This window comes from Narcine bancroftii, chromosome 1 (genome assembly GCF_036971445.1).
Source record: "Narcine bancroftii isolate sNarBan1 chromosome 1, sNarBan1.hap1, whole genome shotgun sequence".
Classification (NCBI taxonomy): domain Eukaryota; kingdom Metazoa; phylum Chordata; class Chondrichthyes; order Torpediniformes; family Narcinidae; genus Narcine; species Narcine bancroftii.
The window spans coordinates 86,473,494-86,545,582 of record NC_091469.1 but is presented as its reverse complement, the minus strand read 5'-3'; the positions used below and the strand labels follow the sequence as shown (position 1 = coordinate 86,545,582).

At 40.8% G+C, this 72,089-nt stretch overlaps 1 long non-coding RNA gene across 1 annotated transcript; it reads left to right on the top strand.

Annotated features, from left to right (window-relative positions):
- Positions 1–58,059: 58,059 nt before the first annotated feature.
- Positions 58,060–71,148, top strand: LOC138739560 (uncharacterized). Its single transcript, XR_011342329.1, has 3 exons — positions 58,060–58,168; positions 60,621–60,763; positions 71,016–71,148. It is a non-coding gene; the product is annotated as an uncharacterized lncRNA (long non-coding RNA).
- Positions 71,149–72,089: the final 941 nt, after the last annotated feature.

Here is a 72,089-nt window from a genome sequence, read left to right as displayed (position 1 = left end):
TCTCATCACCATCGCTCTTTGCCTCAGACCTCTAGTATATTTGTTGGATCTTTCCACAATGGGACACTGAGGTATGTAGAAGTCAATTTGTGGATCAGTCATGAACTGATGAAATGGAATGCCATTTTAACTCCCTCTGTTCTCCTGCTTTAAACAACAAATTAGGTGGTGTTTTTTTTTTCTCTGTGCTTTCCATTTGCATTAGAATATTGACCAGGTGACAAATAATCAGATCTTTTTAAACCCACCTAAACACACAGGAGGTTCTTATTTAACTGCACAAAGATTGGAAAGCAATTCCACGTTCGATCTCTAATTTAAGATCTGAACATACCAAAGTTTTGGAACAGACCATGATTCACAATTTTCTGCTTTCTATCAGTCCTTAGCATTCAGAACTATCACAATGTATACATTAACCAAAGAGAAATAAACATTTATATAGCCATGTGCAATACATAGAGTATCTTAAGCTGTAATGGATTCTCAAGTTGCAGATGGCACCTTGATTAAGTCAGACACTGACTTTCTCTGTGCCTATTTGGGACATTGTTTTAGTTCCTTGAGGACGACCATTTTTTAATGAAACAAATAGAAGCACAGGATGAGAGTATTTGGCCCATTGAACTGGTCTATCATTTGTTTAATATATCTTCTTAATTCAAATATCTGGACTGCAGCTTGCTCACTACCTCAGCAGATCTAGACTGTACACTTATTATTTTCCTGAAGCAGTTATTCCTTGCCTTAATAACCCATCATTAAAAGAAATTTCTGCTGCACTGTTCAGACTTGAACTTTATTATTATATTGGGGACCCAGGTTTGAATCCAGCACTTGCAAGTAAGTGATTCCCTACCACTGTCCAAAATGTATGGATTTGGTCAGTTAATTGGGCATACTTAGGCTGCACAGGTTTCATGGGCCAGATGGACTTCTACTGTGCCACATTGTTAATTATTTTTAATTAAATTATTCTCTTTAGTTAATGGCCATAGGAAAGAGCTGATCCATACTGAAAATCCTATTAACTCTATCAACACCCTTAATAAATTGTTGTTTAATCATTTCATTGACAAGGAAGATCAGCTGAACAGCTAAAAGCCAAAGTGGAGATATTGATTTTGAGATCAAGCTGTACTCAATTTCACTTGCAATTTTCCAGCCAGTGAAATAGTCTTTCCCTGCATTAAGCAAGACTTAGATAAAGTTCACTCCACAGCTCCAGTTGGACTTTTAAAAATATTTTTGAAATTTTGTTTTGTTTTTATTTTTTATTTGAACTGATAACAATTTTTCAAATGTTTGAGAAGTGTTCAGAGTGTCTTTGACAGTTTCAGCTAAGAATGGGGAGCGAGTGAGTTAGTCCATCGAGAATTATTTTCCCATTCTGTGGGTTAGCGCTTGTGTTGGACATTTCATGCGTTGTCTTTTGAGGAGTTGCAAGCATATTGACTCATTGACCATTGACATGTCATGATGAGCTCCCCCCAGCAGTTACACTAGGTTCCCACAAGGAGACTTGTCAAGGAGACACTTGTACTTTAACTGAAGTAAGCTGTGAGCCAGCATTCCCCACTGCTGGTCACAGAATTCTTGATTTAGTTCAGTTAAAAACGGCAGCAAATATATATTGCATTTACTTGTGGGTTCCTTTATCCCATCAGGCTCTTTCCCCTCAAACTGCCACTCACATTTTCCACTCCCTGCTGGCCTGTGATTTACAAGTCCACAGCATATTTGGGTGGCACGGATACCATAGCAGTTTGCACAACGCTGTTAAAGTGGCAGCGACCGGGATTCGAATCCATTGCTGTCAGTAAGAAATTTGTACATTCTCCCCATGCCTGCGTGGCTTTCTTCTGGGTGCTGTGGTTTCTTCCCACTCTTCAAAATGTTCCATGATTGTAGGTCAATTGGATGTAATTGGGTAGCACGAGCTTGTGAGCTGAAAGGTCCTGTTATTGAATGGCATTTCTGATTTTTTTTTAATATATGATTTTTAAATTTAATATGTCTCCACTCATAAAGCTAATGGTCCATTATGTTACACAATGGAGAAGAGCCTCTACAGAATTATCTGCCTGGCCTTACTGGATATGCTTTGCCATATACTAACCCATTAGACTTAATGTTTAATGGGAGCTTAGTATCATACAGATAAGCACAATATTTCAATGCATCAAAATTCCTACTTGTTCCTACTTATACACAAGATACAGTGAAACACTAAAGTTTGCAGATGCTGTGATTGTAGTGAAATGGTGGAGGAACACAGCAGGTCTCACAGTGTCCATGGGAGGTAAAGATACTTAACCAAAGTTTCGGGCTTGAGCCTTTCTTCAAGGAATGAGTAAAAAGCAGACAGCATCCGGAATTAAAAGACTGGGGAAAAAGAAAGGAAGGGCAAGGTAGAAGTACAGACCAACAGATAGAAGGTGTCAATTGGATTGGGATAGGATGAAAGGAGAGGGGAAATGTGAAAATGGATTTGCGGGTAGGTTTGGTTCCATGAATGCAGAGCTGGGGGAAGGGGGAGGAGACAGAGGGAAAGGGGAAAAGAGAGAGAGAAAGAGACAAAGCTAGAGGAAAGGCAATACAGGGAGAGATGGGGGGGTGGGATCTAATGGATGTTGATACAGCAACTACAATGATAAAATGTTAAATTACCACCAGTGCGAGGCAGCAAAGAGATTATAATTATTAAAAGGACGGGTAAATAAATATTCACAGCTGCAAGTAGTGAAAGAAAATCAAGTGGCATTTCACTGGTCCAGGGTTGGTTTATTGCAGTGGTTCTCAACCTTATTTTTCCACTCACATACTACCACTTGAAGAAATCCCTCGGCCATTGGTGTTCAGTGATTAGTAAGGGATTGCATAAGGTGGTATGTGAGTGGGAAGGGAAGGTTGAGAATCACTGCTCTAGACCCAATTGTTACTGAAATATTTTGCTTGAGAAAAATTGTCATTGGCCCATTTTTTCAGATATGAAACCATGCACATGAGTTAATTAGGTACAATTAAAACAGTAGTTTTCATACTTTTTCTTTCTACCCACATACCACCTTAAGCAATCCCTTACTAATCACAGAGCACCTAGGCATAGGGAATACTTAAAGTGGTATGTGAGTGGAAAGAAAAAGGTTGAGAACCACTGGTTTATAGTTAGGGTAGTACAGGGAGCCTGTTAGCTTTTGTATAAAAACTTTTCTTGAACCTGAAGATGCTGGACTTCAGGCTTCTGTACGTTTTGCCTGAAAGGAGCAGCGAGATAAAGTTGTGACCATCTGCAGTTTTACTTGTTCTTTCTTTTGACTATCAGACAAGCAGTCTGAAGTACAAAGAACAGATGAGGGGTTTAAAAAAAATGGGTGGAACCGTAAACATGTTGTTACTGATACATAATCCCAGCATCACACATTTGACATATTTACTGATGAAATAGCAGGAGACCATTCGACCCATCAAGTCAATGCCTTGTGATTATGGGGAGGAAATCAAAACATCCGGAAGAAACCCAATCAGTCACGGAGATAAAATGCAAGGTCTATATGCGTGTCAAGATCAGGATGCATGGGGGTGGGGGTGGAATTGAGATAGAGTTACATCATTGCATGTTCCTTGGTTTCATGTACAAGATGAATATTCCAGTTCTCGTGTAATTTTATGAATACTTTTAGAAATGCCATCTCTTCCATTTTTCAGGAATGCAAAATGTTCAATTCCAATTTTCAGATCACAAGAAATAGAAATGTAACATTACAAGTATTCCATGAGATCATGGATGTTTTATCAATGAGACTAAGTCACATTTAATAACCTCCAGGAATCTTGGCAGAATTATAAATGTGGACCCTTTCAATAGTCTCTGGCTAAAACTGGCATGCTGTTGAGTTTGCTGCTTCTTAGAAGTTCAAAGGAGAACAAAGTGAAAGCCTGCAGGTATAACTGGAACTATTTAAAAAGATCAATTGCCACATCATGTTAAAAACCTTCAGAATTGGGAATCCATATAAAATAAAAACTTTTTCTGGAACGCAGCATCAGATTACATTCACGAAGAAGAACGCCATAATTTTAAGGCCACTAGGTTCAATTGGTCCCAGAATTTCCTGGAAAGTATTACAACTACAAAGTAAGAGGGGAACTATGCTTTATTTTTCAAAATAAATTTGCATGGAGCTGTTAAAAAGTGATTTTCACATTGGAACTCACAGATGGTATCGCCCTCACGATATATCACCAGATAAATTTGACTCAATAACATAACTTTTCCCTTTTGGAAGATGAACATTTATTGGACTTGCTCCTTATCTGAATGGGAACATATTTTTGGCCAATTTTAGGCATAGAAGACCCCACATTTGTTTTAAGGCATTTTTTTTATTTCCCTCGTTGAGCCCTATGTTTAATTTCACAGCTCTTTCTGTGGTATTTCATGGCATCAAAAACTGTTAAGAAATGAAAGACTTCAACAAATATAATTTCTTAAGAATGTTGTGTTCACAGCCAAAGTTCCAATTACTCCTCACTTCAGTGCTCACTGGCCCATATTAGTTTCTTATCCAGCACTGCCACAGCTTTCAATTTCACATCTTTGCTTCCTTCCAAAGACTCACCCTTCTTGATCTGCTTGTCTTGTTCTAGCACCTCAACCCTTTGAGAAGACTGCTTTTCAACTAAGTCTCCAGATATTTTACCCACTCTGCCTTCATTGGTTGATGCTTTGAACTTGAATCTCAACACTTCATCATTCCTCCATGACTCTTTCCTTCATTAAGGGATCACAGAAATCTTTTAGTATCAGCTTCGGATCAATTATCTTCATCTCGTCACGAGAGTTTCATGTTAAATTTTGTTTGCTCCTGTGAACCACCTTGGAGCACTTCATCATTTCAATTTAAACATTTTAAATTCAGACATGAAACACCATAACAGGCCCTTCCAGCTCATGAGTCCATGCCATCTAAATACCCAAATAACCTACAGCCTCCATACATTTTGAAGGGTGAAGGGAAACCAGAGTGCCCAGAGGGAACACATGCAGACAGGGAGAATGTACACACTTCTTAAAGACAGCACCGGATTCGAACCTGGGCCAAAGGCAGTGTCATAGTGTTGCACAATGGCATTGTGTTAAAGGCTCAAAATGTTGTGCTGCTTTATGATGGCAAACATGTGCCATTGATGGTTAATAAGTGCCATTGATGGCTTGATACCTCAAACTTTGATTTTATTAGCATATTTGATGAAACGAGGATCTTAAGCGGAGAAGTGTTTGTTCAATGCTTGTCTGGGGTCCTTGAACTTCAAAGATTTCTAATTCTTTTAGTACAGTTTTGACATTTGGAACTAAGGAATTCTGAAGTAGGTGAGAGCAGCCAAAAAAAAAAAGAACATGGGTTTTAATACACAGTTCAGCAACTCTCCAAGTTCCAGCCCACCATACTTTGATACATTTAATATTAGGGATAATCAGGGTTAAACTATTTTCTTACATCTAGGGAGATAGATAATTTTCCCTTCTGTATTTTATTTGAATAAATAGAACAATATCTGGAATGTGTCAGATGAAGGATAGGTTAAAATAGATTGAAATTTGTTTCAATAACAAACACAGGAATACAATGTACTTTCAAACCATAGCTAACAAATTGAAAATATTCTTGGCAAATTGTTTCATTTTACACCAGTACAAAAAAAAATTCACCTTGAAAAGCAGAGCATGAATCTCCTAGTTCAGATAATTTATCAACCACTTAAGCCTCATCCATCTCTTTTATCTGCAATATCCTTTCCAATGTTATAACATGAGAAACAGCAAAACTTCAAGATATTTCATCCCATTAAGCCAGATAAGCACTCACAAGTGGGAATTGACCATTATGGGAAGAGCTTTCTCATTAAAATATTTATTTCTATGTATCAGGCCCTTTTCAATTTTGTTAAACAGGAAAGACAGCAGATACTTTGATTGTCATGCAATGCACAAAATTGCTGAAGAAACTCAGCAGGCCATGCAGCATCTATAGGACATGAGCTGAGAGTTAGCAGGCAAAAGTTTAGGTGCAACACAAAGGGAAGCTACTTTACTCTGTGTGGAATGAGCTTCCAGTGGAGGTGGTGGATGAAGTTACAATATTATCTTTAAAGAAAAATTTGGATAGGTATATGGATGTAAAAGGTATGGAGGGTTATGGGCAGAATGCAGGTCGGTGGGACTAGGAGAGTATAAGCGTTTCAGCACGGATAAGGAGGGCCGTGATGGCCTGTTTCTATGCTGTAATTGTTATATGGTTACATGAAGGTCCAGGGCCCTTCATTAAGGTTGTTTTTTTTGAAATTTTTAATTAAACTTTTTATCAATGCATGTAATCATTGCCAAATATAAAATACAATAATCAAATGTTAATATCATATCCATGATACACGATGGTATAAACCCCCAACCTCCCAACCCCCCTCCCTAAACAAATCCCCAAGAAAAAGAAAAAAAAGCATGAAAGAAAATAATTAAGAGAAAAGTAAGAAAAGAAAACTGATTGCCAGAAGACACCCCTCACCACATGGCTCTCACTATGTATATCTTTTAATTCTTCCAAGGAGGTTAACGAAGTTTTCAAAGTTTAGGGAAAACATCCATAAATTAATTCCCACAACTTACAAATACGGGTGCCAACTTTTCAAAATTCATAATTTTTATTTTTCAAATTATAAGAAATCTTCTCAAGAGCAATGCAGCTATGCATTTCTGTCTTCCATTACTCCATACTTAAATGGGAATCCTTCATTAAGGATTGAGCAAAAGGTAGATAGTCGCCTGAATAAAAAGGTGGGAGGTCAAAGGTGGATGTAGGTGGGAGGGTAAAAGAGAAAAAGTCTTGAGAAGTGAGAAGAAGAGGGGGTTGCTCTCTGAATGGAAAAGGATGGGGTGTGGAACTGAAGGTAAAGGAGGCAGAGTAAATTGAAATGAAAGGCTAGCATGTGTCACAGGACCATGAAACTGAACGATTATCATAAAAGCCCATCTAATTCACAAGTGGTCTTCAAGATTGAAAATCAAACATTCCTATTTGTTGAGCCTATTTGTGACTCTTTCAACTACACTCTTGCCAGCCTTGCATTTAAGGGGCAGTTAATGGTGGGGGATAACATTAATCGAGTCAGTGAAAGCGAACTATGGGAGAGGGAATTGCAAGTTCGCTGGGTGGGCATAAAGTTGGAACATTTTCAGAGAGAGAAATAGGCAGAAGAGAAGGGAACATGCCGCACAGAGATGAAGGGAGACTGAACCTATTAAATCTATCTCAGTTTCCCGACTTGTTGAGAGAGCAATGGAATATACCTTGGGAATGGCTGAAGATAAAGAGAATTTTAGTTTTAAAGTAGAATTGAAGGAATACACTTAAAGCGGGAATTGCCTGAGTATCAAAGTTGTGATATAGATGAATGGCACAGAAGCTTCAAGTCAAGTCATTGCATTCTGAGTTTAATTGTCCAATTTACTCATCATAAGTTTACACTATTAGTATCTTGTTCAGATGTGAACAACCCTTGTAGAGTAAAATATTTCATCCATCAACTCCAAGTGTGATTGGGTTGAAGTGGTGGATAATGTGCAGGATATCAGTGACATTGCTTTTACTTACCTCAAACAAGTTAATGACTGGAAGGATAGAAATTCTACTCATCCTTTATTTTGTTAATGCTTGGGTCAGAAATAAACAGCACTCGTAAAAGGAAAACAATAATGAATGGGGCACCTTTACAAAAATCTAAAGAGTCTGCTCCATTTAGTTATTTCCACAATAGTAATTGAACCTGTGTCCCATTGTAAAGCAGCCTTCCAACACCCTCTTGAATGCTTAAGTTTTGCATCTAAGTCCTAACAAGATATGTCAGCAGGTCATTGCCCAAAAGGAATCATAATTGCCATTGTCATTGAGGATAGCAAATTAATAAGAACTACATAATTATAGACAGCTCAGACAAATAAGGAATGACTTCTTGGAATCAACAGGTTACTTACCAGAAGCCAACACAAATGCGAACAAGATTAGTATTGTCATGACGACATTGTCTTTTTGTTTTCCTGCTGATGTTTTAACACAAAGCATTTAATTACAATTTAAATAGTGCTTTTTCTTTGCATGATAGATAGCTGTTTCGAAGTGGATTCATAATATAGCTAAATGGATTATTCATTTGGCCAGTGACATTGTGACATCACAAAAGAGTTATTGGCAAAAAATGACTGACAGGAGGGTCATCCAATCAGCATGGATGGTGTAGTAAAAATCCCATTACTATCTCCATAGCAAAGATACTTGAAGGAATTAAAACAATTATCGGGAAATGGCAATATTGAACATCACCACAGAATTATTCCAGAATCATAAACATACCATATAGTTGTCTCCCTTGTCTTCCCTACTGCAAACTGTCTTGATAGTTGATGTTAGAATTCTACAGCATGGAAACAGGCCCTTCAACCCAACTTGTTCATGCCATCCAAGCTAGCCCCATGCACCTGCATTCACCCCATATCCCCCTATGCCTTTCCTATCTGTACACCTGTCTGTCTTTTGAATGTTACAATTGCCCTTGCAATTGCAACCTGTGATAGCCTGGTGCTCATACGCACTACCCTCCCATTTAAATTTCTCACTCTGTGCGGCATGTTCCCTTCTCTGCTCTCATCTTAAATTCATGTTTTAGATTCCTCTACACTGGGAAAATTACTATGACTATTACCTAATCTATATTCCTCATGATTTCATAAACCACTGCAAGATTTCCCCCGGTAATAATCTTGTGAATTATTTCTGCACCCTTTCCACCCAGTCATTTACAAAACCTCATATTCGATCTGGGCACTCTCCAACCAAATGGCACAAACATCGACTTCTCCCGTTTCCGTTATCCCCTGAGTCTCCCTTTGCCTATCCCCTTGTTTCCTTTCCTCCAGCTCCCCACCTCCTTCCATTCCCTCTCCTATCAGAAAGCTACCCTCCCTCCTTATTAGTTTTTTTCCTCTTCTATCCTCCCACCTGTATCCACCTATGACCTCCTACTTGTTAGCCTGTGCTCCTCCCCTACGCCTTCCCCCCTGCTCTCCTCTTCTCCATCCACCCCCCCTCCCCCACCATTTTATTCAGGCACCTGCCTATTTTTTGCACATACCTTGATGAAGGACTCCAGCCCAAAACGTTGGTTACTTTCTACTCTCCAATAGATGCTGCATAACAAGCTGAATTTCTCAGCAGATTTATGTTTTGGACTGTATAAATCAAAATGGATAATTGAAAAATAAATAAAAATGGAAGCCAGATTATTTCTTATATTACTGCCCAGAGCTGTTTCATCATTTCCAGTATACCAATTTTCACAAGGAATAAGATAATTGAATTAAGCAGAGATAAGGATTATGTCCTTGGCCTTTGTGCTCAATAGCACATTGAGTGGTATATTCCCATGAAACAAATAGGATTGCTCAGATAAATTGTCAGCCTCAGCCCACATGACATCTGATCTGTGATTTAGGTTGCTGCTGTATGACTCGCATACATAAGCTAAGATGATAGTTCAGAGCAGTACTGAGGGGATTTGGCACTGTCGGAGGTGATTTCTTTTGATCGACACCATTGGTAATGAGCTGTTCTCTCATCGTTCTGCTTAAGGATACCAGCACTTGGTGAAGAAGTGACGTTGCAGGTGTGGGAATATGGGAGGCTTCTGCTGTCATGAAAGCATATTCATTTTCTGGACATTTCCCCATTCCCCAAGATACCTCACTGTGCATGAATTTGCCATGATTCCTACATGACAGCATCAATTGCACTTTAAAGAATGGGATGCCCCATGTGTGAGCAAATCAAAGGTTTTATCTGTGAAAAGGTCTCATTTTTAAATGAGACCAAGGAAGCAGAAATGCATTTTGGTGGGGGAAATTGCACAAAAAGTGCAGTTAAACATGGACCATAGAAGATTACAGCACAAAACAAGCCCTTTTCGGCCCACAGTGTTGTGCTGACCTATATAAACCTACTCCACAACAATCTACCACAAATCCAAAACTCTTTAGTTTTCTTAAATCCATGTGCCTGGCTGAGAGTCCCTTTAATATCCTTATTACACCAGCCTCCATCAGCAACTCTGGTGTGTGGAACCACTGTTAATACCATTTGTACATGTATGGTTGACCCACCCCTTGCTGATTGTACCTGTGACGCCTCGCCCTTGATTCCCCTAATAAAGTTGGCAATGCCGTAACCCCCCCCAGAACAAGCTTGGATCTCGGGTCAGCAACATGAGATGTACCTTCTGTTTATGGTAATAAAAGCCTATCAGTCAGGTAACTTCCAGACTTTGGAGTTATTGATAGTGCATCACCTGGTAATGCATTCCAGGCACCTACTGTTGATTCTACATTGAAGCTGGACTATTCATCTTCCCCCTTCCCTTGAGCAACCATTTTGCTTGCCGTGTCAACATATTAATAATTCAATTTACCCTGATCTTTATTGGTGTCATTTTTCCAGCTGTTCCACAACTTTCCTTGCCTCATTGCAATCATTTGCTCTGTGTCTAAACCTTCCTACTTGCCAACCCTTGTGCTCTAACTTGCATTAATACACAATTTACTCCCTCCCACTCTGGCCTCTTGATTTATATCCAAAACAAGATTGCATTTCGCTTGACCATCATACATCAGGCCCCACATCCAAACATTTTCTGACATCATTCCCCAGTCCCCACTAAAACCAAACTCTCTTCTTACATATCCAAAAGATTCCAGTCAGGTTATAAGGCCCACCATAGCACAGAGTCAGCCTTACTAAGAGTGTACTATGACCTGCTCCTTGCCACTGTATCAGGGAGCTCCACCATTCTAATTTTCATGGACCTTAGCACAGCGTTCGATATTGTGGATCACGCTATTTTAATAGATCACCTTTGGCAAAGGGTCAGTGCCAGTGACTCAGCCCTGAATTGGTGTAAATCCTATCTTAGTGATAGGGATTTTCTCAGTCAACATGAGCAAATTTTCTTCCTCTTCTGCTACCCTTTCCTACGAGGTCCCATAAGGGTCTATTCTGGGCCCCATTCTCTTCTTATACATGCTTCCCCTTGGTCATATCATCCAAAAACACAGCATCTCCTTCCACTGCTGGGCTAACGATACTCAGCTCTATTTTCTCTTGAAGCCCAATGACCAAGCAAAGATAACGAGCCTCAAAGACTGTCTGGAGGACATAAAGTGCTGGATGGCTCAAAACTTCTTGCAGCTAAAGGAAGGCAAATCTGAGGACATCCTATTTCCCCCCCAACTCCACCAAAATTATCTCTAATACTCTTGGTAACTTATCCACCTCATTAAACCACACATCAAATCCCATGGTGTGATATTCAATTCTGTCTTCAAATTTGACAAATAAGTCAATGCAGTAGAATAAGCTAGCTTTATTGAGCTCCACACTATTGCCAAAATCAAATCATTCCTATCATTGAAAGATCTCGAGAAAGTTATCTATGCCCCCATTTTCTCCCATTTAGACAACTCTAACTCTCTGTATTTGGGAATTATACATTTGTCATTATTTCATCTGCAACTGGGGCAAAATGCTGTAGCAAGGTTTGATAGTACAGATCTATCACCAATGTACATAGTGTATATAGTTACTGTATCTAGACTGTGCTTACAGCGATTGGCTGAGAGCTAAGCCACGCCTATTGACTGGGCCTTAAAGGGTTGTGTCCCTGGCCAGGTTGGATCATTGCGGACTGGTCGGCCACCTGTGAAGAGCTCCTGTCTTTTGCTAATAAAAGCCTTGGTTTGGATCAACAAGGTTCTTTCGACGACCTCTACAATTTTATTAGCAAAAATAATTTTTTTTGAAAGGTATGGAGCGTTTAACTCGGCCAGAAAAACTTGATATCGACCCACAGTCAGCTACAGCCTTCAAAGCCTTTAGGTTTTGGCTGCTGAACTTTGAAAACTTCCTGAGATTCATTGAGGTGGAGGAGGATAACCAGCGTCTAACAGCATTGCTGTCTATGGTGTCCTTGAGAGTCTACGACAGGGGTGTCAAACTCAAGTTCACCGAGGGCCAAAATTAAAAACTTGGACTAAGTCGAGGGCCGAACTAAATATATATTGAAAATTTTCAACAACATCTGCATGTTTTCTCTCAACATATGTAATGTTAAACTTTTTCTTATTAAAATAAATGTTTAATAATAGTTTTGGTTAAACTCTTTCCATAAGAAGCATTAATAAATAAGAAATAAAATATTCAATAAATAATATTTCTCTCTAGCCTTTAAGCCAAGGATCGCACATTGCCGAGAAGCATGCCAGGGAGCGGAGGTCTGCAGGGAGCCCTCCCCAGCCCAGCCAGCAAACCCGAGCGGCATCACCCCCCCGCCCCCTCTCCCTCCTCCGACCCCGCCTCCGCCTGCCGCAACCGCCGCCAACAACCCAAGGAGTCCCCGCTGGTCTCGCCATCTCACCGGGAATACCGTGAGAGCAGTGGAACTCATCCGCGACCTCCACTCCAGCGGAAAGTCCGATGCCCAGCAGCACCCGCCCACAGATGAAGCTCAAGGAGACGTTGGAGCTAGGCGGCGGGTCCGTTGGAGCTAGGCGGCGGGTCCGTTGGAGCTAGGCGGCAGGTCCGTTGGAGCTAGGCGGCGGGTCCGTTGGAGCTAGGCGGCGGGTCCGTTGGAGCTAGGCGGCGGGTCCGTTGGAGCTAGGCGGCGGGTCCGTTGTATCGGCGCCGCTGTGAATATCTAATTAACTTTCCCGTTAACTATATTGGTGTACTGCTGTGCCTGCTGTGGAAGTGCTAAAAACTACTATGGTAGGGCTTCCTGCTGTGCATGTACTATACTTGCGCGGCGACCAGCGGGCCAACTCTAATATATATTTAATATGATCTTGCGGGCCAAATATAATTATAATTTGGCCCGCGGGCCAGAGTTTGACATGTGTGGTCTACGAGAACATCCAGGATGAGACCACTTACACCGCAGCCATAAAGGTACTGAAAGAACTGTATAATCAACAGGTGAACAGGGAAATGGACCAGGTGGTGGACCAGAACGGGCTAACAGCTACCTTCCCATATCTGGACAATATCACCATCTGCGGCCACGACACGCAGGACCACGACGCCAACCTAGACAAATTTCTTCAAACTGCCCGTCAGATGAACCTGACTTACAATTTGGACAAGTGTGTTTTCCGGACCACATGACTCGCTATTCTAGGTTGCGTGGTGGAGAACGGGATAGTCATGCCAGATTCTGACCACATGCATCCCCTAATGGACTTACCCCCCCCCCCCCCCATACCCAGAAAGCGCTCAAACGCTGCCTGGGCCTTTTCTCGTATTACGGCCAATGGGTTCCACACTACGCTGACAAGGCGCATCCTCTTATCAAGACCACCTCCTTTCCCCACTCGACCGAAGACAGAGCGGCTTTCGATCGAATCAAATCCGACATCGCTGCTGCAACGCTGCACGCGATCGATGAGTCTGTCCTGTTTCAAGTCGAGAGTGATGCATCCGACTTCGCCCTGGCAGGCACCTTGAACCAGGCCGGTCAGCCTGTAACTTTCTTCTCCAGAACCCTCCAGGGTCCAGAGTGTAGACACTCCTCGATCAAAAAGGAGGCCCAGGCCATCGTTGAAGCGGTGCGTCGTTGGAGACATTACCTCGCTGGGAGGCGCTTTACACTGTTGACTGTTCAACGCGCTGTCTCCTTCATGCTCAGCAACACCCAGCAAGGTAAGATAAAAAATGACAAAATCACCAGATGGAGAATCAAACTCTCCACCTTTAACTATGACATCCTGTACCGGCCTGGTAAGCTCAACGACCCGCCTGACGTGCTCTCCAGGGGGACATGCGCCAACATACAGATGGACAGACTACAGGAACTCCATGAGGCGCTCGGTCATCCAGGGGTCACTAGGTTTGCCCACTTTGTGAAGGCGCGCAACCTACCCTACACAGTCGAGGAGATCCGCTCCATGACCCGGGCCTGTTCAGTGTGCGCTGAATGCAAGCCCCACTTCTTCCATCCGGATAACTCCCACGTTATCAAAGCCACCCGCCCCTTCGAGCGTCTTAGCGTAGACTTTAAGGGGACCCTACCGTCGACCAACTGTAATACCTACATCCTTACGGCCATCGACAAGTACTCCCGCTTCCCGTTCACTGTGCCCTGCCCAGACACCACTGCCACCTCAGTGATACAGGCCCTTCACAGTATTTTCACCATCTTCAGATACCCCAATTCCATCCACAGTGATAGGGGGTCCTCATTCATGAGCGCAGAGCTGCAACAGTACCTTCTGGAGTGTGGTATCGCTTCAAGCAGGACCACGAGCTATAACCCACGCAGTAACAGCCAGGTCGAGAGGGAGAATGCCATCATATGGAGAGCGGTTACAATGGCTCTCCGGTCTAAAGGTCTCCCCACCTCTCACTGGCAGGAGGTTCTCACTAGTGCCTTACACTCCATCCGCTCCCTCCTATGTACTGCAACAAATGCCACCCCCCACGAAAGGATGTTCCTTTTCCCGAGGAAATCCGAATCAGGAACCACTGTACTGGCATGGCTCACCGTCCCTGGCCCCGTCCTTTTGCGACGCCACGTCCGGCACTCGAACGACCCCTTGGTCGACCGAGTGTCTCTACTCCACGTGAACCCACATTATGCCTACATTGAGTTCCCAGACGGGCGAGAGGACACTGTTTTGGTGCGGGACCTAGCTCAGGACGCGGTAGACCCAGCAAACCCCCAACCCAACCTTCCCCAACTCTTTATTCCCCAGGCCCCGTGCCGCAACAGAAGAACCAACAGCACCCCAACAACCCGGGCCACACTGCCGACAACACGACTGGGGAATTGAGCGATGGAGCAGTCGCACCCGACGAGCCCGCTGGCGACACCACTCCAGTGACCCCAATCCCGGCACCACGGCAGTCACGCCGGATGGTCAGACCCCCTGACCGCTACAGTCCTTGACGTACCCCTTCTTTTCATTCTCTCCCTCGTTTTTTGTTTTTTTTCCAGGGTCAGTTCTCCAAGAAGGGGTGAATGTGATAGTACAGATCTATCACCAATGTACATGGTGTATATAGTTACTGTATCTAGACTGTGCTTACAGTGATTGGCTGAGAGCTTAGCCACGCCTATTGTCTGGGCCTTAAAGGGTTGTGTCCCTAGCCAGATCGGATCATTCTGGACTGGTCGGCCACCTGTGAAGAGCTCCTGTCTTTTGCTAATAAAAGCCTTGGTTTGGATCAACAAGTCTTTGGTTCTTTCGACGAGCTCCTGACAGGAGCCAAGAAGAGGGATTGATTCTGGCCTTCATTCACAGTCTGCCAATATGGCTCAGAATAGATTTCAAAGTTCTCTAGTTTGTTTACAATATGCTTAATGGACCACCCCCCCCCCCCCACCCCCATCACCGATCTCTTAATGTCCTACTCCACTTCAAGACCCTTCAGATCAGCCAATTTAGGGTGTTCATTTGTTCCGCACTCAAATCACACTCAGGAAAGATCATGCCTTCACTATTGCAGCCCCCAAACTGTTGCACAACATTCCTCCCTCCATCAACTCTTTTAAATCCAGGTTAAAGTTGAATTTTTATTCACAAGTGTTTTGAGGAGATTGTTGATTGTTAGCATTTTCTATGTACAATTCTGAATTTCCAGTACCCATTTTACACTGCACTTTAAATAGCTGCATAAGTTGAGATGTAATTATGATCTGTACAGCACTTTGGTCAACGTGAGTTGTTTTAAATGTGCTATTGTGACAGAGTATATAGAGTATATAGATATGTTTTTGGGAGATAAAAATGGGAAAGATTTGTTAGAGTAGGTTACATACAAACACTTTAAAACAGATCTTATTTGAAATACTGGAGCTCTGCTAATGCTAAACATATCGGGTCCTCAACAGCTTTTGCAAGAGCTTTGAAGAGTGCTCAAGAGACTTCACTAATGGATTGTTGTTTGCAAAAGGCAACAGATAAAAGAGCAATTTGGCACCGCTGCTATCTGGAAGGAGAGCTTTCTGTTGTAAGAGGATCATGTGGTTTTGTAAGCAGAGAGAGTCAGACAGGCTTTTCTCTCTCTGAGAGACACAGAGACAGAGACAGACAGACAGACAGACAGACAGACAGAGATCACTTGTTCAGTGTTACAGCCAGCAAATGCAGCTGGAACTGGAACAGGACAAACTGGAAAGAACCCCCCCATTTTGGAAGATGGCCTAGTCAAAGCCCCTGTGGTTCATACAAGAGGAGAGGACTGGCTGTCTATTGTTTCACGGAGTAAAAGTGAAACAAAAAGAAACTCTGTGGTAACCTGAAAGAAAGAAGTTATCAGCTGGAGAACCCTGAAGGGGAAAGTTTTGCCAAAAAGACACTAGAGTGGTTGGTGGAAGTACATCAGTTGTGGATGTCCTTGAATAACAAATCTCTCTCTGAAAACTGACAAGAACCTTCCTGAGTGGTAAACATTTACCTTTCGAGCACCAAAGACTGGTGAACTTTATACATGTTAAATTCTGTGCACAGTATAAGAATTGCCTGCAACCAGTGAACTTGGAGGAATGAGAAGTGAGATTGGTCTGTGAACCAAATAACTTTTCTAAATTTACACACACATTACATACACATGCGCTTAGAATTAGAAGGGGGTTAAGTTAGATTAAGTTAGATTAAGTATTCTATTTTCATGTTTAAAGATAATTAAAAACAACTTTTGTTTAAGTAACCATTTGTCTTGGTGAATATCTATCGTTGTTGGGTTTTGGGGTCCCCTGGGCTCATAACAGTATATAAATAAACTCTTTCTCGTTTTTGATGAGATTCATAACTTCATATACAAACTGTTCAGGATAGAAAATAGGCAAATTGAATGTGTTAATTATAAACAATAATAATATACTCCAAATATTTACATTTTTAATTAATTGAGTTAATTCATTGGTTTTTTTTATAGTATAAGGTGATTTATTTCAAGGACTTGCTCATCCGTAACTTAAATGAAATGAGATTGAGCATCATTTATTGGCCAAATTGGCACAATACAAAGCATCATAATAAGGGCCTGATGTTGGTATTAAAGAGTTTGAGTAATGTTGACAGGTTTCATTGCCTGGGCTTTCATTCCTTTGATTATAAAAGATTAAAGGGTGAGCCATTAGCAGGATGAAAGATGATTAAACCTCTAGAGAGGATGGGCACAGAGAACATATTCCTGCCGCTGGTAGAAGATATCACTAACAAATGGATAAAGGTTGTTCAGGGGGTGTTTTTTTCTGTAAACCTTCTGAAGGTAAGTCAAACAAAAGTTTTATTATTAGAATTAGTTAAAAAAAAGTTGAGGAAAATATATTAAAGGCTATGAAATCAAGGAAGCATTCAAATTTTTTAAAAAAATCATGAATCAATCAAGGAGATGGATAGCAAATATCTAGGCCTTAGTTTCTTCTTGTATTATATCATTACATAATTCTGATGTTGTATTTTCAAAGGCAGAAAATTTATAACAGAAAGACTGAAGCCAGCATCATATACCATACCTCAGAGCAAGAGCCTGGATTTCATCACCCTGTGCTTGTACACACCTAGATATTGGAATTAACATGTGAGAAATATTCACACATTTCCTTCAGCAGTGCAATGGTTAAATTATCAAAAAGGTATCCAGAATATTCATCTATTCATCAAGAGAACTGAGTTTGAGACCCACTAAGGCTATTTAAATTCAAGTGATTAAATGAATCTGGAATAAAAGGTATATCAAGGGAATAAAATCTGCCATGTTTACATGCTCTGGCATACAAGTGACACTGAACTCATTGATTTGGTTGGCTATTAACTGCCTTCTCAGTTCAAGGGTAATGAGGAAGAGAGAATATACCTCAATAATGCTCATATCCTGTGAATGAATAACTTATACAATATTGTATTCTGATCAGAACAAATATTGGAACAGAGAAAAGAGTGTAACACGAAAGTCTGCATAGGCTGTGATTGTAATATAAAAACACACAGAAATGGAACAATTGTGGTGAACAGGTTGAATGCAAAGGCTGATAAAGGTGGAAATGGAAAACTAAGATGTGCTTCTAATATTGAATATTTTATTTAAGTTTTAAGAAAATACAGAATATAGGACTCAATTTATATAGCAATAATACATTGAATATAAAATCATAGAAAAACATTCTATATGTCTGGAAAAGAAAAGGAAAGGAGAGTCCCTCAACTCCGATCACCCCCTCTCCAGATTAGAAAGAAAAGGGGACAGACAGTAGGGAATAGAAAAGAAAAAGCAACAGGAGCAAGGTTTAACATCTCAGTCACATCATTTTAAAAGGATTAAATTTCTAATAAGGAGTATACTAATCGACAAATTTCAAAATAAATTATACAATCTGGGGATTTAAGTAATCTAAATAAGGTTACCAAATTTTGACGAACATACCATATCTATTCCTAAGACTATAAATAATCTTCTCAAGGGAATACAACTTTGCGCATCCATGTTCCAACGATCAATGTGAAGTAGAGAATCAGATTTCCATGTTACCGTTATACATTTCCTGGCTATTGACAACACAATTTTAATAAATTTAGGTTTACCTCTGGAGAAGTTAACTTTTATAACTGCTAAATTCCCCAGAAGAAACAATTCCTGGTCCAAAGGGAAGTTCCCCGCCCCCCCAAATTTTTGTCAAAACTTCTCCCAATTCTATCCAAAAGCATCTTAATTTCATGCATAACCAGTTGGAATGTAAAAAGGTACCAACATCGAAACCAAATCTAAAACACCTAGCAGAAAATTCTGGTTTATTTTTATGCATCTTTTGAGGTGTGAAATATAATTAGTGCAAAAAATTATAATTAATTTGTCTATATCTAGAATTAATTAAGGTAGTCATATTATCTACATATAGATCTGACCAGCATTTTGGATCGATCACAATGCCCAAATCTGATTCCCATTTCTCCCTCAATCTATGCAGTCCAGATTTTGGACTTTGATCATGGATCAAATTTAAAGATAAATTTGGTTGCATTCCCCTTTCAAGTTAGAATTTCCATGTCTGAGCATATTAGTAGGACCATTAATGGTCCCCACTTTCCTAAGGTGCGCTTCTTGATTGACCTGACTGATACTGGAATTTCAAAAACTTCCACAGAGAATCATGGTGTTTGGAGCTCATAGCCAACAATGGTGGTGGAGGCAGGTACAATAGTATCTTTGAAGATCCTATTAGATAGGTACATGGAACTGAAAAAAAAATGGAGGCTTATGAAGCTGGGAAATTCTAGACAGTTGTAGGCACAACACTGTGGGCCGAAGTGCCTGTACTGTGCTGTAGATTTCTATGTCCTATGCAATATAATAACAAATAAGACATGGCAGTAAATGTGTTACATCAGAAAAGATATTCCTCACTGTTTAAATCAGAATCAAATGATGTGGAGCCTTCACAGACATTCAATGAACAATATCATTATCAGGCATATCAGTCCGGAGCACATTATCAGTCATTTTTTTCCAAATCTATTGAAATTATGTAATGCTTTATTGAAACTGTTAGTCTAGATGTGAACAGTTACTTGGTAGATCAACAAAGGGTAACTGAGGCTAAGCAAGGTCCATAGATCACCATTATTGCACTTAAACCAATCAAATGTAACTGTTTTTGCTGCTTCCTTCTGCCAGTAATGTAACATAAACCTTCCTGTCTGCTGGCTGTGGAGCTCTAAAAATCCTGCAAAGTCAACAGACTCTAAATCTTAATGGAACAAGACTGACATCTTGTATTTGGCCCAAGTCTCTCTGAAACGCATTCAAATTTAATGTTAGTGCAATACATCAAATACATTCGAGGTGTATTTTTTAGCAATGCAATTGTGGATTATTGCAAAGTAGTGCTGATATGCAAAAGTACTGTATTGAGTTCACAAATTTAAAAGGTATAGGACCAGAAGTAGACTAATCAGCCCATCGAGTCTGCTCCACCATTCTATCATGAGCTGATCCATCCTCCCACTCAGCCCCACTTCCTGGCTTTCTCCCCGCAACACCTGGGGACCCTGGCTAATCAAATACCTGTCAATCTCTGCCTTAAATACACCCAACGACCTCGCTTCCACAGCCACCTGTAACAACAAGTTCCAAAGATTCATGACCCTCTGGCTAAAGAAATATTTCTGCACTTCTGTTTTAAATTGACACCCTGTTATCCTGAAGTTGTCCCTCTCGTCCTAGACTCACTTACCATTTGAAACAACCTTGCCACATCAACACTATCTAGGCCTTTCAGCATTCATAATGCCTCTATGAATACCTCCCCCACCTCATCCTTCTGTACTTCAACGAGTACAGTGCCAGACCTGAAAAAAGTTCCTCATGCACTAACACTTTCAATCCTGGTATCATTCTCATAAATCTTCGTAAGTCTTCTCTGAACCCTCCCCAACACCAGCAGATCCTTTCTCAAATAAGGCACCAAAACTGTACACAAGTGAGATCTCACCAGTGCCCCATAGAGTGTCAACATTACATCCATCCTCTTATGTGCTATTCCTCTCGAAAATGAATTCCAAAATTGCATTCACCTTCTTCTTGAGGAGATGAGGGACTTTTCAGAACATGTGCTAATGGCTTCTGTTGCAAGGTAACAACATCTATTTTATGTACTTGTGTCATTTGGACAATTACATCATTATGGTGCATAGTTGACTCATCCAACATTGATCTATATAAACATAACATTGTTTGAAGGGCTTTTACATATCGACACAACAGCTGGAAAATCAGTTTATTAGTAGGTCTTCTTAGAGCTTGAAATCTTTAATTGTGTTTTGGGCTTCTGGCATTGTGGTTGCTTCTTTGTCAAATTCTAACTCAACTCAGATGTCTCCTCTTTAATGATTATTTCTACTTTCATACTTCAATAAATCCCATTGCATATTTCTCCAGTATCCTTGGAGCATCTCTCTGTTTAAGTTACCAGATGAGTAACTCAAATCCTTAAACTAGCAATCCCAAGATGTAAATTCATGTTTTGCCATTCCTTAATTTGTTTAAGAAATTGTCACAAGGCCAATAAAAATAACTGTTGTAAAAAAATCCCATTATCCTTCAGATGAGAAAAACTTACATTTTTACCTGTTTGAGTCTGCCTGCAGGTGCAGAAATGTGGTTGATTTTTAACCGCCTCTGCAATGGCCTTGCAAGCCAATCCTTGAAGTCAACCCATTTTGGTAAAACCGATAAAAGGATAAAGCCAGGGATTGTATTTGACATCATTATTGACATGGAATTCAGTCAGAGTTCTTGATTCAAAAACTTCAAACTTAAGATTTGGAAACATCTTGGGAAGTAGTTGCCAGGACATAGAGGGGAGGGATAGTAGAATCAGAATTTATTGCCATGAATATATCACAAAATTAGTTGTTTTACAGTAGCATAACAATGCAAATATTGTTATAAAACAGGCTAGCCAAATTTTTGGTTGTGGGCCACATACAGAAAAATATAAGGAGTCACTGGTCAAACAATATTAAGCCCAGCAGTTTTTAACCAGTTACAGTCTAAAAGAAATTATGTTTTTAGACCAGAAAAGCCCTGTGCTATTGAAAATTCATTTCCTATCAACATAACTATATGACACTACGGAAGTGTTTAACTGTTGACATTACAGTAGTTTATTGATGTGTTTACATATTACAGTAGGCACTTCTGCATCTGCTGCTCTTAACTTTAATTTAAATGAATACAATAAACTCTTCAAAACTCTTTCTCAAAAAGCATTGCAAAATAAAAATCTGGGTGCAAAATAATAACAGAAGAAAAGATCAAGGGAGAAGGCAGTCTCCAACATTCCTCCATAACTCTCAGTGAATACAGTTCATAGCCCAAGTGTCCACCTTAATGGTTATGATGCAATGTGTAAATCTGTAGATAAGCTATTGAAGTTAACAGATTCCTTGCAAATAGAACAAACACTTTTCCCCTTCACTTCTATGAAAAAGTATTTATTTTCCCACCATGTCTGAAATTTTTGGCTTTCCCTTGCTATTTTCCACCTTTTCATTTCCGCCATGTTTAATCGACTGAGATAAACATTTTTTTCAATGGAGATAAATGTTTTTTTTAGCTGAGGTAAAAAATTTAATCAAGGAATAACATTTCAACAATCGGTCTAGTAGTTATTCAAAATGACAATGACATCTAGAGTTGAAAATAAGAAGTCATCAAGTATAGAATGTATTGTTGAAACTATGTTCTAACAGGCCTTATTCCATTTTGTTTTTTTAAATTCACCCTGAGCCACTTAAAACTGGGCAGTGGGCCACAGTTGGCCTGGGGCATAATTTGGCCATCCATGCTATAGAATTAGATTTTTAAAATATATAAATTAATGCAAAAAAATTAGGAAGTAAGGTAGTGTCTGTGGTTTGTATCATTATTAGCCACAGATAAAATGATGGGTGATTAGAGGGTGGCTAATGTTGTGGATTTAAAATTTAAATTTAGACATACAGCACAGTAGCAGTTCCTTCTGGCCTATGAGCCCATGCCACTCCATTATACCCAATTAACCTACAACCCCCACACGTTTTTGCGGGAGGGAGGAAACCAGAGTACCCAGGGAAACCCCACACAGACAAAGGGAGAATGTACAAACTCCTTACAGACAGCACCGGACACAAACCTGGGTTACTGGTGCTATAACAGCATTATGCTAATTGCTACCCTAACTGTGGCACCTTTATTTAAGGCAGGCTGAACAGATTAGCCATCTGACCTCAGGTTTCTGTGAGGGGCACTGGATAAAGTGGCAACACTCTGTCTGCCTTACAGTAGACAAAAGTTAAAGAATTTAATGTATGTTACATTCTTACAATGTAGTATTACATGAAAATAATGGAACTTTCACCTTTAACTAGCTTGATTGGCATGACTGTTGGGCTAAAAGGCCAATTTCAGTGCTGTAAAACATTGTTTTTTTTTTAAGATTGTCTCTAACTCAAAGGGGTGAAACCAAAAAGTCTACAGACACTGTGATTGTAGTCAAAACACAGAAATGCTGGAGGAACCGGTGTTTCGTCCTGAGCCCTTCTTCAAAGTTCTCCTCTCCATGGTCTCATGCACTGCCAGATTGAGACCACATGCAAAATTGAGGAACAACATCTCGTCTCCTGTCTGGGTAACCTTCAACCAGATGTCATTAATATCAACTTCTCTGCTTTCTGTTAAAATCACCCCCATCTTCATTCCCCTGTGTCCTTTCCTCTAGTTCTGCTTTTCTCATGGCCACAGGAATCACAGTGGACATGACAAAATAACCACACAAGGCGTTTCTAGAGTAAATCAAACAGATTTACTCTTCATAACCCGTGCAACCTTTTAACAGCCAGAATCACGTGATCGACACGCCCTGACGTCATCATGCAACATGGCTGGTTCGATGTCTCCTGGGAGTTGTAGTGCCACCGTAGCACCGTTACACTCTCTCCCTTCCCTTTTCCCTCCATCTCCTTTCACAGAGCCAAAAGTACTTCTCACCTTTTTCTCTTGTCATATCTAATTAACACCCTTTGTCTGTTGGTCCAGACTTCCTCCCCCTCTCATTCTCCCACTTTCTTTCTCCAGTCTTTAATCTAGATGCCTGACTGCTTTTTTACTCACACCTTGAAGAAGGGGTCAGGCCTGAAATCCCCTTCAGACATTGGGAGACCAGCTGAGTTCCTCCAGCATATTTTTCTTGAGGTCAAAAGAAAATGTCTGAACTTGCTGTCGTTGAAGTTTGCCACTGTGTTCAATCTATACTGCTGTTGATTGTTGATTTTCCTAGATTTGCACTTGAGGCACAAATACAACAAATATTTAGTTCTATCCTGTCTGTTGCTGCATCAGGGCTATATAGATACCCCTTCAGAGTTTTCTTAGTTATAAACCTTCCACTGATCCCCTTGAACTCGGTACATGATGATGCAATATTTCCTTGCCTCTGATTTATGCAGCATAAGGACCGAAGAAGTAAGGGGTTAGTGAGTTGATCAGTCACATGGGTGTATTTGAGTAGTGTGGGCCAAAAGGGCCAGTTACCATGATGTATCTCTAAATTAAAATTAAATACTGCCACCTGAAAGGAAGAGGTATGTGACAAATTATTCCCATTGTACCAAAAGTGTGAATTTATGGCACTTGCACCCACACAATGCCAAGTTCACTGGGGGAATGGAGGTTCTATTATTGCCTACCATTTACAAATTATTGTTCCAGGAGTTAGATGAATTTTCTTGGCATTTTTCACGTGATTTCCATTGAATTTGCAATTTTCCAAGCCAGTTCAGATATAGGCACTGTATGTTAACAAATCTGTTCAATTTTTAAGCTACACCTGAATCTATCCACAAATGCTCAACTTAAGGATTCACCAAAATTATCTGCCATGACATATACCATCAGAGTTATACCAATTATGACAGGGAAAATAATCAAACTTGTTATTTTGCTTAAAGCAGTGAATTTATGAGTTTAGCAATTTGTCGCACATTAATTTTCCATTATAAAAAAGTAAATTAGGCCAAAATAATCTTGTAGGTTTCAGCGGAAAATCTTTTAGCTCACCTTGTTTACTTTTTGAGGATGTCAAGCGCAAAGCAGATTTAAGTTTGCTTGGGAATCCAAATATTTTACACATATTGTTAACAATGAACAAATCCTTCTGGAATTAGGCAAATAGGCAGATTTGTTGCTTTAAACAAGTCATTATGATATTATTTGTGCATATCCAGGTTGTCCAATGTAATCTTTAAACCAGATGAACAAAGATGTTCAGTCATCATAATTAGCCACAGAAACTTTGCCTGGAAAAATAGAGCAGGACACAGTTGAAGGAGGCCATTTAGCTCATGGGTGCCTACGCTAGAATATTGTTCTGCAAATGTTATGCCTGAAAATATTTATTTGAAAATTATTAATTAAATCTGTTCATTTGACCCTTTCAGGTAGTGCACCATATCACATCCTTTGCTCTCAGAAACAAATTCTCTTCATGTTACTTTGTTAATCATCTTTAACTTTGTTTCTGACCGTAGGGTCACTGGGCATATTTTATCCTTACATTTAGCAACAAAACTTCGCAAGATTGAGAACACTTCTTTCTTTTTCAATCTTTTTATTAAATTTCAGATTTATAAACATAAGAATGTTACAAAGAGATCAGGATTGCATTAACAGCAGTTAAGATATTTAAAAACAGACATCGAGCAACATATGTAAATTGAGCCTCCCAATCTCTTAAAGGCCAAGCATGAAAATGTTATTACAAAAATATCCCCCTAACTAAGAAACAAATCAAAAATACAAAAACAAAAGCTGGGCTACCATGTTTCAGAGGTTAAACAATTATTTTGTGGTTAATTCCACTCCTCTATACACACAAAAAAATGTTGAAAAGGATTCAGAAAGGATCAATTAGTCATACAATCTCTGCAAGATCTACCCATTTTTGCTCATCAATTGCAATATTTAAATCTAGTTCCCACCTCTGACTAGATTTATGAACTCCACGTTTAGGTGTTCCCATTGATAGTAAAGAATATATTGTAGAAGTAAATGTTTTAACAATTCCCCTCCTAATAAGAATTTCTACTTCACTACAACCAGGTAACAACATGGTTTGTCCTAACCTGTCCCTCAAATATTCTCTCAGTTGAAAATAACAAAAAAGAGTATTTTGGGTTATTCCGTATTTATTTCTCAATTGTTCAAATATCATTAATTTACCTCTTTCATAACAATCTTCAACATTCATAATCCCTTTATGAAACCAAGTGTTTAAAAATTTATCTTTTTAAAAAGATATGAGAATTTTTAGTCAAGGGCATTTTGAGCAATATACGTCCTCTTGCACCAATTTCATCATTCCATATATTAATCAAGTGCTCCAACATGGTGTTTCTTTTTCACCATCCATCAATTTTGCATCCTATTTATATATAAATTCTTCTGCTTTTCTCCCTCCCATTTGTAAAGATTAAAACCTTGTGCTTTTTCATTCTGTTAATTGTGTACTTATCTCCTTAAGAGACTATTGTTTGCAGTGTTACCATAGCGACCATGATGTAATATGTCATAATATCCATGCAGACTAATTACTTGCTTATTCTTTAGGATGTAGAAGGCATAATCATGAAAGATGTTTCTTTGAATTATGTTTCTCTTTAAATTTGCTTAGCTATATGTTTGTTTATCGCTTTAAAACCTTCTTTATATACATTTTATGTCTATCATTATAGAGTAAATGCTTTGTTATCCATTGTTATGAAAGTCTTAATGTGAAGTTATGCAAAATGTTCATCCATTTTATCAATAAATTAAAGTTACATAAAGCAGCAGTCACAGAGTTGGATTTATTGGATGAAAGGGATTGAAATTCAGAATATCGTAGCTTGTGCTTTTAGTAGATGATACTTTGAAATTAGCATATATTAGATTAAGGAAAATGTCGTCTGTACTATTTTATTTGTTCTATTTTAATCCATGATGGTTTTTCTTCTCTTTCATAAAAAGAGGTAAGAAATTTCATTAGTGCCACTCAATAATTATTTTTGAAATTAGGAAGTTCTAAGCCTCCCAATTCATATTTCCATGAAAATGTTTCTATGGAAACTCTTGATTTTTACCTTTCCAGAGGAATTTCCTTACATATTTATTCTATTCTTGATTTTAAAAATTGAGGTATTAAAGTAAGTAATGTTTGAAAAAGATATTGTTTATTTTGAAATATATTCATTTTTATACAATTAACCCTTCCCATTAAAGTTATAGCTAAATTGATCCTTTTTTAAAAAAAAATATCTTGCAAAACCTTTTTAAGTAATGATAAATAATTCATTTTGTATAAATTCTTCAAATTATTATCTGTACAAATCCCTAAATATTTAATGCCATTTTGGCCATTAAAACTGGGTATCGATTTGGCAATGAGTTTAGTCTCCTTCTGTTGTTGGCATAATTTCACTTTTATTCCAGTTTATTTTGTAACCCAAAATTTTCCCATATTCTTCCAATTTAACATAGAGTTTTTGTAAAGAACTCTCAGGTTCAGTCAAATATATCAAAACATCATCTATCAATAAACTAATTTTATACTCTTCTTGACAAACTCTAAATCCCTTAATTTCCAGATCACTCTGAATTGCTTCTGTGAGTGGTTCTATAGCTAAAATAAACAAAGCTGGAGATAAGGGATATCCTTGTCTACTTGACGACATCAACTAAAATGGTGCAGATATTTATCCATTAGTCATTACTTTAGATTTAGGATTATTATATAATGCCCTAATCCAGTTTACAAAGGTTGATTTAAATCCAAATTATCCAACACAAACAAAAAGTCCCATTCCAGTCTATCAAATGCTTTTTCTGAATCTAGAGCCACTCCAACACTCAAATTTCTGCTTTTTTTGCACTAAATTGATTACACTAAGTAATTTGGCCACATTTTCAGATGACTGTCTCTTTTTTTATAAAATCTTTATTAATTTATATAGCAATTTAGTCATTCTACTGTTGGGGAATGAGATAGGGCAGGTGACAGAGGTGTGCGTTGGGGAGCACTTTGGATCCAGTGATCATGGCACCATTAGTTTCAATCTAATTATGGAAATGGATAGGTCTGGTCAACAAATTAAGGTTTTTGAGTGGGGGAAGGACAGATATGATGAAATGAGAAGGGATTTTCAAGGAGTGGTTTGGGCTGATTTGTTTTATGGGACGGAGGTAGAGGAGAATTGGAGGTCATTTAAAGGTGAGATTTTGAGGGTGCAGAATCTTTATGTTCCTGTTAGGATAAAATGGAGAGCCAAAAGTTCGCGAGAGCCATGGTTTTCAAGGGAGATTAGAAAGTTGGTTCGAAATAAAAGGGAGGCCTATATTTAAGTACAAGAAAGAAGGTATAGATGAATGCTTGGAAAATGCATGGATTGTAAAAAGAAGCTTAAGAAATAAATTAGAAAAGCAAAAAAGGTACGAGGTGGCTATAACAAAAAGGGTGAAAATAAATCCGAAGGGTTTTTACAAATATGTAAATAGCAAAAGGAAAGTGAAGGATAAAATTGGTCCCTTAGAAAACCAGAGTGGACAACTGTGTGCTGAGCCAAATGAGATGGCGGAGATATTGAGCAAGTTCTTCAGTATTCACTTGGGAAAAATATATGGAATTATGTAGGATAAGAGAAGCAAAAGGGGTGATTATGCAAAATGTAGGGATTAGGAAAGAGAGGGTATTGAATTTTTTGAGGCATACAAAGATGGATAAGTCTCTGGGTCCCAACAGGATTTTCCCCAGGACCTTGAGGGAAGTCAGGGAGGAAATAGCGGAGGCTCTGACAGTGATTTTTTTGTCAGAGTCACTAGAGGGGAACATGCTGCTGCAGGATTGGCATGTCACAAACATGGTTCCTCTGTTTAAAAAGGGCTCCAGGTGTAGGCCCAGCAATTATAGGCCAGTAAATTTCACATCAGTTGTTGGTAAACTAATGGAAAGTATTCTTAGAGGTAATATGTATAAGTATCTAGAGAGGCAGTGACTGATCAGGGACTCCCAACATGGGTTTGTGTGGGGAAGGTCATGTTTGACAAATCTTGTTGAGTTTTTTGAGGAGGTGACTAGGAAGGTTGATGAGGATAGAGCAGTAGATGTTGTCTATATGGATTTCAGTAAGGCCTTCGATAAGGTTCCATATGGAAGGCTGGGAAGGAAGATTCAGGCACAAGGAATTAATGTTGAGATAGTCAGATGGGTTCAACGGTGGCTAGAAGGTAGATGCTAGAGAGTCATGGTGGATAACTGTCTGTCAGAATGGAGGCCAGTGATGAGCAGTGTGCCTCAGGGATTGGTGTTGTGTCCCTTGTTGTTTGTCATTTACATTAATGATTTGGATGATGGAATGGTAAATTGGGTTAATAAATATGCGGATGATACAAAAATGGGTGAGATATGGATACTGAAGAGACTGCAGAAGGATTTTCACTGCTTAGAAGAGCAGGCTGAAAGGTGGCAGATGGAGTTTAATATTGATAAGTGTGAAGTGCCTCATTTTGGGAAGAATAATCAAAACAGGACATATGCAGCGAAGGAGAGGGAATTGAGGAACAGAGAGATCTTGGAATAATGGTTCATTGTTCTTTGAAAGAGGAATCTCATATGGATAGAGTGGTAAAGATGGCTATTGGTATGCTGGCCTTTATAAATCAAAGCATAGAATATAGGAGTTGGGTAGTCCTGTTGAGACTGCTCAAGGCATTGGTGAGGCCAAATTTGGAATACTGTGTGTAGTTCTGGTCCCCAAATTATAGGAAGGATATCAGTAAGATACAGAGGGTGCAGAGAAGATTTAGTAAAATGTTGCCTGGATTGCAGTATCTAGAATATAAAGAAATAATGAGTAGACTGGGTCTTTATTCATTGGAGCATAGAAGGTTGAGGGGGATTTGATAGAGGTATTTAAAATTATGAAGGGGATAGATGGAGTAGATGTGAATAGGCTCTTCCCCTTGAGGGTAAGAGAGACTGAAATGAGTGGTCATAAGTTAAGGGTTAGGGGGCAAAAGTTTAGAAGTAACATGAGAAGGAGGTTCTTCACAGAGAGTAGTGGCTGTGTGGAATGACATTCCGTAAGAGGTGGTTGCAGCAGGGTCAATTTTAAGAAAAAGTTGGATGTGCATGGATGTGAGGGGATTGGAGGGTTATGGACAGGGAGCAGGTAGGTGGGACTAGAGGAGATCACTTAAATTGGTGCAGACTAGAGGGGCCGAGATCGCCTGTTTCTGTTCTGTAATTGTTATATGGTTATAAGATGAAGACTTTAAAGGGTCTTTTTTTAGGTATCACTGTAATTATGGCCATCAAAAATGGATCTGGGAGAATATAGGTTTCCTAGGCCTGTTCTAATTATTCCATTAAGATAGGAATTAATAAATCCTTAAATTCAGACAGGAATCCATCCTCTCCTGGAGATTTATTACTCTGTAATGAACTCAGAGCCTCCCTCACCTCTAACTGAATAAAGGGAGCATTCAATTCAGTTTCCTCTTCCAAACCTAATCTAGACAAAATTATCTGTTTTTTTATCTTTGTCTTAAAAATTCCAACCTATAAAATTTCAAATAAAAATTCTTCAAAGATTAATTTATTTCTCAAGGCTTATAAGTAATAACACTAGTATCCTTTTTAATTGCATTATTCTCAAAATTTTCTCTGTTTTTATTTGCCAAGCAAGTAGTTTATGTGATGTTTCACCGAATTCATATCTGTTTTGTTCTTGAAATTGCTTTCTCTGTTCGAAGTTTGTAATGTGTATCCTGATTTTTTTAAATTAAAAATTAATTGCCTACACTTATCTTCAGAACCCTGTTTTTGAAGATTCTTTTCCAAAACTGTTACTTTTTTCTAAGTGATCAGATTCTCTCATATAATCCTTTTAAATTTTAGCTTATAATTTGACCTCTTAAATACACTTTCAAAGCATCCCATATAATAAACTTATAATTTACCACATTCAAATTTATATCACAAAATGTTTGAATTTGTGTTCTTACAAACTCACAAAAATCTTTTCTTTTCAATAATAATGAATTCAATCTCCATCTATAAATTGTTTTCTCTTTGTCAGGCATTTCAATCATTATTAATACAGGTGAATGATCAGATAAGATCCTTCCTTTATAATCAGCTTTAAGAATCTTAGCATGAATTGATGCTGAACTTAAAAATAGATCAATTCTAGAGTAAGAATCATGCCTACTTGAATAAAGTAAATAATCTTTCTCTCTAGGATGAATCCTCCTCCTTACATCTATTAAATTCAAAACCCACTCCACCTCTGATGTCCTAATGATCATTGGATCGTTCATCTCTGGTTTTCCCTTCCTGAAGTCAACGATCAGCTTCTTGGTTTTGGTGACATAGAGTGTGAGTTTGTTGTTGGAATTTGAAATTCCACACATACATCAACCACACAACCCTAATCAACTTTATGTTATTTCTCAAAATAAGTTAATTGTTAGTCAATGCAGATTCATTGTTATGAATCCACGACGCCTGTCATCCATTGATCTATTTTTCCATGCTGCATTTCATTTTGTCACAAATTGTTGTCTTAAAATCCTTCCCTATCATCACAGGCACATGGAAGCCATTCCTTTTGATCAGGAGAAATTGTGTCACTTGCTCTTCTTTTTATTTTTGACCTAATACAACCATTATGTTTGAACACCTGCCTACATTTTGCTCATACCTTGATGAAGGGCTCAAGCCTAAAACATGGTCCATATGTCTTTATCTTTGCTTCATAAAGTATGCTGTTTGACCTGCTGAGTTTCTCCTGCATTGTGCTTCTACTTCAATCACAGTGTCTGCAGACTTCTGAGCTTTACTCCATATAATTTTGAATGTTCACTTGTAAATTCAAAAAAGGTAAAAAATGAAAGAGAGCTGAAAGTTTATGCAAATATATTCAAGTGTCAGCAACATTGTTATATTGGAATTAAGATTATCATCAAACTGTGACTAGTGTTAACATTCCCAATTTTGGTGCCTTAGCATTTTATTGAAGCATTTTAACCAAACTAAAAATCTTAATCAGTGCAACAAATGTTATTGTTCATCAAAGAAATGAATGAACAACTGCCTAAAGTTGCCATTGGTTTCCACTTGTCTTTATATGCAAGAGCCTGGATTCCCACCTCACTAAGCATTGCATTCTTTTTCTTTCTTCTTTTCTTCTTCTTTGGCTTGGCTTTGCGGATGAAGATTTATGGAGGGGTAAAGTCCACGTCAGCTGCAGGCTCGTTTGTGGCTGACAAGTCTGATGCGGGACAGGCAGACACGGTTGCAGCGGTTGCAAGGGAAAATTGGTGGGTTGGGGTTGCCTACTAACAATTTGTACGATCCCCAGCCTTTGATCCCTAAAAATGACTCCCACTGTGTCGGATCCTGCATTCTCTGCTGTTTCATCTTTCTGCTGTCTACTTCATTTTACTCTTTACACTGAGGTTGACTTATTTTCATTGCTGTTGGCATCCTGAAGACTTCTATACCCATTGTAAGGGAGTCTAGGACAAGAGGGCACAACTTCAGGATAAAAGGGCGCCAATTTAAAACAGAGATGCAGAGAAATTTCTTTAGCCAGAGGGCCATGAGTCTGTGGAACTTTTTGCCACAATCGGCTGTGGAAGCGAGGTCATTGGGTGTATTTAGGCAGAAATTGACAGGTATTCAAGGGTTACAAGGAGAAAGCCAGGGAGTGTAGCTGAGTGGGAGAATGGATCAGCTCATGATAGAATGGCAGAGCAGACTCGATGGGCTGTTTGGCCTATTTCTGCTGCTATATCTTGTGATCTTGCAATACCAAAGTTGCTGATTGCTTTTGTTTCTGCAAAGAACTTGTAGGTGATATTTGAAAGCTAATTTGTAAATTCTTGTCACTTCAGCTTCACCACTCATAAAAATGCTAATCCTTTAGCTAACACTAGGCCTTTTCAAACTGTCGTGCAAAATGGGATTAATCGGGCAATTTGCCAGTCAGCCTGGTCCTAATCCATCTGGGTCTTTGACCTACCTCAGCAGTAGTCAGGGAACCCAGTTACACTTACCTAGGTCGCGTCCACCAGCGACTTGAAAACGAAAATGGCTGACCCGGTTGTTCTGGTGACGTCAGCCCTTGTGTGTGTGTGCATCACCGGGCTGCATCTACTGAAATGCTCAGAGTTTACATCCTGCTGCTCCTCTAATAACTGCAGCATTCACCTGACAGCGGAGGTCACAACAGTGTCCTGCTGAACTGCAGCACAGCAGAGTTGATTAGCCAGCATCTGAAGATTGCTCCCATTCCCATTTGGCATTTGGACTTCGATTCATCATTTCCAGTACTACTTCCAGTAAGTGCTTGGTGCTTCATTAAATGCGTCATCGCAGGGGCGGAATCCCCCTTAAATCTCCAGGTTGGCTATTAAATGGGTTGATCCTCCTGCAGCCTAAAAGGTACAGGAAGCACCTTTGCCCAACTAATCGCACCTGAGTCCCAGGAGGGTTACCTAGGTGCTGCAGGTTAAAAGTGCTCAGGTTAAAAGTGTTTGATGCTCAGCATGGAACAGAACAGGCAGAACTGCGCAGAAGGCACCACTGTTTTGGTGAAAACTGCATTTTATTGCTGTTAGTTGGAGTTTGTTGGACGCAATGCCCTGGTGAAACCTTTCACCATGTTCGTCACTGACTGCACCAAGATCAGCAGGGAAGAAGCCCAAGTGCAATTTCAAGTCAGTAGATTGGGCAGTATTCAAGGGCTGAGCCGAGGATCTGAACAATTGCACAAGAGCTGTCACAGACTTCGTCAGAACACCTGTGGACAAGTGTGCCCCACCAAATCATTCCCCAACCAGAAACCCTGGATGAACAATGAAATCCGGAACATGTGTGAGGCAGATCACAGGCATTTAAGTTTGGAGATCCAGATGAATACAGAAGGAGCAGGTATGACCTATCAAATGCCATCTCTTGGCAAAGTAGAGATTCCAGATGAAAATGGAAACAACAAAGGACATCTGACAGCTGTGGCAGGCTCTAAATTACATAACCTGCTACAAATCCAAGTCCAGTGCAGTAGCAAATGACAAAGCTTCACTCAAAGAGGAACTCAATGCCTTTTACACTCAATTTGACAGTGTTAGGGAAGAGCCACCCCTCTGCACTCCTACATCCCCTGATAATCCTATCCTGTCTGTATCTGAGGATGGCATGTGAGCTGCCTTCAGTAGAGTGAATCCGAGAAAAGCATCCGGTACAGAGAAGTACCCAGTTTATTATTAAAAATCTGTGCTGACCAACTTACCAATGTATTCACAGATATCTCCAACATCACACTCTGGCAGGGCATGGTACCCATCTGTTTCAAACAGACATCAATCATACTGGTGCCCAAGAAGAATGTAGTAACCTGCCTTGATGATTATCAACCAGTAGCACTTACATCAACAGTGATGAAGTGTTTTGAAAGGCTGGTGACGAAGCAGATCAGCTCCTGTCTTAGCAACATGGATCTGTCCTAGATCACCTAACATAGCAACAAGTCTACTGCGGATGCTATCTCACTGGTGCTACAAAAAGCCCGGAAAACCAGGACAGCAAAGATGTATTCATCAGGATGCTCTTTATCAACTACAGTTTGGCATTTAACACCATTATCCCATCAAAACTGATCTCCAAACTCCAAAACGTGGGACTCAACAGCCCAGTGCATAATTGGATCATGGATTTCCTCACCTTCAGACCAGAATCAGTAAGGACTGGGAAGAACATCTCCTTCCACAATCTCTATCAGTATGGGTCTGCACTCTTAGCACCCTGCTCTACTCACTTTACAGATATGACTATGTAGTTTGGTACGTCAATAGCACCATCTATAGATTTGCTGATGGTACACAGTAGTGGGTTGTATAAAGCAAAGGGGTGGGTCAGCATACAGGATGGAAAGTGAAATCTTGGCTGAATGGTGCAGCTACAACACCATTGTCACCAAAACTAAGGAGCTGATTGTTGACTTCAGGAAGGGAAAACCAGAGGTTTACAATCCAGTGATCATTGGGGGATCAGAGGGAGAGAGGGTGAGAAAATTTAAGTTCTTAGGAATTACTATCTCAGAGAATCTTTGCTGGACCCAACACACAAATGGCCTCATGAAGAAAGCACGTCAGCACCTCTACTTCCTCAGGAGTTTGCAGAGATTTGGTATGACATCAGAAACCCTGGCAAATTTCTACAGATGTGTGGTGGAAAGTGTGCTGACCAGCTGCATCAAAGTCTGGTATGGGGAAACCAATACCCCTGAGCATAAAGCCATCCAAGAGGTAGTGGACATCACAGCTCAGGACATCACAGGCAAAATCTTTCCCACCATCGAGAACATCTGGAAGGAAGGCTGCTATCGGAGCTGCAATCAAGGATCCACACCACCCAGCACAGGCTCTGTCTTTGCTGCTACCATCTGGAAAAAGACATAAATGCCACAAGACTCACTTCACCAGATTCAGTAACAGCTGCTACCCCTCCGCCATTAGACTCCTCAACAAACAACTCAATCGGTGATTCATTTAAGGACTCTTACTTGTGCCCTTTATTGATTTTTTTAATTCTCTCTGTATTGCACAGTTTGTTTACATTCATTATCTGTTTACAGTTATTTATTTGTTTACATGTGTACACTTTAAGTGGTAATTCTGCCTCGACCAAAGGAAAAAAGAATCTCAGGGTTGTATGTGATGTCATGTATGTATTCTGAAATCTGAGAAAATGAATTTTTAATGGCATATTGCACTTCCATGGTTTTGTATGCTTGAAATAGACTTAAAAAAAAAAGACAGGAAATACAAAAATAGGTATGTGATAGGAAATTTTAAGGTGAATTTTACAATCAGCAGCCCAAAATCAATGGAATACCCCCAGAAGTGTTCAGGAAGCAAAATCTTCGCTGTCTGTGTAATCAGGGATGAATATCAAGGAGGAATGTCAAAACCATAGATGCTTCCAGGAAATATGTCTGTATGATCTGAAAAGTGAGTTAAACATTAAGCAAAAAGAAATATATTTGTGACTGGTATTATCAAAGCTTCTCTAGTGAAATATAATTTCTCCAGACTTGAGGAATGGGCATTAGTCCAAGATTGCTATAGAATTACAAAAGGACAAATCAACACAACTCACATGTGACACAAAAAAAAACCATTACTTTATGGGTCATGAATTAGGATTCCAGTATCATTTAGTTTTGTTAATGATGGACGTAAAAAGCAAGGGGAGGCTCAGTAGATGTTTTGCCAGCTTGAAAAAAAATGTGATTTATGAAGCAGACATATTTAGTAAAAGGAAATTTTCTGACAAATTTGATCTTGCAGGATCATTCATTATGGAGCTGTCACCAGCAGTGAGGCCTGGAATGAAAAAGCAGATAAAGGAAAAAAAGATATTCCCCTTGTCCTCCATCTCACTGACTTTTTTCACAAAACAAATGCGTGTTCACATGGTTCAAGTTATCACATATTCCATCCCAGGTGCTTTGTTCAAGCATCTTTATGCGTGTGTTCTGTCGCAGACCAGCAGCAATCGAAATTCACCAAGAGGTGGTTATTGTTTTTCTTTTAAAATTATATATATATATATATATATATATATATTATAACAAGTAATAATATAACAACTTAGCTAAACTTAATCCCAGCTGTTTACGCGTGCGTGCGTGCGTGCGTGCGTGCGTGCGTGCGTGCGTGCGTGCGTGCGTGCATGCGTGCGTGCATGCGAAATACCCAAACCATTACATCTGCGGCACAATTCTGGAAAGTCATTCCAAATTTCAGTCTTCAAAGTGCATAGTTGTAATGCAGACTTTTAAACTGATGTACAGAAGTAATCGTAAAGACAATGGGACAGAATGAGTGACTGATCTTCTGAAAACTCACGAATCATGGTTGAGTTTCTTCCAGAGAAATCTCCTTTCATACAATTGTTGTCACAACTCTCCTTTTCCTTGAATAGGGGAAAGGAAATGTGTGACTTCCATGATGGTTCCAAAACCCAAGCACTGGTTAGTAAAAATGACCGTCACAATGCAGGAATCCACCTGCTACCTTTACCCAGATACAGGTCAAACGAAGTGACTGTTCCATTGGTCACAGTGGTTCATTAATTCCTCTGATGAGGAGAATCATCCAAATTGTCCATTTCATACAGAATCACTCCACCTCTGTGTTTATCAGATTGGCTGGTCCTTCAACAAAAATCCTGTTTCTTTAAATAGCCCACTCATACAACTCTCTGTAAGGATTCCACCTGTTTTCCTGGATAAACACCATTGTTCCTTCTCTTCTTTCAGTGCATTAACTTTGTTTATAGTTTGTACTTGATGGTGCCATCCAGTCTCACCGCAATTGTGAATGTTTGCAGCCTGTATTAACCCTTTCTAAATGAAATATGAGCACATAATATTTTGATACAATATCTTAGAGTATAGTGAGCAGTCTTGAAAGATCCCAACAATGAAGACGCTGTTTACATCCGGTACCGCACGGATGGCAGTCTCTTCAATCTGAGGCGCCTGCAAGCTCACACCAAGACACAAGAGAAACTTGTCCGTGAACTACTCTTTGCAGATGATGCCGCTTTAGTTGCCCATTCAGAGCCATCTCTTCAGCGCTTGACGTCCTGCTTTGCGGAAACTGCCAAAATGTTTGGCCTGGAAGTCAGCCTGAAGAAAACTGAGGTCCTCCATCAGCCAGCTCCCCACCATGACTACCAGCCCCCCCACATCTCCATCGGGCACACAAAACTCAAAACGGTCAACCAGTTTACCTATCTCGGCTGCACCATTTCATCAGATGCAAGGATCGACAATGAGATAGACAACAGACTCGCCAAGGCAAATAGCACCTTTGGAAGACTACACAAAAGAGTCTGGAAAAACAACCAACTGAAAAACCTCACAAAGATAAGCGTATACAGAGCCGTTGTCATACCCACACTCCTGTTCGGCTCCGAATCATGGGTCCTCTACCGGCACCACCTACGGCTCCTAGAACGCTTCCACCAGCGTTGTCTCCGCTCCATCCTCAACATCCATTGGAGCGCTCACACCCCTAACGTCGAGGTACTCGAGTTGGCAGAGGTCGACAGCATCGAGTCCACGCTGCTGAAGATCCAGCTGCGCTGGATGGGTCACGTCTCCAGAATGGAGGACCATCGCCTTCCCAAGATCGTATTATATGGCGAGCTCTCCACTGGCCACCGTGACAGAGGTGCACCAAAGAAAAGGTACAAGGACTGCCTAAAGAAATCTCTTGGTGCCTGCCACATTGACCACCGCCAGTGGGCTGATAACGCCTCAAACCGTGCATCTTGGCGCCTCACAGTTTGGCGGGCAGCAGCCTCCTTTGAAGAAGACCGCAGAGCCCACCTCACTGACAAAAGGCAAAGGAGGAAAAACCCAACACCCAACCCCAACCAACCAATTTTCCCTTGCAACCGCTGCAATCGTGTCTGCCTGTCCCGCATCGGACTGGTCAGCCACAAACGAGCCTGCAGCTGACGTGGACTTTTTTTACCCCCTCCATAAATCTTCGTCCGCGAAGCCAAGCCAAAGAAAGGAGTGAGCAGTCTGCTAATGCTAGGGAGAATTCGGGGAGACTCACAAGGATGATTTCAGGAATGAAAAGGTTATCATATGAGGGATGTATAATGTTTCTAGGTCTGTACTCATTGGAATTTAGGAGAATGAGGGCAATCTCATTGAAGCATATTGTATGTTGAAATGCACGGGCAGAATAGATGTAGAAAGGTTGCTTCCCATGGTGAAAGAGTCGAGGACAATAGGGGATAACTTTAGGATTGAAGGTCGTCAATTTAGATCAGAGATACAGAAAAATTTATTTAGCCAAGGAGTGGCGAATTTATGAAATTTTGTGCCACAGGCAGTTGGGAAGGTTATCATTGGGTGTATGGCAGTGACTGATAGGTTCTGATAAGACAGGGCTTTAAAGTCTAAGGAGAGAAGGCAAGGTTAACATAGCAGTTAATGCAACATTTTATGCTCGGCTGGGACCAAGGAAAGCTGCCTCAGGACCTTCGTGATGTCATCATCATTACCCTGTACAAAAACAAAGGCGAGAAATCAGACTGCTCAAACTACAAGGGAATCACTCTGCTCTCCATTGGAGGCAAAATCTTCGCTAGGATTCTCCTTAATAGACTAATACCTAGTGTCACCGAAAATGTCCTCCCAGAATCACAGTGTGGCTTTCGCGCAAACAGAGGAACTACTGACATGGTCTTTGCCCTCAGACAGCTCCAAGAAAAGTGCAGAGAACAAAACAAAGGACTCTACATCACCTTTGTTGACCTCACCAAAGCCTTAGACACCATGAGCAGGAAAGGGCTTTGGCAAATACTAGAGTGCCTCGGATGCCCCCCCCAAGTTCCTCAACATGGTTATCCAACTGCACGAAAACCAACAAGGTCGGGTCAGATACAGCAATGAGCTCTCCGAACCCTTCTCCATTGACAACGGCATGAAGCATGGCTGCGTCCTCGCACCAATCCTCTTTACTATCTTCTTCAGCATGATGCTGAAACAAGCCATGAAAGACCTCAACAATGAAGATGCTGTTTACATCTGATACCGCACGGATGGCAGTCTCTTCAATCTGAAGTGCCTGAAAGCTCATACCAAGACACAAGAGCAACTTGTCTGTGAACTACTCTTTGCAGATGATGCCACTTTAGTTGCCCATTCAGAGCCAGCTCTTCAGCGCTTGACATCCTGTTTTACGGAAACTGCCAAAATGTTTGGCCTGGAAGTCAGCCTGAAGAAAACTGAACTCCTCCATCAGCCAGCGCCCCACCATGACTACCAGCCCCCCCACATCTCTATCGGGCACACAAAACTCAAAACGGTCAACCAGTTTACCTACCTCGGCTGCACCATTTCATCTGATGCAAGGATCAACAACAAGATAGACAACAGACTCGCCAAGGCAAATAGCGCCTTTGGAAGACTACAGAAAAGAGTCTGGAAAAACAACCATCTGAAGAAACACACAAAGATCAACGTGTACAGAGCCGTTGTCATACCCACGCTCCTGTTCGGCACCGAATCATGGGTCCTCTACCGGCATCACCTACGGCTCCTAGAACGCTTCCATCAGCGCTGTCTCCGCTCCATCCTCAACATTCATTCGAGTGACTTCATCACCAACATCGAAGTACTTGAAATGGCAGAGTCCGCAAGCATCGAATCCATGCTGCTGAAGAACCAACTGCGCTGGGTGGGTCACATCTCCAGAATGGAGAACCATCGCCTTCCCAAGATCGTGTTATATGGCGAGCTCTCCACTGGCCACCGAGACAGACGTGCACCAAAGAAGAGGTACAAGGACTGCTTAAAGAAATCTCGGTGCCTGCCACATTGACCACCGCCAGTGGGCTGATATCACCTCAAACCATGCATCTTGGCGCCTCAGAGTTCGGCGGGCAGCAACCTCCTTTGAAGAAGACCGCAGAGCCCACCTCACTGACAAAAGACAAAGGAGGAAAAACCCAACCCCAACCAACCAATTTTCCCTTGCAACCGCTGCAACTGTGTCTGCCTGTCCTGCATCGGACTTGTCAGTCACCAACGAGCCTGCACCAGACGTGGACATACCCCTCCATAAATCTTCGTCTGCGAAGCCAAGCCAAAGATTGCAGTGTCAGCAACCTGGATTCAGATTCAGTCTGTAAAGTCTTTTTACATTTTGTCTGCATGGGTTTCCTCCAGATGCTCCAATTTCCTCCCACCCTTCAAAAATATATGGGGTTTGTTGGTTAATTGGATGTAATTGGGTGGTACAGACTTGTGGGCCAGAGGGCCTGTTACCATGCTGTATATCCAAAAAAAATGCTGGGCCGTGAGGCTAAGTGGGAAAATGGATCACCTCTTAATTGTTTGGTACGACAGACTTGATGGGCTGACTAGTCTATTTCTGCTCCTATGTCTTATGATCTTATCTGCAAAAAATACCATTAACACACGGAAGCAACAGCCATGTGATTTCAAGTCTTGTAACTGTTGTGGTGTTTACAAAAGAATTTGTCTACCTTATGATTACAAACAAGCAGAGCTGAGTGATATCATTGCATACACCAATGGGCTGGAGATGTGCAGTTGATCCCAGTAACTGCAGACTTTCTTGTTTAACCTGTGCGATATTATTGTGTCTGAAGATTAACCTTCCTGACACTTTTTTTATACTTGTTTACGATTATATTACCTGCCTCAATAAGCAGGTCAACCTCTATTCTGTCCACTCCCAAAAACATTAAATTGTGCCTTTACCAAGTAACTGTAATTTTAAGATTATCCATTCCACTCCTATGCAGGACGAACTGACATTCAAGTTAGTCCTGCATAGTCAAGGCTATATATTCACGATGTTGATGTAATCTCATTTGCTGGGCAAATGCGTAATGCAATGAAACAAAACAGAAACATTACTGCTGGATTTAGTTTACAGTAACTTCCTACATTTTGTGTGGTATTTTTCTAGCTCTTTTAATTGCAATAACTTGTTGGTACATCTCAAGAATGGAAGTGTTGCAGCATGAGCCAAATTATTCAATTCAACTTTGTGAGATGATTTTTTTAATTCCTATTTCTTGGATTTATTTTTCACATTCATTCACAGTTATCAATTGGGGAGAAATTATATTGTGATAGTGACCTTTTTTCCCCCATCTTAACAAATTCAATGATTGCATTCTCTGTAGAGCCTACAGAACTAGTTCATTATTTTTTTTTTTTGAGAGACACATCAAGATAACAAACTCTTCCAGCCCATGAACCCCTGCCTCCAAATAAACTCATGTGACCAATTAATCTTCTAACCCTATCAGACTTGGAATGTGGAAAGAAACCAGAGTACCTGGAGGAGGCACACACAGATGCGGGGAGAATGTACAAACTCCTTTTAGACCGTGCCGGATTTGAATGCGGGTTGCTGTGCGAACATTCAACTTTGGAGAAGAAAATCTGCAATTTTCACTTGGTCTATCTAGACTGATGTAGTTGGAATATAGGAAGCTGGCATCAGAGAACAGCAGCAATCACCAAGGATTCACAACACCCAGCACATGCCCTACTCTCACTTCTATATAGATTCCACAAGACTCGCACCACCAGGTTCAGGAACAGCTGCTACCCCTCCACTCTCAGACTCTTCAACAAAAATCTCAAACAGGGACACATTTAAGGACTCTTACTTTATTTTTTTTTCTCTGAATCAGCAGCTCAATGTCCCAGGCTTCCACTGCTTTTGATGTGATAGAATGGGGTGGATGAAAGGAGGAAGAGGGTTGTGATAGAATGGGATTTTATTTTTTTACATATTGACTGGGATTCCCATACTGTAAAAAGGCTGGATGGCTTAGAGTTTTTCAAATGTGTTCAGGAAAGTTTTCTAAATGAATATATAGAAGTACCAACTAGAGAAACTGCAATACCGGATCTCATATTAGGGAACGAGACAGGATAAGTGTCTAAAGTATGAGTAGGGGAAAATTTGGGATCCAGTGATCATAATGCCATTAGTTTCAAGTTAATTATGGAGAAGGATAGGTCTGGGCCTTGGGTTGAGATTTTAAATTGGAGAGAGACTAATTTTGAGGAAATGAGAAAGGATCTAGAATATGTGGATTAGGATAAGTTGTTTTCCAACAAGGATGTGTGAGGTAAGTGAAGGACCTTCAAAGGTGAAATTTTGAGAGTACAGAGTTTGAATGCTTCTGACTGGATTAAAAGCAAAGTTAACAGGTATAGGGAACCTTGGTATTCGGGGGATATTGGGGATCTGGTTCGGAAGGTGTATTGCAACATGGAGCAAATGAGGTACTTGAGGAGTATAAAAAATCCAAGAAAAATCTCAAGAAAGAAATCAGGAAATCAAAAAACAGACATGAGGTTACTTTGGCAGACAATGTGAAGGAAATCCTAAGGGTTTTGACAGGTATATTAAGAGAAAAAGAATAGTAAGGGACAAAATTGGACACGTTGAAGATCAGAGTGGTAGGCTTTGTATGGTGCCAAAAGAGATGGGGAGATCTTAATATTTTTTTTCATCAGTATTCACTCTGGAAATAGACACAGAATTGTGGGAAGTGAGGAAAACAAGTAGTGAGGTCATGGAACCTATACAGATTAAAGAGGAGGGAGTGCTTGCTGTCTTAAAGCAAATAAGGGTGGATAAATCCCCAAGGCCTGACAAGATATTCCCTTGGACCTTGAAGGAGCCAAGTGTAGAAATTGCAGGGTCTCTGGCAGAAATATTTAAAATGTCCTTAGCCACCAGTGTGATGCCAGAGGATTGAAGGGTAGCTCACTTTGTTCCATTGCTTTAAAAAGGCTCCAAAAGTAACCCTGAAAATTATAGACCAGTGAGCCTGACATCTGTAGGGGGTAAATTAATGGAAAGTGCTCGAAGAGATTGGATAGCCAGAAACTGATTAATCAACATGGTTTTGTGTGTGGTTGGCCATAATTAACCAATCTGACTAAACTTCTTTCATCAACTTTCCTGGTATCCTCTGAGTTTTTCAAAGAGATTACCTGGAAAGTTGATGAAGGAAAGGCTGTGGATGTGAACTTTAGTAAGGCCTTTGACAAGATGCCACATGGGAGGTTAGTCAAGAAGGGAGAAGGCAGAGCGTAGTGATGGATGATTGCTTCTCAGACTGGAGGCCTGTGACTAGTGGTGTATCTCAGAAATTGTTGTTGGGTCCATTGTTGTTTATCAATGATCTGGATGATAATGTGGTAAATTGGATCAGCAAGTTTGCAGATAACACTAGATCTCATCGAGTGGAGGGGAGTCCCCAGTGATCCTCTCTTCCCCTCTTATGGTCCTGTGGATTGACCTCCAATCCAATGCTCTGCAGCAACCACACCGCACTGTAATGCAGCCAGCCAGCATGCTCCTGATAGAGCTCCTGTAGAAACTTGACAGGATGGTGGTCAATAGCCTTGCTCACCTCAGTCTTCTCAGGAAATAAAGTCACTGTTGCACCTTCCTGATAAGTGAGGGGATGTTGTGTGTCTAGAATAGATTACTTCTTAAGAGGGCCCCAAGGAACATGATGCTCTCCATTCCCTCCACTATCAAATTATTAATGTGTGGTGGAGGTTGGTCACTTCTGGTCCTCCTAAAGTCCATGATTATGTCCTATCTTGTCCATGTTGAGACTCAGGTTGCAATTCTCACATCATATCATGATATTTTCCACTTCTTGGAGTAATGATGAAAAGCTCAAATGCCTTACCTAACCACGTTGTGAGATGCTATATATGATTGGCATTAAAAGAAAAACCGAGGTAAAAAAAAATTATAAAGAACGAGGAAAAGATACAAATCAGACAATTTAATTACATTGGAGTAAAATTATAAAGTAAGAAAGTGAGTCATAAATGACCCCTATAACTTCTGGAGTCTTATTCTGAATGATTAATTGAATGAAGAATCTTTTCCATATTCAAACAGGTTATGATGTCAGGCAACCACTGAACATAAGTAGGTGGTGCAGTGTCCTTCCACTTAAGTAAAATCGCTCCACTCACCAAAAGAGAGGCAAAAGAAATAACACGACTCTGAACCAGAGACAGAGAAGAATCATTCCTTCCCATTGTACTGAAGAGGGCCACCAAAGGATTCGGTGTTAAATCTACATTGAAATTATATGATGAAGAATGGAAAACCTCTCTCCAAAATGTTTCTAATCCAGGACAAGTCCAGAACATATGAATTAATGACACTTCTCTGCTCTTACATCTGTCACACCAGTGAGTCATATCGGAATAAAAGTGAGACAATTTAGCCTACAGTATAATTGTAATGAATTGTCCAGCAGATTTGATGGGTACAATGGTTTACCCCTTTTTTGTTACATATGTTTTATGTCAACTTCATTTTAAGGTGGAAGTACTCAATTTATTTTAAACCAAAGCTGATGCTAGAGAGAAACTAGAATACAGAAAGGTGTGGTCTTTCTTTTCATTCAAAGTTAACCGCATCATGTGGACATGACAACAAACTTGCATCCAAATAAATTACCTTGATCTCAGATGAGAGTGCTTTTACAAAGATAATCCAAGCCCAAAGCTATGCTCCTATTAATAACCATTTGCAGTGAATTTGCACATCAAACAAATGTCTACTGTGATACTACATTTCAACAAATGGCTGGCAAATAAAACCTCAAAAGATCAAAATGCCACAGAGACCCTGGAAGAAATTTAAAAGGGAAACTTTGGGCCATGATTGCCAAGTTCCCTGCTTGGTCTTGAGGGATAACAACAGATTAAACCTTTGAATCTTGTAGTCCCAGCATAAAAATGTAACCTTCCAAGATTTGCACAGCTGACAATCTAATTTTAAAGCATCAGTTCTGGAGTTAGTGGAGTATATTAATAACTTACTGAATGAAATAAAGAATTGTAGATTCATGTGTGCAGGTGACATGAATTATGAGGGAGTGCAATTTGTGTGAATGGGAGCAGGAAATGACAGACTAAGTGGGCCAAACTATTGCAGATGGGCTATAACATGTGAAAGGATGAGATCATCCAGTCTGGAACTGAGAAAGATAAATTAGAACAGTTTATTTTAATGGCAAGAGAATGAGAATCATGGCAGACCAAAGGTAAACTGGCAAATCACTCTTATAGAGAGCTTCTTTCTTTGGCTTGGCTTCGCGGACGAAGATTTATGGAGGGGGTAAATGTCCACGTCAGCTGCAGGCTATTGAAAGGCTAATGGCATGTAAGTTTGTCTATTGAAAAGCTAATGAATGTAAGCTTGTCTATTGAAAGGTTAATATAATGTAAACTGGTTAATAAAGTTACTTTAAGAGTCACTTGGTTTTGGTTAGATTTTATCTGGAGGATAATTTTGGTCTCAGTTACCAAATCACAGAGATGATATATTGGTCATAGGAGGGGTATAATCTATATTAATGATTTCAATGATGGATTGGGTGTGTTCTTGCCAAATGTGCTTAAGGTATAAAGAAGGGAGAGAAAGCAAATTGTATGAAGGTCACAGAGTCTGCAAGAGGTTTCAGAAAGTTATGATAGCATGGAAAAAATTAGGAGATAGAGTACACTGTAGGGAAATATCAAGGCATCAGGTTAAGTATGAGGAATAGAAAAGGAAAATATTGTTTCCCATCATGAGACTACAGAATGCTGTGAATGAGATGAATCTGGGTGTCCTGCATAAAGCACTGAAGTTAACTCGCAGCAAGCAATGTGGAAGGCAAATAGATATTGGCGTGTATTGCAAATAAGATAGACAATAGATGAGAAGCTTTTGCTACAGGCATTACAACCTTCCATATAATAAGACAATGAGGCAAATTCATCATATTCAGGAAATGTCAGGTGATTGGGGAGACATTCGATACATACTTGGCTGGACTGAAGTTCTTGTCTCCAAACTACAACTACAGAGATTTGGGAAGTTGTTGATCTATGACAGGGTTGAGTGCAGAATTTGAAACACAATCAAATTCTTGAGAGAAACAAAGCCAGACCTGGTAATGTGTACCAAATTCTGTTGGATCCTTGGTAGTCCAAAGCCAGAGGATGAGTTTGAAAGTAGACAATATCCCAGATGTGTAGTCCAAGAGAAACGCAAAAGAGCACAACATTTCAAAATATGTAAACACTGTGGCGTCACGTTAACAAATGAAAAACGCTCATTGTCAAGAAAGGAATACCACAAATTTCCCCCCCCCCCCCATCCCACCCAAGAAAGAATCAATTACATCTGGGAGAAGTGGGATGGAGACAAGTAGCTTGAAGAAGTAAACCGGTGAGGAAACAGTGCAGGGTCACAATGCTTGAGATATGGGAGATGTCAGAGGGAGATGGTGAGAATGAATATTGGGAGTGACTTGGACAAACAGAGCAGGAAAGGCCAAATAAATATTGCAGATTGTTGTCTCCATTACAGATTGTTGTTATCATGGAAACAGAAAAAAGTGAAGTACAGTTCCAGGTAGGCAACAGTGCATGATTTCATTCCATTTTGAAGAGATTTACAAGTAAGCTTGAAGAGACAAAACAAGTGACTACAGTGTAGAACATAGATTCTCAAGTTGGGGCGTGGGGGTGTTATGACCAACAGCCTACTGCAGGGGGCAATCTCTGTGCCTGCAGGAAGATCACATAAGGGCTGACTCCACCTGGCCAGCTGTCAATCATCCAACCCAAATATAGACCTGAGCCGGCCCCTCCTGAGCCAGTCACATGGGAGCCACCGAAGCATGAACTGGTATTCAGACTTTTATCTGAATAAAGCCTGTTGTACAGTCTTTTGAGTTTTGTGCTTGCTTGCTGTGACCTCAGCGCACCACAGGTGTACGCCCCACCGGAAGGGCATGGGGCTTAAGAATATTTAAGTGGGGCATAGGAATATTTTAGGAAATAATTAAAATGCTGGTTTGAAAAAATAAACTCATTATGTTGCTGTGAAAGATGTGACTTGGCAACACTAAGTACAACACAATTGTGGTAACTTCCAAGTAAAATTGTTTTGTTCTTTTTATTTTCATAAAGTGTTTTTGATCTTCTGTTGTTTCTCTGTTATTTCTCCGATATTTCTCTTATTTTAACTGTTGTTATCCTTAATTAACATTATAATTATATTTTTTTCTGACTGGTCTTATTATCGTCCATTCCAATTATCTCATTGGCGACAAGGATCCCAAATTATCTCAACAGTCATGTCTCTGATCATACCCCTTTACTTTTTCAGTTTATTAGTGAGTGAGACTTGTACCTGTATGGATCTTTGTGCATTAGCGTATTGATGGGGGAGCAGGTGGGAGGTCTGTTCCAGGCACCAGCCTGAGGCGGACATCAAAATTGAAAAAAAGTAGGGACCCCAGAAAGTAAAGCACGAGGCTAGCACAGTTTTGATGTGCTCTCTGTGTGAAAAAATGTCAGAAACCATGCTTGTGTTTTTTTTTTCAAATTTTTTTTTAAGGTCAGTATTCTTCCTTTGATTCAATCATTACATTTTTCAATTCTAAGACATTGTACAGAGTAGTGACTGAATGGAGTGGAGTACCATGGGTAAGACATCCTGCCAGCGTGAGTCTGGGATGTCTCTTGACTTAAGAGCCATTTGACAGCTTTCCAGACCATGGCATTTTCTTTTTCAACCTGCCCGTTTCCCTGGGGGTTGTAGCTAGTAGCTGGATGCAATGCCCTTTGCCAGCAGGTACTGACGTAGGTCCTCACTCCTAAATAGTGAACCACAGTCACTATGGATATAGCCAAGATACCCAAACAGGATTAAAATAAAATCTAGGGCCTTGATTGCTGATGAGGTGTAGGTGTCTGGACATGAGATAGCAAATGGGAAATGGGAGTACTCATCAATGATGGAGAGAAAAAAATTATTCTCTTTCATGGAGTGGAGAGGTCCCTTAAAATCGACACTGAGCCATTTGAAGGGCCGGGATGAATTTATCAGGTGTGCCTTAGCAGGGCAGTAGAAGTGCGGCTTGCACTCTGCGCAGACCTGGCAGGATCTGATCATTTCCTTGATATCTTTCATTGAGTAGGGCAGATAGCGTGCCTTGACAAAGTGAGCCATGCAGTTAATCCCTGGATGGCAGAGCTCATTATGTAGAGGCCACAGTTGGCCAGTGTGTGCAGAGGCACAGCTTCCTCTGGATAAGGCATCTGGAGGCTCATTAAGGGCTCCTGGCTGATAGGTGATGTCATAATTGTAGGTGGAGAGTTTGATCCTCCATCAAGCAATTTTGTCATTTTGATTTTTCCCCTCTCGACATTATTAAACATAAATGTGACAGAGCGCTGGTCAATGAGGAGCATAAAATTCCTACCAGCCAGATAGTGCCTACAGTGCCTGATGGTCTCCACAATGGCTTGAGCCTCTTTCTCCACAGAGGGATTCCAGAGCTTGTGGCCTTGCAAACTCCTCGGCAGCATCTGGAGACAGAGGGTCGATCAGGATCATATTCGGCTTGAGCAGTGCCTCCATCTTCTTGTTAATAAGCTAATAAAATTGTGGCATGAATAAAATATCTCACGACTAGAGGGAGAGCACACACTTTTATTAGCTTGTAACAAATGGTAGGGTCTTACAATAGTCTTCAGTAGGGCTCAGGGTTTAGGTGGGAAACCTGGGTTATATATGGGCAGATGGGGGCGAAACCTGGGCGAGGAATCAACCATAAGTACAATCCATCACCAGTGAATCTCAGTTCACTGCAACTGGCTCAACTCTTGACTCCTCAAAGCCTTTCTCAGCAAAGACACAGTCAGGGAAGTAAAACAAAAGTTGTTGGATGAGCTCAGTTAATTTGAGCTCCTGATTCCAGCAACTAAAGATTCCGGGAGTGTTTCAAACCGCAGAATATACAGCATAGAACAGTACAGCACAGTACAGGCCTTTTGGCCCACAATGTTGTGCTGACCTTTAGACTCTCCCTCCCACATAACCCTCCACTTTAAATTCCTCCATATGCTTGTCTAGTAGCCTCTTGAATTTTACCCATGTACCTGATTCCATCACTGACCCAGGAAGTGCATTCCATTCACCAATATCTCTCTTGGTAAAAAAAACCTTCCTCTGATATCTCCCTGAACTGCCCACCCATTACCTTTTATTTGGCAATGGAGCCCTGGGAAGGAGGTGCTGGCTGTCCACTGTATCTAGTCCTCTTAATATCTTATATGCTTCTATCATGTCACCTCTCATTCTCCTTCTCTCCAATGAGTAAAGCCCTAACTCCCTTATATTTTCTCATAATGCATACTCTCTAAACCAGGTAGCATCCTAGTAAATCTCCTCTGCACACTTTTCAATGTTCCGCATCTTTCCTACAATGAGGCCACCAGAACTGGACACAGTACTCCAAGTGTGGTTCAACCAGAGTTTTGTAGGAATGAATCATTACCCTGTGGCTCTTAAACTCAGCCCCTAAACTTATGAAAGCTAACACCCCATAAGCCTTCTTAACTATCCTGTCTATACTTGTGAGGCAGCTTTTTAGGGATATGTGGACATGAACCCACAGATCCATCTGCTCTTCCACATGACCAAGAATCTTGCCATTAACTTTGTCCTCTGCCTTGGAGTTTGTCCTTCCAAAGTGTGCCACCTCACACTTCTCTGGATTGAACTCCATCTGCCACTTCTCAGCCCAGCTCTGCAACCTATCAATATCCCTCTGCAACCTTCTACAATCCTGCACACTATCCACAACACCACCAACATTTGTGTCATCTGCAAACTTGCCAACCCACCCTTTTACCCCCTCATTAATGTTGTTAATAAAAATCACGAAAAGAAGAGATCCCAGAACTGATCCTTGAGGGACTCCACTAGACACAACTTTCCAACCCATATATACTCCCTCTACCACAACGCTCTGCTTTCTACAGGCAAGACAATTCTAAATCTTCCATTGTCACAGATGACACAAGAATCTTGATGCTATTCAACAGAAAGAGGCATGTTTGAACAGAACTGTATTCACTATCTTAAACATTCATTCCCTTCATTAAGGCAGCAAGGTTAGTATAGTGGGTAGTGCAATGCTGTTGGAGCACCAGTGACTGTGGTTAGAATCCAGTACTGTCTGCAAAGAGTTTGTCCATTTTCCTCATATCCAGGCACTCTGATTTCCTCATTCAAAGCATACTGGGGTTGTAGGTTATTTGAATGTAATCGGGTGGTAAGGGATCGTGGGAGAAAGGGCCTGTTATCGTGCTGTATGTCTAAATTTAAATTTAAGGCTGTTTGTCACGTGCACAAACTCCAAGGTGCAGTGCAACAACTTGGAATGGCTTCTTCAAAAGAACCCATAACATTCAATAATGTCCATACATCCAACAACAGGCATATCTCAAGTCACATAGCATTCTCATCAGAACCATTCTTTTCTTGTCACCGGGTCTTAATCCTTGAATTCCCCACTCAAAACCATTGAACTTCAAATGTCTGGGTGTCAACATCTGAGGATCGGTCCTGGGAATCCATGTTGAAGCAATCTTGAAGAAGGCTTACCAGTGGCTATACCTCGTAAGGAGTTTGAGGAGATTCGGTATGTCACCATAGACCTTTGAAAATGTCTATAGGCGTACCATGAAGAGCATTCTGTCTGGTTGCATCACTGTCTGGTAGGGAAGTGCCAATACACAGGTCATGAAAAGACTACACAGGCACCAGACTTCCTTCCATCAAGGACATCTACAAGAGGGGGTATCTTAAGAAAGAAGTCTCTATCCTCAAGTATCCCACCACCCAGGCCAAGCCCTCTTCACACTGCTACCATCAGGAAAAAGGTACTGAAGTCTGAAGACAAGCACCTAGCTTCTTCCCCCTCTACCATCAGATTTCTGAATGGACATCGAATCACAGACACTAAATCACTTTCTCCTGTTTTCTTGCACTATTTATTTATTTTTGAAATATAATTTAAAGCAATACTTGCACTGTGATGCTGCAGCAAAACAATGAATGTTGTGACATGTTCAATCGTGACTGCAATTTGCCTCTCATCACAATCGCTCCACAGCAGATGCATATCGCTGGCTCTCCACTCAGCACTGGATCACCTCAAAAACAGCAACACATACATACAGCTGCTCTTTATTGACAACAGCTCTGTCTTCAATCCCATTAGTCCCTCAGTTCTGGTCAAGAAGCTACAAACTTTAGGCCTCTGCACCCCCCTTCTGTAACTGGATCCTTGACTTTCTCATCGAAAGACCACAGTGAGTAGGAATTGGAAACATCACCTCCTCACTGATTAGGAACATAGGAACATAGGAAGTAGGAACAGGAGTAGGCCAAAAATGGCCCATCGAGCCTGCTCCGCCATTCAATACAATCATGGCTGATCTAATTTATGATGCACACATTATTAACACATGCACACCTCAAGGACGTGTGCTTAATTCACTACTCTACTAATTTTACACCCATGACTGCATGGCCAGGCACAATTCTAATGCTATCTACAAATTTGCTGATGAAATCACAGTTGCGGGCTGAATCACAAATGGCAATTAGGAAGCATATAGGAGGGAGATGGATCTGCTCATTGAATGGTGTAACGACAACAACCTTGCACACAACATTAGCAAAACCAAGGGGATGACTGTGGACTTCAGGAGGAAGTCAGGGGAACATGACTAGTCCTCAGCGAAGGCTCAGTAGTGGAAAGGGTCAAGAACTTCAAATTTCTGCATGCCAACATCTCCGAGGATCTGTCCTGGAGCCTACATGTTGATGCAATCACGAAGAAGACTCGCAAGCGGCTATACTTTGAGGAGATTTGGAATGTCACCGAAGATTTTCAAAAACTTCTACAGGTGAACCATAGAGATTATTCTAGCTGATTACATCACTGTTTGGTATAGAGGCACCAACACTCAAGACAAAAAAATACTCCATATGGTGGTTAATTTGGCCTGTGCCATCACAGGTACCAGACTTCACTCCATCAAGGACATCTACAAGGACTAGTATCTTAAAAAAGCAGCCTCTATCCTCAAGAACCCCCACTGCCCAGGCCACTCTGCTACCATCAGGGGAAAAGGTACAGGAGACTAAGGACAAGCACTCAATAGCAAAAAGACAGTTTTTTTCCCCACTGCCATCAAATTCCTAATTAATCAATGAACCAAAGACACTGCCTTACTTTTCGTGCACTTTTTTAAAATTTATTGTTGTAAGGTGATTTATAGGAGCAAATAATGCAAATGCATTATGATGCTAATATGAAACACTGAATTTAGTGACGTATTCATGACAATAAATTCTGATTCTGATAATAAATTCTATTTCCAATTCTAATGGACAGCAGTGGGTATCAAAGGTGCCTCACCACCATCTTGTCAAAAGTAGCAGGAGATCGGCACTCAATATAGACTTTGACAATGATGTTTTGACCCCATAAGTGACTGGGGGAAAAAAAGATAATGCCTCCATGGTCTCAGATTGTAAACTTTCAAGGAATAAAGCATATTTTGATATGAAATTAATTCAGGAAAATCTTACAGTTTACATGGAAAATCATGAAAATATGTAGGAACAGATAGAATGTCCATTGCCACAATTTCACTCTGGCTCTAATTCTTACGTTCAATAAAAGATGTTTTAAGACAAAACCTAACCATCTGCCTTAAATAACTTTTTTAGTTATAACCATATAATCATATAACCACTTACAGCACAGAACAGGCCAGTTCAGCCGTACTAGTCCATGCCGTAACAAATCCCCACCCTCCTAGTCCCACTGACCAGCACCTGGTCCATACCCCTCCAGTCCTCTCCTCTCCATGTAACTATCGAGTCTATCTTTAAATGTAACCAATGATCCCGCCTCAACTACATCTGCCGGAAGCTCATTCCACATCCCTACCACCCTTTGCGTAAAGAAATTTCCCCTCATGTTCCCCTTATAATTTTCCCCCTTCAATCTTAAACCATGCCCTCTAGTTTGAATCTCCCCCACTCTTAATTGAAAAAGCTTATCCATATTTACTCTGTCTGTCCCTTTTAAAATCTTAAACACCTCTATCAAGTCCCCCCTCAATCTTCTACGCTCCAGAGAAAAAAGCCCTAGTCTGCACAACCTTTCCCTGTAACTCAAACTGCACAGATTCTCAATTTCTTTTACCTTTTATGTTATTTTTTTAAAAATAGACAGGTATTGATGTGAAGCAAGTTACAAACTCATTCTCACCCATTTCTAAATAAAGATTAAAGCACTTATGAAACAGCATCGTAAGGTAATAATTTATAGTATCTTGTGAACAATAAATTGGCTTCCCACAGGTGGGTAACTCTTTAAAGTGGATATTTTTAAGAGTAAATTAGCAGATTTGGTGTTTCTCTTAGTAATGAAAACTTCCTTGTTCACTTGGAAGAAATACTGTTTCCAGAACATATGAGATCTAGTGCACATAATGAGGAGAGGCTAAGAATTCATCTCACCTTTGAATGTAAATCTATTTAACTAACTGGGACTAAAATTGGCAAGAAAAGCATTGGTTAAACTTAGCAATGTTTGCTAAGTATACTGTAACAGGAAAAAGTATTTATTAGAGTAAAAACTTCAAATAATAAGAAATAATATCGAGATGTATTTATTTTTCAACATAAATTGATTTTTCTGAATATAGAATGAGATGAAATATCCCAGGTGCATTGCAGTGCCACTAACAAATCAGCACATAATTAAATTAAAACTCCAGGGGCATGCTAACACTTGAACTTCAAAAAAAATATAAAACTAAATCCAGAATTTTTTTACAGAAAATACTGTATGTTAAATTGAAAGAAATTAAAAACAAAGCGAACCCTGGTTAGAAGAAAGACAAATTTAGGACTGAGCGTGTCCATTTGAGTAGGATTGGTACAAATAGACAATGGAGGAAATTAAAAGATTTTTTTTCAATCTTTTTATTAATCATATTATAGATAAACAATGCATAAGGAGAACGGAAGTACATAATCAAGAAGGAAAAATATCACTATATGACATCATATGATGTAACATATTGCATTACACCACAATTAACGAATATGTTCTCATCTTCTCAAACTGAACCCTTCAAAAAAATTTTAAAATTATTATATAAACCCTACCTAATCTAAGAAACAAACTAAACAAATGAAAATAGACTGGGGAGCCTATCTTGAGAATTTATTAATAAAAATTAATCTGGTCTTCACCAACAAAAAGAAAATAAATAAAATTAAATGTAGTCCGGAAGGGAAAATAATTATACTAATTAAGTCATGTGGAAATAATTTATAAAAGGTCTCTTCAAATTTAATAGAGTATCAAATGTATGACTTCTAACTTTCTCTAAACCTAAACATCATTTGAGAGAACCATTGAGTCAAAGTAGGGAGATTAGAATCTTTCCATTTAAATAAAATAGCTCTTCTAGACAATGATGGAGAAAAGGCATCAGCCCGATATGTGGAAGTGGGAACTCATCCCACTCTGGAGCTGTAATAACAAAAAGGGTTAGGTTGCAAAATGATATCAAGTCTGGCTGACAAAGTCTAAAAAATATCTATCCAATACCTCTCCAACATAGGGCATTACCAAAACATCTGGGTTAGAGAAGCCACTTCTGATTTACATCTATCACAAATAGGTCTAACGTTAGCAAAATACAGGCCAATTTGTCTTTCGGCATCCAAGACCGATGTATCACTTTAAACTGAATCAAAGAGTGATGAACCCATATTGAAGAGGTATTATCCAATCCAAAAATATTCTCCCATGATTCCTCTGGAAGATGTAACTTTCCTTTTAAATTTTATTATTAGAATTTGATTGTAATCTTAACAACTTATTATAAATGTTACCTATTAAACCCTCATGAGAAAGGTTCAAAAGGAAAAAAAAGTATCAACCAAATCCAGTTGATACAATTTTGGAAAGTGAGGCAGTAAAGTATTCATAGAATTTCTAATCTGAAAGTATCTAAAAAAATGAGACTTGGGTATATTATAATTATTGGATAATTGTTCAAAAGACATTAAACTACCATCCATAAACAAATCTGAAAAAGAAACAATTCCTTTAACTTTCCAAAAAGAAAAGGCTTGATCAATTATAGATGGTTGAAAAAAAAATTAAGTGAAATGGTATTAGATAAAATAAAATTTTTCAAGTCAAAGAACTTCCAACATTGAGGAGAAACTACCAAATTGGGAAAGCAAAGATGACATTGGAGGAATAGATTTCTCAGGATCTGAAATATATACTAAAAGATCATCTGCATTTAAAGATACTTTGTGAATTCCATCTCCTCAATTAATTTCCTGAATGTCACTGAAATCCAGAAGGACTATTGCTCGGCTTTCCAAAGCTAAATTAAATAATAAAGGACTTAGAGGACAATCCTGTCTAGTTTCTCAAAATAACCTAAAAAGTGAAGATTTTGGATTATTCTCATCTATCATTTTTAAAATTGAATTTTGAATGCCTTTCTTCCACACTGAAAAGACCATAAAAGCAAACTGGGCATGAAGAATCCAGAATAATTGCTTTCCTCTTTTTCTTCTCACCAGAAGCAGGAGAGATAAGTGAACATTTAGTAGACATGATGGGTTGTTTACAGTACACTCATTCACGTGATCACTACAGAGACTCTGAGCATGGTTGATTCATCATCACGAGAGAGTAAGCTGTACGATACTCTTGCGCAATGCTGCCATCACTGAGTATCGTGAGAGAGTAGCATATCATATATCATTAGTGAAGGAACAAACTGGAATTTGAAATTGAAAGTATGGATTTGAACCAACGTTACTTTGAAAAATTGATAAGTCGGACCATCTTAAATCGGATCATCATAAGTCGGGGAGCACCTGTAATTATTCTTTTCCCAAAATTAATAATAAAAGTTATGGAATTTCTTTTTTACATTCAACTGTGGAACAAGAGCTAACAAAATGCTTTTTCATGAAATGGGTAACCAGTCAAATGCTTGGCATCAATGCATCTGTCAAATTATTCAGAGAATATATCACATTTATGTGTGATGTTAAGAGACAAGATTCATGGGGTGGTTTTGCAAATTATTTAACATGCTGACGTGATCCTTTATGACGGGGAGGTTTTGATTTGATACATCTGCAGTCGGAATGCAATTGCCATTTCCATCAATGTCTTAGTGCTGATTATTCTTTGGATGAATTACACTTCACTGATACCAAGACTAAGCTTAAATATTGACATTGGCGATTCTCATATGAGCCAATTAAACTTCAGACTACTGCAATGATATGTGTCAGATGTATGATTAAGTCAACATTTTAAGAGATGTTAGCTTTCTGCAATAGTAAGTGTAAAGATATAGCATTATGTAACCACTGTCAAGGCTGCATAAATCACCACATTATTTTTCTGGAGACATAAAGCAGATGCTGGCATCTGGAGAAACCAACAATTGATGAAGGAACTCAGCAGGTCAAGCAGTATCAGCAGGAGACAAAGAATGCCCAATGTTTTGGGTCTGAACCCTTCATCAACTCATCAAGACTTCATGGAGCATCTTGATAAGGGGTTCCAGTCTGGAACATTGACAATTCTCTTTCTCCCACGGGGACGCTGCGCAGCCTGCTGAGACTCTTCATTTGTTGCAGCACTTTTGCTGAGCTGAGGAACAATATTCTCTTTAAAAATTGCTCAACCATTGGCAACCTACTCAGACAGGGCAATCACATGCATGGATGAGCACATGATGGTCAAAAACCATCCATCTGCATTATTTACATTGTCTATGATTTTAATGAACAGCTCTTCTCCGTGGATTGTCACCTTATCAAGGTGGAGAATCTTGTGATCCCAAGAGTGATGCTATCTGGAGCTATGCTCCTGGTAGGGGCACCCATGGCAGTAAGGTTGAGGGTGAGGTCCCTGACAAACATCAATCCAACCAAGTCCTCAACAGTGGAGCAGGCGGACAAAGTTACTTTGAACTCAACAGCTAAGAAGGCAGACGAAGGCTGCAATAAATCCATCAGCTCCAATTATTATGGTTTCCATGCCATTGGAATTAGCTGTTCGATTTATCAAGTATCGTGGAGTGCAACATCAAGTACACGTTAAACAAGTACACACACAGACGTCTTCACTCGGTGGGCAGTGGAACAAAGGCTACGAGGGATAGCCATGATGACGACAGATGAACAGCTGCCATCTCAGGTACTTGTCATAGAACTATGAATAAAGTATAAAAGTGGATGAATGTTCAAAGAATTTGTCACTAGAATGGAATGAATATATGTTCACAAATGTCATCAACACATTTCTAGGTTTATATTTTCATTAATGTTTGATTAGAACATAAGAACAAAAGAAATAGAAGCGAGAGTAGGCTCTCTGGCTAGTCGGACCTGCTCCATCATTTCATGAGATCATGGAGGATCTGGCTGTGGACTCAGCTCAATCTACCTGCCTTTTCCCCATAACCCTTAAATCCCTTATGATGCAAAAATCTATCTAACTGCATCTTAAATTTATTTAATGAGGCTGCTTACACTGTTTCCTGAGTTTTCTCTCTGAGAAAAGCAGTTCCTCCTCAGCTTCATCCTAACTGTACATCCCTGAACCTTGAGGCTATGTCCCATAGTTCTAATCTCGCTAACCAGTGAAAACAACTTTCCTGCCACAATCTTATCTATCCATTTCATAATTGTATATGTTTATTCTGAGGCTTTGGCATTTACTATCAGAAATGAACCAGAAGATATTTGAAAGCATTGTAAATTTTTACTGGCATCACAAATGCCCGAGGCATTACACAACAAAGGAAATTGTAATTACTCCTTGATGGCATGGGATTGAGAGTAAGTGGAGGATAATGAGGAAATAAATGATGGGAAGTGGACTGCTTCCATGGGAGCAGCTAAGGATTCAAAGGACAGAATGACTTCCTTCTATGTTGTAATAGGTAAGTAATCCCTTTGCTGTTAGGAAATAGAAATAATAGGAGAAGCATGCCATCCAGCCCCTCAAGTGTGAACTGTTGAACATCAAGATCTTAGCTTACCATTTACCTCAATTACATTTTTCTGCTAAACCCTATATCCCTTGATTCCTTTAATATAGTAAAAACTTCTAATATCCAGCACCTCTAGGGATTGATAGATGCAAGAAAAGTGAATTTCCCAGTTGCTTGAGATTGTGTGCATGGATTGGCGAACTAAAGGTGAGGAATGTCAATTTTAAAATTCTGTAATGTTTACCTTGTTATTTTCCCCAATTTTTCTGCCAGTTGCTTGAGGCTACGGGTTGCTTGAATTCCAGATAACAGGTGTTTTACTATATTCCTGTATAACTGAAGGAGATGTTAAGAAACATTTGCAATAATAGAACATGTTAATATTCTCAGATATAACTATCCAAAATCTATCAGCCAGATTCATAGCTGTGCAATGAAGATTATTAGTCACTTTATAAAAATAAAAATCCAAAGTTACACCTTCCAGTTCTAGGTTAGCATTGGCATCGAGAAGGGTTTGGGAAAGACCAAAATGATTTTGACTGATGACAAAGATATTTCATTTTACGATACTAACAGTAAAAGCACAATGATTTCAGATTTCAGATTTCCAATTTATTGTCAGAGTACATACATTATTCTGAGATTCTTTATCCTATGGGCAAAACAAAATTGCCACTTGCTGCAAAAAAAACCTGTACTCAACATATATGTGGAAACAAATAAAGAAATATAAATATTGTGCAATACAGACTGAAAAAAATTCAATAAAGTGGAAATTTAAGAGTCCTTAAATGAGATTCAAATTGAGTTCATTGCTGAGGAGTCTGATGGTGAAGGGGTAGCAGCTGTTTGTGAACCTGGTGGTGCGAGTCTTGTGGTACCTATACCTCTTTCCTGATGGCAACTGCAAGAACAGCGTGTGTGCTGGGTGGTGTGAATCGTTGATGATTGCTGCTGCTCTCTGATGGCAGCGTTCCCTGTAGATGTTATCGATAGTGAGGAGGATTTTGCCTCTGATGTTCTGGGCTGAATCCACTACCTTTTGGAGGGCTTTACACTCAGGGGTATTGGTGTCTCTATACCAGACCATGATGCAGCCAGTCAGCACACTTCCCACCACACCTCTGTAGAGATTTTCCAGGACTTCCGACATCAAACCAAACCTCTGCAAACTCCTGAGGAAGTTGAGGTGCTGAGCTAATTTCTTCATGATGCCATTTTTGTGTTGGGTCCAGGAAAGGTCCTCTGTGATAGTGACTCCTGAGAACTTAAATTTGTTCACCCTCTCCACCTCTCATCCCTGAATAATCATTGGATTGTTCACCTCTGGCTTTCCCTTCCTAAATTCAACAATCAACAATGCTGGAGAAACATGGCAAAGATGGCAAAGATAAAGATACATAACCAATGTATTGGGCTTGATCATCAAGATAAGAATTAAATGTAGACAGGCACCTGAATAAAATTGTGGGGCCTGAGGTGTAGGTGTAGCTGCACAGTCCCAAAGGTAATAGTGGGAAGGAGGGAACAACAGTAAATAGAAGGAATATGAATGCAAAAGGAAGGGGTTAGATACCTGGAGGAAAGGAGACAGAGGCATGGGGAAGAGAGAGAGGACGGTGAGTGGTCTAGCAGAAATGGGAGAACTCGATGTTAATGCTATCTGGATGAAGAGTGCCCAGACAGAAAATGCCTGAGGGAAGCAACTGTTTCTCAGCAATAGCTTGGATCTCCCAGTGGCCACCAATTTCAATTCAACCTCCCATTCCCTTGTTGACATGTCTGTCCATAGGCTCACATATTGCCAGACAGAGACCACCTGCAAATTGGAGGAACAACACCTCATATTCCATCTGGGCACCCTCCAACTGGATGACATTAACATCAACTGGTCCGGTCTGCGTTAAATCCCCCCCCCCCCATTTTTCTTCTTCCCCATCCCCCTTCCCTCTCACACAAGCACTCTCTCTCTCTTTCTCTTCTATTTTCCCTATGTCTCCTTTCACAGAGTCATCCAATTAACACCTTTTGTTGGACTGGATTCAGTCTTTATTCTTATGCCTTCCTGTACTTTGGTTATTCCTTGAAGAAGGGCTTAGGCCTGAAACATATATGTTTACCACCTATGAACGGTGTGACATTGGCTGAGTTCCTCCAAGATTTCAGTGTATTTTTACTACAATCACAGCATCTTTCATATTTCACCCAGCCTGGTAGTGTAGGCTCTGATATTCCTGTATCTCTTTCCCAATGGGAGTAGTGGAAAGATACTGTGTGCGTGCTGTAGGGGCTCTCAATGATTTTGCATGGTCTCTTCAGACAATAATCCTGGTAGTTTATGTTGTTGGGTTGGAAAAAGACCTTGGTGATATTCTCTTCCACTCTTATGATCCTGTAGATTGACCTCCGATCCATTTCTCTGCAACAACGATACAACACTGTGATTCAACCAGCCAGGATGCTCCTGTGGAAGGTTGGCCAGTAGCTTCACCCACTTCAGTCTTCTCAGGAAGTGCAGACGCTCTTGCATCTTCCTGACAAGTGAGGAAATGTTGTGTGTTCATGTTTAGGTCACTTTTTAAGTGCTCTCCACTACAGAAGTGGAGGGTGGTTGTTCCTATTTCTCCTGATGTCCACAGTCATCTCTTTAGTCTTGTCAATTGGAATCTGGAAGATATCCACAAACAAAGCGTTCAAGGATTGTTTGTCATCACTTCATGAAGTCCTGGTTATACCTGAATCCTGGTTAAACTCTGTGCTGAATCTTTCATTCAGATCTGGGAACTGTTGCCTAGAAATGATGCATTAGCCTTGAAGGAGGGAGTCTAGTTTCAACTAAAAGATGTCAGGTACTAAAACTGACTATATTGTGAGGAAATATTGTGTTGTCTAGTCTTCACTTTCATGGCTTTGCAGATGAAAAATTGAAGTACAATGAGGAGAAAAAGAGCCAAATGATTATTCTATGAGATACCAATTTAACATCCAAAAAATCAGGATGAGAGAAATTAAAAATAATCCTTCAATTTAGGATGTTTTCAGAAGAATTTTACTAAAATCTGGAATTTTCTATCCTAAAAAAAATTTGCTGGAGTTCATTCAAATCTGAGACTGCTGGATTAGTCAACAGTATTATTAAAAATATAGAGTTGGGGGATTGACCAAGACATATTCCAATTCAATCGTGGAATGGGATTAAGGGACTGAAAGACGGAGGTTCTGCATTCATTTGTAAGATTAGGGATTGGGATGTGAATGAGAAATACCACCGAGTATTTTATTTATATGTTTTGTGGAAAGATGATACATATTATTAAACTAAACAATTTATGAGTTTCCAAGTCACCAAAACCAAGAGCTTATTGTTGAATGAGCCGGGGAGGAATTTCCCAAAGTTCTTCCTGAAATTGGCCACAGGATTTTTCTTCGGTTTTTAGCCTCCCCCAGGAGTCACATTACCAGCATATTAGGGTGGAGAGTGGCAGTAAATCCAAAAGGAGCAGTAGCGATACATAGAGAGAAATAGATAGAGAGAGAGAGAGAGAGATTGATCGGCTCTATCCATAAGTCCAAAGGTGTGGAGTGAAGAACAATAGACTTTATTATACTTTAGACATGAAGCTGGCCCGATTCCAAGTGCTCGACTGAGGACAGGGAGAGGGAGGTTGACCTTTATTCCAGAGCCACAAAACAACAAGTTACCAGGGAGCGAGTCACCAGTGGATGATAGGCCAGCTGTCCATCGGTAGTTACATATCCGTATCACCACATTCACCCCCCTCTGTTAAAACAAAAAACCCCACCAGGTTAAAAGTCCAAAAGGCTCAGCTGGCTGGGTGGTCTCCTTTGCCTCTGTTACTGGTGCAGTTCCGCCGGTGGTATAATGGTTGGCTCCATTGCTGGTCGTGTGTCCTGAGGCGGGGGATGGAGGCTCCATTGGAGGTGGGGCTTGGTTGTATGTGGGGTCAGTCATGGTGGTCGGAGCAGCTGGATAAGAGTCAGGGGTGTGTGGCGTGGTGGGTAGGGGTGGGTCTCTGACCTGCACTGAGTTCCTTATGGGACAGTATGGGTGTAGGTAGGACTTAGATTGAAGGGGAATGAGAGTGGGCAGGGCTCTCCGGCACATGCCAGGTCCAGGACAGGGACCTTGTCCTCATGGCCATCCAGGTACACCATGTAGGCATGCTGGGGTTGGCGTGCAGGAGTTGCACCTCTTTGACCAATTTGTTTAGACGTGACCCGTCGCATGTTTCCGCAGGAGGACGGGTCCCGAAGATGAGAGCCAGTGTGGCAGTAGGGTTCCATTCACCAACTTCCTGGGGAATGAAAACATGTTTGTGTGGTGTTGCTTTGGTAGCAGTGCTTATCAGAGATCAGATAGCATGGAATGCTTCTGGCAGGACTTCCTGCCAATGGGACACTGCCAGGCCTTTTTATTTAAGAGCCAGAATGTCTGCCTTCCAATCTAAAGCATTTTATCTCTCTACCTGGATGTTCCCCCAGTGGATCATCCTACTAGTGGGAATGCCTCTAGCTAACAGTTACTCCCGCAGTTCGTCACTCATAAAAGAGGACCCCTGATCAACTGTGGATGTAATTCAGGTACGCGAAGAGGATAAATATGCTGCTGAACGCCTTTATTACAGTGGGTGAGGTCATGAGGTTATATCGGGACAGGGGATGGCAAAAGGGAACCTGGAGTGCTCGTCAATGACCTTCAGAAAGTAAACATTCCTGTTGGACAAGAACAGTTGCCCCTTGAAATCGATGCTGAGTTGTTCAAAGGGCCATGTGGCCTTTATGAGGTGCAACTTATTGGGCCAGCAGAACTGTAGTTTGCATTCTGCACAGACCCGACAGTGTCTATCAATGACCTGACATCCTCAATAGAGTAGGGAAGGTTCCGGGCTTTCACATGGAATAATTTTGCGACTCCAGTGTGGCAAAGGTCATTGTGGAGGGACTGGAGGCCACTGAGATGCGCGCTGGCACACATCCCCCAGGTTAGGGCATATATGGGGGGTGGGGGGGGTGGTGGGAGGTTGAGCTTGCCCGGCTGATATATGATGCTGTAGTTATAGGTGGAGAGCTCAATTCTCCATCTCAGGATTTTGTCATTTTTGATCTTCACCTGCAATTTGGTATTTACCATGAACGCAACAGTTCGTTGGTCCGTTAGCAGGGTAAATCTCTTCTTCCCGGCCAGGTAATGATGCCAGTGGCATACCGCATCAACAATGGCCTATGTCTCCTTCTCGTCACAGGAGTGCCATGTCTCAGGACCGTGAAAAGGAAAAAAAGGCTACTGGCCTGCCTGTCTGGTTGAGAGTGGCAGCCAGTGCAAAGTAAGAGGCATTGCTTTCCACCCGAAATGGGATGGATCCATCCACACCATACATTGTGGCTTTGGCAATGTTTTCCTTGATCTGGGTGAAGGCTGCCAGGGTTTCTGCTGATAAGGAGAAAGTGGTGGATCTTACCAGGGAGTAGGCTTTATCAGCATAGTTGGGCACCCATTGGGGGTAATAGGAAAAGAACCTCAGGCACCTTTTTTAGCGCTTTGAGGTTGTACGGGATCAGGAGTTCCATAAAGGGACACATGCAGTCAGAGTTGGGAGTAATGACACCCATGTGCCATGATGCTTCTAAGGAGAGCCAAGCGAGTTGTGCTAAACCCACACACTTGTTCTCATTATACATCAAATTGAGGGTTTGGAGGAATCTGGTAAGGTTCGCATCATGGTCCTGCTGGCCATGGCCACAGATGGTGACATTATCTAGGTTGGGGAAAGTGGCTGTCAGATTGTGCCTGTCTACCATCCGATCCATCAACCCCTGGAATACAGAGACACTATTGGTGAATCTGAAGGGTACATGGAGGAAGTGGTAAAGCCTGCCATCCACTTCAAATGCAGTATACTGCCGGTCTTCTGGCCATATGTTGACTTTACTAGGCGATCTTGTTGACCATGTCAGCAATCCGGGGGAGTGGATAAGCATCCAGTTGTATGAAGCAGTGGATAGTTTGGCTATAATCAATCACCATTATCCGTTTACTTCCGCCCCTGACCACCACCACTTGGACTCTCCATGGGCTGGAGCTGTGTTATGAATGCCTTGTTCTCAGTGTTGTAGCATCTCCTCTTAGTTGCTATGGTCCTACAGTCCGGGGTCAGGTTCTCAAACTGCGATGGTGGAGGTATGCAGAGGGTGGAGAGAACACAGGCAGGAGCTGGCTGCTGGCCCCTGGGGGGTGCACGTGGTACTGCTTGGTAGGGAAGGCTTCGACTTACAGACTTTCTCGTAGAGTCTTCCCGCATCCTGAGCAGGTGACTTCTCTCACCAGGTAGCGTCACTGGGGGTGCAGAAGTAGTACTTTGGGTGCACGGCTGTGGCGACGGCAGCAGTAATGGGGTTAGGGCCTTCCTGTACAGAGGCGGTGTGTGATGCTGTGTCCCAACATGGTTGCACCCACGGCCCGCATGCATAGGGCCCATTGCCGGCAGCAATGGCTCTCTGCAATGGCAGTCTGTCTTCCTCTAGCAGTCGCTAACGGATGTGATTGGACCTCACCCCATCCACGCAGGCGTTCGGGATCACCTCTTTCACATACTGGACCGTCGATACCAGGGCAGGGATATTGACCCTGCATTCTCACCCCAGATTATGCAGGACCTGAAAGAAATCTTCCAGAGTTTCACTGGATTGTTGTTTTCTCAAGGCCAGGAGGTACCATGAGTAACTTCATTTATGTGCGACCTGTAGAAGTTGCGGACTTCAGAAATGGGTGCGGAGTAAGTTGTGCAGCCCCTGATCACCAAGAATGCATGGCAGCTGACCCTTGCTCACAATAACTTAAGTTTCTTCTCGTCAGGGTCCACGAGGTCCTCAAAAGCTTCCAGAAAGTCTGTGATATACTCGATCCACTACTCATACAGCTCTGGGGTTCCAAGCATCTGTGGGTTGAGGTCTAGTCTGTTGGGTATCAGCAGTTTGTCTATCCCATGTGGACAATTTAAAGTATAATAAATTGAAAGCCTCTATCAATAACTCCAAAGACACAGACTGAGGAACGATAGGCTTTATTATACGTTAGATTTATAGCTGGCCCGATTCCAAGTACTCGACTGAGGACAGGGAGGGGGAGGCCGACCTTTATTCCAGGGTGACAAAGGGAAGAATTACCAGGTGTGATAGTACAGATTCTATTACCAATGTGTATATGTACAGATTGTAGTGTAGGATGACTGTGATTGGCTGAGAGTGTAGCCACACCTACTGGCAGGTCTTAAAGGATTGCTCCTAGCCAGACCAGGTCATTCTGGACTGGTTGAGCTACTTGTGATATGCTCCAGTCTTTTAGGTAATAAAAGCTTTGGTTTGGATCAACAAGTCTTTGATTCTTTCGACGCACACTACACCAGGAAGTGAGTCACCAGAGGGCGACAGGCCAGCTACCCATTGACAATTATATATTTATATCACTACAGCGAGATAGAGAGAGGCAGGGAGAAATAGAAAGGGATAGAAAGTGATAGAGGGAGGGATAGAGGGAGAGATAGAGATGTGTGTGTGTGTGTGTGTGTGTGTGTGTGTGTGTGTGTGTGTGTGTGTGTGTGTGTGTGTGTGTGTGTGTGTGTGTGTGTGTGTGTGTGTGTGAGAGAGAGAGAGAGAGGGAGAAGAGAAGAGACTAATGGAGAGATAGCAAGAACGAGAGAGAGAAAGAGGGAAAGAGAGGGAGAGAGAGAGAGAAAAAGAGAGAAAGAGAGAGAGGGAGAGAGAGTGAGTGGATATGGCAGCCAAGGCAGGGGAATGCTCCTCTTACAGGATGTGGGTTGTCAGCGAACCCAGCAGTATCCCTGATGACTTCATCTGTGAGAAGTGAATCCAGTTGCAGCACCTGACAAACTGAGTTAAGGAATTGGAGCTGGAGTTGGATGATCTCCGGATCATTCTGGAGGCAGAGGGTATAAATGACAGGAGTTACAGGGACACTAACACACCAAGGACACAGAAGAAGGGTAGATGGATGACAGTCAGGAGAGGGAAAGGGAACAGGCAGGGAGGGCAGGGCATTCCCCTGAATAACAAGTGTACCATTTTGGATACTGTTGGGGGAATGACCTACCAGGCACAAGCCATGATGAATAGTCTTTGGCATGGAGTCTAGTCCTGTGGCTCAGAAGGGAAGGAAGAAGAGGAAAGCTCTAGTGATAGGGGATTTCATGGTTAGGGGGACAGATAAGAGGTTGTGTGGTGGAGATTGAGTATCCCAGATGGTATGTTGGCTCCCTGGTGTCAGGGTCCGAGATATCTCAGATCGAATTCTCAGCATTCTCAGGAGGGAGGGTGAGCAGCCAGATGTCGTGGTCCATGTAGGAACCAATGATGTGGGTAGGAAGAGTGAAGAAGTCCTCCAAGGAGAGTTGAGGGAGTTAGGCACTAGGTTGAAGGACAGGACCCCCAGGATTTCTACCTGTGGCACATGCTAGTAAGGTTAGAAATAGGAGGATAACACAGCTTAATACTTGGCCAAAGAAATAGAGCAGGAGGAAGGGCTCCAGGTTTTTGGATCATTGAGCTCTCTTCCAGGGAAGGTGAAACATGTTCCAATGGAACAGTGGATTGGAACTGGAAGAGGATTAATAACTTTGCAACAGGTTCGCTAGTGCTTCTCTGGTGGGTTTAAACTGCATTTGCAGGGGGAGGGGAACCAGACTGCTAGAGCAGATAGAACAGTGGAGTAGGGAAAAGATGATGTTAAAAATGCATACAACGTTAGAAGTCAACGGGTTGAACGTGGTGGAAATACTTTCAGGTGCAGTAATTTCAATGCAAGGAATATTGAGGAAAAGGCAGATGAGCTTAGAGCGTGCATTGGCACATGGAATTACAACATTGGGTCATCAGTGAAACTTGGATACAGGAGGGGCAGGACTGGCAGCTCAATGTTCCGGGATTCCATTGCTTTAGATGCAATAGAACAGGGGGTTGGAAGGGGTAGGAGAGGCATTGCTCATCAGAAAAATATCGGAGCTGTGTACAGGCAAGACAGACCAGAGAGCCCGTCTACTGAGGCTATATGGATAGAGCTGAAGAATGGATAAGATATGACCACACTCATGAGGTTGTATAATAGACCACCCAATCGTCAGCATGAATTGGAGGAGCAAATCTGTAGAGAGATAGCAGGCAGCTGCAGGAAAGATATGGTGCTAGTAGTAGAAGATTTTAACTTTCCACATATTGACTGGGATTCCCATACTGTAAAAGGGCTGGATGGTTTGCAGTTTGTCAAATATACTCAGGAAAGTTTTCTAAATCAATACATAGATGTACCAACTGGAGGGAGTGCAATACTAGATCTCCTATTAGAGAACAAGACAGGAGTATGTGTAGGGGAACATTTTGGGACAAGAGATCACAATGCCATTAGTTTCAAGTTATTTATGGAAAAAAGATAGGACTGGGCCTCAGGTTGAGATTCTAAATTGGAGAAAGGCCAGTATTGAGGAAATGAGAAAGGATTTAGAATGTGTGGATTGGGATAAGTTGTTTTCAAGCAAGGTTGCGCGAGGTAAATGGAGGACCTTCAAAGGTGACATTTTGAGAGTGCAGTGTTTGTATGTTCCTAACAGGTTAGTGGGTATAAGGAACCTTGGTATTCAAGGGATATTGGGGATCTAGTTCTGAAGGAGAGGTGTATAACAGGTATAGGCAACATGGAGCAAATGAGGTACTTGAGGAGCATAATAAAGGGTTACTACAGGTATATTTAGAGCAAAAGAACAGTAAGAGACAAAATTGGTCCCCTTCAAGATCAGTTTTGTATGGAGCCAAAAGAGATTTCCCCCATCTTAAATGTTTTTTTTCATCAGTGTTCACTCAGGAAAAGGGCACTGAATCAAGGGAAGTGAGGAAAACAAATAGTGAGGTCATGGAACCAATACAGATTAAAGAGGAGGAAGTGTTGACAAGATATTCCCTCGGACCCTGAGGGAGGCTAGTGCAGAAATATTTAAAATGTCCTTAGCCACAGGTGTGATGCCCAAGGATTGGAGGGTAGCTCACATTTTCCATTGTTTAAAAAAGTCTCCAAAAGTCTTTATAGACCGGTGAGCCTGATGTTAGTGGTAAATTATTGTAAGGCATTCTAAAAGATTGGATATATAATTATTTGGAGAGTCAGGGAATGATTAAGGAATGATTAAGGATAATCAACATGGCTTTGTGTGTGATAGGTTTCATTTAATCAATCTTTTTTTAGTTTTTTGAGGAGATTACCAGAAAAGTTTATGAAGGAAAGGTTGTGGATATTGTCTACATGGACTTTAGTAAGGCCTTTGACAATGTCCCGCATGCAAGGTTAGTCAGGTTCAGATGCTAGGTATTCTTAATGAAGTAGTGAAATGGATTTGATAATGGCTGGATAGGAGAAGCCAGAGAATAGTGGTGTAAGGTTATTTCTCAGACTGGAGGCCTATGACTAGTGGTATGCCTCAGGGATCAGTGCTGGGACCATTGTGGTTTGTTATCTATATCAATGATCTGGATGATAACGTGGTAAATTGGATCACCAACTTTGCAGGTAACACCAAGATTGGAGGTGATGTGGTGAGAGAAGAAGATTTTCAAAGCTTTCTGAAGGATCTGGACCAGCAGGAAAATGGACTGATGAATTGCAGATTAAATTTAATGCGGTCAGTGTGAGGTGTTGCATATTGGAAGGAGAAACCAAGAAACCAAAAAATGGTAGGGCACTGATGAGTGCGGTAGAACAGAGGGATCTGGGAATATAGATACATACTTCCCTGAAAGTGATGTCATAGATGGATAGGATTGTAAAGAGAGCTTTTGGCATATTGGCCTTCATAAATCAAAGCATTGAGTACAGGAGTTGGGATATTTTGTTAAAGTTGTATAAGACAGTGGTAAGGCCAAATTTGGAGTACTGCAGGAAAGTTATCATTAAGATGGAAAGTACAGAGAAGATTTACTAGGATGTTGTCTGGATTTCAGGAAATGAGTTAGAGGGTAAGGTTAAACAGGTTAGGATTTTATTCCCTAGATCACAGAAGAATGAGGGGAGATTTGATAGAGGAATTGAAAATTATGAGGGGGCTAGGCAAGCAAATGTAGATAGACTTTTTCCACTGAGGATAGGTGAGGTGCAAACCAGAGGACATGGGTTAAAGATGAAAGTGGAAAGGTTTGGGGGAACATGAGGAGGAACTTCTTCATACAAAGTGTAGCAACAATTTTCCTATTTTCTTGTTGTCACTTAGAGAGCTAAGTGCGAGTCCAGTCTGCGATGTGTTTCAATCATTCTAAGATTCTGTTGTGTTTTCTGGAGACTTTATTTTGCACACACACATTTCTATCAATTGAAGACATTGATAAATAATCTTCAAACTAGACCAATATTCCATAGATAAAGAATTGAAGACGTTCTACAAAAAAATTAGCAACTGGCACTCACCCCTCTTCAATTATGAAAACCAAACTAAAACCAATTTTACAACCACACCCCTTCCGCACATGCACACTGATAGCAAGTACAAATACATATTTTAACCCTTACAATACCAGATGTACATTCTGGCTCCTACACAGAAAGTGGTGGGAGTGTGGAGTGAGCTTCCAGCTGAAGTGGTAAATGCAGGTTCAATTTTAACATTTAATAAGAATTTGGACAGGTACACAGATGGGAGAGATATGGAGGGCACTAGGCTGGGTGGAAGTCAGTGAGATTAGGGAAAAAAATGTCATGGCACAGACTAGAAGGATCAAAATGGCATGTTTCTATGTTTCAAAGAGAGTCAGAACCTTTATTTTTCAAAGTTTAAATTTGTGGTCATTGTTCATATGCATATGCATACAACACTGAGATTCTTTTTCCTGTGGGAGAGGCAGAATTATCATTTGTATTGGTAGTGTACTCAAGAAGATACATATGCATGAAAAATGAAGAAAAATAAACAAACGGAAAGTGCAATACAGAGAAACAAAAATAATAGAAGTGCACAAATAAGAATCCTTAAAGACTCTCTGATTGAATTTGTTGTTAAGGAGTCTGATGGCAGAGGGGTAGCAACTGTTCCTGGACCTGGTGGTGTGCATCTTATGGCACCTATACCTTTTTCCTGATGGTAGCTGTGAGAACAGAGTGTGTGCTGGGTAATGTTGATCCTTGATGATTGCTGCTGCTCTCCGACGACAGCGTACCCTGCAGATGTTCTCAATAGTGGGGAGGGTTTTCACCTGGGCTATGTCTATTACCTTTTGCAGGGCTTTCCGCTCAGACATATAGGTGCTCCCATTCCAGAGGGTGATGCAGCTTGTTAGCACACATTCCACCACACATCCTGGGAGTCGCTCTCTCAGAAGAACTTTCCAGGAGAGAGTACATTGAGGCAATATTGAAGAAGGCATGTCTGTGCCTTTACTTTCAAAGGGGTTTGAGGAGATTTGACAGATAATCTCCCTGATATCTACAGATTCACTGTGGATTACAGCCTGGTTTGGAAATTCAAGTGGCCAGGAACACAGACGGCTGCAGAAGGTAGCAAACATAGCTAGTTCTGCACAGGCTCCAACCTCCCATCCATTGCAGACACTTATGTGAGGCACTGCTACGGAAAGGCAGCCAATATCTTGAAGGATCCCTAACACACCTTGGTCACAATTTCTTCTCACTGGTACCTTTGGGCAGAAGGTACAGAAGCCTAAAAACTAGCAGGTGGAGGTTCAACAGTAGTTTCTTTCCAGTAACTCTTGAATTTTTTTTTACAAGTACCCGTTCAAGTCAAGTCAACTGATTGCACAAGTACAACCCAACGAAACAGCGTTCTCTGATCCTCGGTACAAAACAGGAAGACACACAACCAGACAAAAAACACATACAGAGAAATAATACACATGCAGAACAACTATTCATAAATACAAATAAATAAATAAATATTGCTTTGTGAACATGAGAGTCTCGGGTGGTTAATGTGAGTAGTTCCTTTGATCGTTGAGCATTTTCACTGTGGGAAAAAGCTTTTCCTCAACCTGGTCATGCTGGATCTGATACTTCTGTATCTCTTTCAAGATGGGAGCAGTTGAAATGCTGTGGAAGGGGACCTTAATGATTTTGCACATCCTCCTCAGACAACGATCCTGGTAGATCACATTGATGGGGGGGGGGGGGGCGGGGGGGGGGGGGAGGGAGACTCCAGTGATCCTCTCTGCCACTCTTATAGTCCTGTGGATTGACATCTGATTCATTTTTCTGCAACAACCATGCCAAACTGTGATGCAGCCAGCCAGAACACTCTTGTTACCAATCATACCCTGTCAAGGGTCTATATGCAGATGAGGAAATGGACTATATCTGATTACATTGCTTTAGAAGCAACCTGGCAGGGTCACATCTCATTCAACAGCACAGTGAGAACAAGACATTTAAAAGAACATATTCATGATATTGAATACTGTTCTTGAGTATCTTTCTCTCCCCTTGGTGAGAATCTCTGTATATATCAGTATATATGTCAAAATCATCCAGCCTACAACATGTCCATTTCAAAGTGTTAAATAGAACACTGAATTTAGTATCAAATCAGAATTTATTGTCATGAACATGTCACTAAATTTGTTGTTTTGCGGTAGATGCAAAAATTGTTATAAATCACATTTTTTAAGTAAGTAAATTAGTGAGGCAGTGTCTTTGGTTCATTGTCCATTCAGAAATATGGTGGCAGAGTGGAAGATGCTGTCCTTGTACCGCTGGGTATTAATCTCCTGTACCTCCTTTCCAATGGTAGGCATGACCTGGGTGTTGGGGATCCTTGAGGATAGAAGCTGCTTTCTTAAGTCACTGTCT